This window comes from Lolium rigidum, chromosome 6 (genome assembly GCF_022539505.1).
Source record: "Lolium rigidum isolate FL_2022 chromosome 6, APGP_CSIRO_Lrig_0.1, whole genome shotgun sequence".
Classification (NCBI taxonomy): Eukaryota; Viridiplantae; Streptophyta; class Magnoliopsida; order Poales; family Poaceae; genus Lolium; species Lolium rigidum.
The window spans coordinates 222385360-222455979 of NC_061513.1; the positions used below are offsets into that span (position 1 = coordinate 222385360).

Sequence of the window (70620 nt, forward strand, 5' to 3'; positions counted from 1 at the left end):
CTGCTACCTAGTATAAGAATATGCTACCAAAACATCTATCGTGCAAACAAACATGAAGCAATGTCACATTAGTTGCAATAGTGTACAAAATCATCCACACAAAGCATCTGCTACATGGAAGCACTAGGACAACATGTCAATCATCATGAGGACAGGAAACCATCCGAAACCCTAGCAGCATTAGCAACAACTAACTGCGGACAGGATCACTCACCGAGCAAGCAGGTTCTTCAATCTCGGGATCCCGAGTAAAAATTACTTCGTGGTTGTTGTAGCGAGGACGAAAACCTTGCAGCAGATCACCCTCTCTGGCGCTTGCCTGAGCACCCTCACATCGTCGGGGACGACCATGGTTTGAAGCACAGAAGGATGCCACCTTCGATGGTGGCGCGGCCAGGTGATTTGGATCACCTTCGGAGGGGAAGAGGATTGATCGGAGTAGATGGGCCATCCTCCCGCCGTCGATTGCTGCAGCGTCCTCCGGCGATTGCTACCTGGCGCGCCGCCGCGCCGCGCCGCGATCGCCGTCTTCCGCCGAGATCTGTCCAGTGGTGGTGAGCTTGCTGCGAGCAATCGAAGGTTGCTTCAATGAAGCATAAGCGGGAGAGAGGGAGGGGGAGCTCCAGATCGGACGGTCCTAATTAAACGCATCAACGGTTACCGATCCGGAGGCTCGGTCGTTCTGTGCCTCCGGAGGATCCTCAGCGCGGTCCTTTGTTTTAGGGGAATTTTATTTTTTGCCCCACTTTACTTGGTACCTCTACTATTTGCCCTCATTTACTTTGACATTTACGTTTTGCCATTCTTTACTTTGACAATCAATTATTTGCCCCGTTACAGGCCTGGCCCATGGCTACAGACCAAAAGACACACGTATCTGTTGGATCAAGTCATTGAGCTCGCGCTGCTCCCTTCGAGCCCCGAGCGGAGCAGTTCGGTGGCAGCGGCGGCAAATTCCCACGACGGCCGGAGGTGCAAAAGGCGGTTGGCGGCGGGAATATGAGGAGTACGGTGACATCTCCCCGCGAAGGACCGCCTCGATTCGCTCTCCACCTGTGCCGGCTCCGGTCGTCAGCGATGAGTTGGCTGGTCGCCTGTACTTCTCCCATTCTAATTCGACGTCCGTTCCTGCTCCTCTAATCGTCGATGGTCGCTTTCGATTTGGATGCGGATGACGAGTTTGGGTGAATTTATGTGGCCGCGGGACAAGCTGCAGAGGTGCGCAAGGGGAAACGGCTAGCGGAGGAGGTGCGGCGACGTCGGCCAAGGTGCAGCGGCGAGCGGCGGCGCTGGCGGCAGCTGCACCATTAGCCAACTAGGGTTCTTCCCTTCCCTGTTCTAAACAGAGGAGAAAAGGGCTACCAATCTGGTTCTATGCAGCCAGGGGCATTTGTGTCACTGAGTTTTGTCTTAAATCTTCCAAAGAAATGAAAATAAATCAAAAGGGCAAATAATCAAGTTACCAAAGTAAAGAGTGGCAAAAAATAGAGGTCAAAGTAAATGAGGGCAAATTGTAGAGTTACCAAGTAAAGGGGGAATTTTATTTTTTGCCCCACTTTACTTGGTACCTCTACTATTTGCCCTCATTTACTTTGACATTTACGTTTTGCCATTCTTTACTTTGACAATCAATTATTTGCCCCGTTACAGGCCTGGCCCATGGCTACAGACCAAAAGACACACGTATCTGTTGGATCAAGTCATTGAGCTCGCGCTGCTCCCTTCGAGCCCCGAGCGGAGCAGTTCGGTGGCAGCGGCGGCAAATTCCCACGACGGCCGGAGGTGCAAAAGGCGGTTGGCGGCGGGAATATGAGGAGTACGGTGACATCTCCCCGCGAAGGACCGCCTCGATTCGCTCTCCACCTGTGCCGGCTCCGGTCGTCGGCGATGAGTTGGCTGGTCGCCTGTACTTCTCCCATTCTAATTCGACGTCCGTTCCTGCTCCTCTAATCGTCGATGGTCGCTTTCGATTTGGATGCGGATGACGAGTTTGGGTGAATTTATGTGGCCGCGGGACAAGCTGCAGAGGTGCGCAAGGGGAAACGGCTAGCGGAGGAGGTGCGGCGACGTCGGCCAAGGTGCAGCGGCGAGCGGCGGCGCTGGCGGCAGCTGCACCATTAGCCAACTAGGGTTCTTCCCTTCCCCGTTCTAAACAGAGGAGAAAAGGGCTACCAATCTGGTTCTATGCAGCCAGGGGCATTTGTGTCACTGAGTTTTGTCTTAAATCTTCCAAAGAAATGAAAATAAATCAAAAGGGCAAATAATCAAGTTACCAAAGTAAAGAGTGGCAAAAAATAGAGGTCAAAGTAAATGAGGGCAAATTGTAGAGTTACCAAGTAAAGTGGGGCAAAAAATAAAATTCCCCGTTGTTTTACTACTTTTTCCGTGAAAAAAAAAAGCTCGGCGTGTTCGAGTTCGTTGCTCCGTATAAAGAGGAGGCAGGGGCCAGTGGCCAAGCGAGCACAGACAAGCAGTATCAAAAGGCGCCTTCTTCTCCAGCGTCGCGCCGCCATCCTCCTTCTCCTTCTGCCCCCGCACCCCGGCCGCTTCCCTTTGCTCGCCGCCTCACCGGCGGCCGGGAGAGATGGGCAAAGATGGACTCGGCGGCGACGACGGGGCGGAGGTGCCGCTGCTGCTGAAGAAGACGCACTTCCACGGCAACTGCCCCGGGTGCAGGCTTGACCGGAGGAAGGAGACGCGAACGGGGGTGCCGTACACCGAGTTCGCCTGCATGTGGCTCGTCACCGTCTGCTCCAGTGCGTTGCTGCTTTCCTTTTCTCCACCATTCATTACTTCCCTTTCTGTCCCTCCCCTTCTTTATCAGTATAATCTCTACAGCACATTAGGAATTAAATCATTAATTGCTTTCTAGTAGTGTACTGTTTTCTTCCAACGACGCATCTCATTCTTTTCTTCCGTTTCCTCCCTTTCAAAACTCGGTTCCTTCTCGACGGCCCGTGTCACTGTCCTAGTTCCTGAAAATTTTGCTAACGGCACACAATTCTGGCATTCCTAAACAATGAAAATGAACATTAGATCATCTTCTTGGACTTCGTTGCTCTGGTTGTGCCAAGTGTACTTGTCGCATGACTTGGCCTCACCGCCTCAGGACTGGAGCATGCAGCCTTGGGTTTCTCCACTTGACGGGACAGACAAAGGGATTTGTTGTTAGACTAGTGCTTGTCTGTCAATCTGTGCCTTTGTTGTTTGAGTATCGGGGGTTTCCCTGGGAGCCATCCGATCATCCAGTTATCTCTATCTTCCTGTCAGCCCACATCTATATCTAACTATACAAGGTTTGACTTGTCGTCACTTGCTACTTTGGTAGATCTGCCGTTCACCATCACCCGCGTGGTATCGGTCTTGCTCTCTGCTCCGGAAAACTACCGGTTGCAACTAGTTGTACCCACATTTCGTTGTCGGATGTCACACTTTCAAGTTTTCAACAAATAGGGTGCGGGCGCAATTAGTTACGCAAATATTTGCATTCAAACAACAACACAGAGTAGGCGAAATTAAATCAGGGAACCGAGAAATAGGAAAGGCCCCTTTTATCCATCCGTGCCCCATTTGGTTCATAGTTTGAGTCGCACAAGCTGGAGAATTTTGGATGGATATTGACACCACCTGAACCAGATTTTTTGTCACTGTCTTCCCAAATCCACCAGACAAAAAAAGAAGAAAAAAAACTCGCTCATCACAATTTTTTTTATATTGATAGACAATACTTCATGCTTGATCTGTTACGGCACCTGGTTGTTCATTATTAAAAGCATTTGAAACTTTACTAATTTCAGATCTTCTTGGCTTATATCTTGTGAAATGTCTCTTCGTTATTTAATTATGAATTGATATGATTATTTCTACTTCTTTCCTATTGCAGCCTTGCCGATACAGTCCTTGTTCCCCTTCTTGTATTTTATGGTGAGTAATACTCCTACTTCTGTTCAAAGAAAGAAGACAAGACTTATAAGTTGTACCATCAATTCTAATGTTTGACATGTCTATAATACAAGCTTTTTTTCTTCGAATGGGTCATCCTAGCCTCTGCATCAATCGATGCATACGGCTTTTTATTGCAGAAATAGTACGAAATTATTACATCATTCTGATTATTACAATTCACAGATCACACAACGTTTCAACATGAGTAAGCCATCTATAATACAATCTTGGTACACGATTATGAAATGTAGTTGAAGCAAAACTCACCCCTCCCATATCACTGTTGTTCCCTTTTTATTGCTTCATGTTTTCTATTGTGGATCGTGTAAGCTCTCATGTGCTTCTTCTATTTATAAAAAAAAGGCATGCATTCCTGCGTGTTCCTAATATTTTTTTGTTGCTTCTATAAGCTAAAAAATGGTATCAACATTAGGAACATTCATGGTGGCGTATTAGACCACTACAAACAGACCATGATAGTTGCCAAGCGTCCTTCCGGCCATACTGGGCTGTGGCCCCAGGCTTTCCACGAGAACATAAGCCCATTTCATGGCCTGTGTTAGCGTTGTGGCCCACTAAGTATAGCAACTAAGTAATTGGCAACTTGCGACTCACACTCTGCCATTGTACCATAATAATTGAATATTAAACGAGCGCATATTATACCAAAAAGGTCAGAGTATGATCTCGACAATAAATGGTGCATTTGTTTGAGAAAGCACGAGTTATTCATCTTTTCCATAAATAATTTGTGCACTCAACTTTGGCATTTTGCCACTCTTGTACAGCCTTGTCGGACACATATTATTTAATGCAATGCAGCATCCATAAATATCTTTATTGGATGTTATTTTGCAGATAAGGGACCTGCACATTGCTAAACAAGTGGAAGATATTGGATTTTATGCTGGTTTTATTGGTGAGTTTCCTCAATATATTGTTTAGAAGGTCGACCTTCTGGAGGACTTGAACATAGCTGTGCAAGTATATTGTGTTGTGATGGATATACCATAACTTTATCTACCATGATAAACTTATTTTGCCTAATTTCCTATTGTTGAAGGCGCATCATATATGATTGGTAGAGCACTCACCTCTACAGTATGGGGAATCGTGGCCGATAAGCATGGGAGGAAACCTGTTTTTGTAATTACCCTTATTGCAGTGTAAGGATATTCTTTCAATAAAGCGTAGATTCTACTCACTACATCCAACAATATATAACGTTTTGACAAGCTAAAACAGCTTGCCAAAACGTGTTATATTGTGGGACGGAAGGAGTAGCTTGTACTTTCCATTAGGAGCTTTCCTTTTCTCCAATTTCGCACATGCACCCAAAATTTAAGCATGTTCACTCATCTATTTCAGAATTATATTGAATACACTATTTGGACTCAGCTCCAGTTATTGGATGGCATTGACCACAAGATGTTTGCTTGGGCTGTCGTCGGGTATGCTGGGACCAATTAAGGTACCTAAACATTGATGAGTGTACTTACCTTTTGGTACTAGAATGTGCATCATGCTCTTCTAGCTTTGTACTGATTGCTCGTGTACTCATATTCATACTCATGAGTTTATCAACAATAACTCTTCTGCTTTCCACTGGACTTAATTGATGGCATTCTTCTGTGAGAGCACGACATTTCACAATGTGGTTGCTGTATAATGAACATGACTCTTTAGATTAGCCTGTTTTGGATGAAGCTTGTTATGTTTTAATGAATGAGGTCTTTGTTACTTCCCAATGAAGTTAGTAAATTAATTTCAGCCAAGCAGTCTGTATTCACCATGGTTTTTAAGGCGTCGCCTAAGCGTCCGAGCGCCTGGAGATGGCAAGGCGCCGTCCTCGCCTCAGGCCCGTGTGGCCGTGCCTAAGGCGTCCATATTCGATCTTTTAGGCGTCCAGGTCGTCGCTTAGGCGGGAAAGCGGTAGCTCTGGCTGCTTTTGGACGCCATGGACAGGTCGACCCGTGGTGCTGTGGAACGAGCCCCTCTGAGGCTCTGACTTTGCTTGTGGTGTGTTCGCGGGGGAATGGCTCAGATCTGACGGTACAGTATGTAAACAGTCCGAGTCTACACTATTTACCAACAGTGCAGATCTGACGGTACAATGTGTGAACAGTCCGAGTCTACACTATTTACCAACAGTGCAGGTCCACAGTGTTGTAACTACAGTGCAGAGTCCACAGTTGACCTCTGGTTTCTTATCCAACAGGCCAAGTTAGCCTAACATAGGAAAAGCGAAGTCAGAGGTGCTCGTTCCGCCTGGTGCCTTCACGCTTTAAGCGCCTAGGCGTTGAGCCCCCCCACCCCTCCCACCATCACCTTAAACCGCCTTGATGCCTTAAAAACCATGGTATTCACATGCTACACCTGTGCACTGTGCTTCCTGAAATAGTATAAGGATTTGCTTTGTGTGACTTTGGTATTTAATACAATATCCAAATAAATGTTTTACTCCCTCCGTCCAATAATATAAGGTGTTATTATAACCAGTATGGGAGTATATTGGTTGTAATAACATATTATATTATGGGACGGAGGGAGTACTACTGACCACATTAACACTTTTTTGCTTGAGCTCAGGCTTATGCTACAGAAGTATGCCGGAAAGAATATAGTCACCTAGCTTTATCGCTTGTAAGATTCCCAAGTTAGTATTTCAATTTTTTAATGTTACCTTATTGCATAATATATAATGCTCACCCTAGTGCTATTGCTGTATATCCTTCAGATTTCTTCCTCACGTGCTATAGGCCTCATTGTTGGACCAGCCATCGGTGGTTATCTTGCACAGGTGATAGTTCATTTAATATTTAATTAAAAAATATACATTACCATCGAAATTTGTTATGGCACATGCTGTTCTACATAAATAAAAAATATACACTGCCAGTAAAATTTCTTGATTTTCCTTCTTCTCTTGATCCCTTTATATAACTCATTTGGAGCATTTCCAGCAGAAGAAGAATAACTCATTACGGAATGACTATTAGACACTAACTCTTGAGTTGAAGTTGATCTCCAATTTTAATTCTCATTCTCATGAAGTTCTAACTAGTAGTCAGATTCCACCTGCCAAGTACAACTCTGCAATCCGAAGCCTATATATTCCTTTTTATTTTGTTATTTTATATAAAGTTATGGTAAAATAAATAGTTACAGACCTTCTAAGCTAATTTTTCTTCTGCATTGTTGTTATATCAGCCAGCAGATAAATATCCAGGCATATTCTCTCAACAATCCATATTCGGGAGGTGAGCATTTTCTATGCATGTGCACACTTTTTATACCAGTTTCTTATGTGATGCTAATTCTGCTTACCATGTTTTGTTGTAGGTTTCCATACTTTCTCCCCTGCCTATGTATATCAGTCCTTGCCATCGTTGCTTTAATTTCTTGCATCTGGCTTCCGGTGAGTTTTTTTTTATCCTAGATGCATATTGTTAATGTTCCGTTGCTTTAATTTATATGCCGTTGTTGACCATCTCAGAGGTTTGTTAGGCCACCAAAATCATTTTGGGACTAACGCTTAGATATAAAACTAGCTAAGTAACAAATGTGCAATGACTAAAGCACTTCGAAAAGTTATGTGAGCTTCGCAATCATCGGAACGTTTACGACTGCCGATTTATTTATTTATTTTTATTTTTATAAATGTTTGAAAACTTTGCATGTATGATTTGCAACTCAGGGAAGATAAAGTATTCTATGTATAATTAGACATCAACTCTGCAACATATAATGTTTAAAAAAAGATGCACTTTTCAATTTTATTACCTCTATTTCGAAATATAAGATATTTAGAAAGCTAAAGTTTTATATTTTGAAACAGGGTAGTATTTGTTAATAACGTGCAAAGCACGTGCTACGTACTAGTATATATAAACTGTTGAGACTTTTGATAAAGATGATCTTTTTCGATACCACATACAACGACATTGCCTAATCTTTTAATAGGCACTTAGCTATTGCCGGAATAGTGTTAAGGCACTCAACCAATAGCTTAACTGGTAAGGCCTTATGTTTGTTTTATGCACCTTAGTATTTTTCGCACCAAGACCTTAATGGCATTGAACGTATAACCTCACGTTGCTCTTTTTGTGGGGAGATCTCATCTTTGCTTGACATCTCTGCATTGCTACAGGAAACTTTGCATAAACACAATCAACCTGCGGATTCAAATAATTCAATTGAAGTCGTAGAAGAATCTGAACCTAATGCTGAGGAAAGTGGTGGTGGATATTGGAGTTTATTCACAAACTGGCCATTGATGTCCTGTATCACTGTATATTGTATTTTCTCTCTTCAGGATGTAGCTTATGCAGAGGTAGCGTGAGTCTTTTGATTGCTGATATTCCATTTTGCTTAGCATATCATTTTTTTCTTGAGAAAGCATCTCATGTTTTTTTAGTGGCGTTTTTGTTATTGTCTTATTTTTTGGGTATCATTTCTTGCATTGCAGGTATTTTCTCTTTGGGCTGTCAGTGACAGGAAGTATGGTGGATTAAGCTTTACTTCTACAGATGTGGGCAATGTCCTTGCACTCTCAGGTATTTAAGATAAGGACAATAGGAAATTTATCTAAATTTCGGATTTTGAACTTATAAGTCATGACATATGTATATTGTTTAAGGTTTTGAACATCATGAATTTATAAGGACTACTGCAATGTTTGGTTGAACTATGAAGAGAACGACCAACTATTCTCTAGTCTTTTTTTACCAACCATATAAGATAGGTACATTTATATTTATGCCACTGCATAATGGCATCTGAAATTTCAGGTATTTCAATGAGCATACCGTCATCTAACAATTAGAGCAGGTGAGCAATGGCATGTCTGCAATGGCATTTTTGGTAGCTGCCCTATAAAACATATATGATTGAATTCGTGGATAATAATATTTTTTATTGATGGCACTAAAACTAATAATGCAGCTTTATCTAGCTTGATGTGACTCGTGATATATGCTTAAGTTAACCATGTTCTAGATGAAGCATGCGTCCATGTGAACTAACTAGAAGCTCAACAAATAGTGTCTCTTGTGTTATAACTTATTTGCAAAGTTCATTGTACTGACCATCGTTTTTGTCAGGCTTCTGCCTCCTAATATATCAAATTTTGATTTACCCATCGGTTGCAAATGCTGTAGAACCTGTCACATTAGTCCGTGCAACTGCAGTAAGATTATCTATTACTTCATCCATTTCGTTATACTGTAACAGTTCAACTTATCATAAATTCTGATATGTAGATCTTTTTTTCTGATATGTAGTTCTTGACACTGCCACTTCTTTCAAGCTATCCATTCATGACTGCATTATCAGGGTTCAATCTTCAGTTGGTAGTTAATTGTGCATCTTCTCTGAAGAATGCTTTCCAAGTGAGTGCAAAGATCTTACATTTTTGTGTATAATAAATATTCATGTTTGGGCATGCTTTACTAGCTCCTATTTTAGAGAACATTCCTAGCCTTCTCTATTTATCTTAGTGATGGCTAAAAGATACATACAAACAATGTTCACAGAGACACCTTTTTGATTAGTGGAAAACAGCAAAAAAGTCAGACAAGTTACCTATATTTTAACAAATATTTCAATTGTATATATGTTATCCTACCTATTGCTAAGACTGTAATGCTTACAGCCTTATATATTTCCGCTCAAAGACAGAGATTTAGTGCACATGGGCACCAGTGATCTTACTATTTAAAAAATTGAAAAATCATATTTCTAAGTTTTAGAAAAATACAAAAAGAAATCGTGATATAGCTAGTAATATATCTCACATTCGTGCAAATTTTCAATTGGAAATATTGTGTACTTAGGGCTACACAAACATAACAAAACTGTAGATATGAGCATAGTGATTTCAAATCTCTGATAAAATACACACTTTGTCATTTTTGTGCAACTCAGAATACAAAACATTTGAAGTTGATATTTTGCACGTTGGTGGGATATATCATTAGCTATTTTTAGAATTTTGTTCCATAATTTTTTGAAACCTGTAAATATAAATTTTCGAATTTTCTAATATGGCGAGAGCACTTGTGCTCGGGAGCCAAAATGACTTTCGCTCAAGGTAACCATTACTAGTTAGTGTTTCTCATGTTCTTCTAAAATATCTCAGGTATCTACCATCACCGTCTGCAATATTTTGATGAATGATGCCGTGGTAAGTTTGCAACATTTATAATACTTAGTAATTATATCAAAAAAATTCTTCCATATGTGATTTTCTGACCTTCGGATACACATGAGAAAAACAGAGTCAAGACCTAAGAGCATCAGCGAATGGCCTTTCTGTAACGTTAATGTCCATTTTCAAAGCTATCGCTCCTGCTGTTGCAGGTATTATGTAAGTATCCATGATCAAGCACTTTACATCTGCCATATCCGTTTCCCAAATTAGTTTATTTTAATCATTTCATTGGCATCGAAAGGTTAATAGGTGCTAGTGTATTTGCTGTGATATTCAACAGTATTGAATCATTATATACACGTTGGAATGACACTCTGTTGCAAACCTTTGTTTTTGTATCACATTTATTGGGGGAAAAGTATTACCTTCTTATGCTAAACACATTTTCCTTGTAGATTTTCCTGGGCTCAGAGGCGCCAAACTGCTTCATTTCTTCCAGGTATTACATAGTTTAATCTTGTTGCAAGTACATATACAGGAGTTTCCTATCGCATGTTGATGTATTAACAAAAATAGGGAGTACATCAATTATTCATCTAATTTATCTTCCATTTTTTTTTAGGATTTTGATAATTACCTGATGCCATGAACATTTGAATTGAAGTGTTAAAACATATAATGCACGCTTCACACATCTGTGTAAAGAATGGCTAGAAATTTTTGAAGTTGAATGGTTGGTACTTCCTCCGTCCCATAATATAAGATGTTTTATTTATGGGATGGAGGGGGACATAGCAAGAAGTGTAATGGAACTTGCCAAGACTGTCTCTTTAATTTCCATAGTACGGTTGCAGATATGATAGCTTGGACGCTTAGGGAAATAGGACTCAACTATAAGCGGTGCTAAAAATGGGGCAACACTGTGAACAAGATCCAATGCACTAGTTTCAGTATCACGCCGCGGTTATACACCTATACTTTTTTTTTCTAAAAATATTACGCTTTACATGCGAGGATTAAGCTCCGATTTCAGCATCAGCCTATAAATCCATATTTCGTAGCCTTGGTTAGCTCTAATTTCTGATGTTATTGACCCTTCAGGCGATCACTTGGTGTTCTTCATGCTAAACGCGGCTACAGTCGTCGGTCTTATATGCACCTTCGGACCGCACTTTGCTGGGAACAGAAAGAAGCATTGATGCAGACTATGCAGTTACACTGGGTTACGACCTGGGCAAAAGCCAGGACCTATATTGTTCTATCTTGTGATATTCTTACCCCTTAAGCATAGTGTAATTCGCTGCACGTCGTGTGTTGTTATTTATTTTTGTACTGCGCCCTATAGGGTTGTTAGGCTGGTTATAGTGGGCAGTAACTTAGACTAGTAACATATGTCATGTTACTACTCTAGGTTACTACCTTCATAGTGGGTAGTAACTTATATGTGGTGGCATGCATTGTGTCATTTATTATGTTGTAGTCTCATTTTGCCTTGGGGTGTGTGATGTTATGGTAACATAGTAGCTAGTTACCACCTCACTCTCTTTCTTCATTTATTGACATGTCATGTCACCAAAATGCCTTGAGATGTGTGATGTTACTAGCTATGTTACTCCCACTATGAGCAGTCTTAAAGATATGAGCGCAAGCAAAGCTGCGTCCTCGGAAGACGGGCGATTTCCGTATATGAGAGAAACACGTGGGTGAGGTGGCATTTTTTTTTTGTAATTATAGCATGTGTGACCAGTGCCCCCCTTAATAAAAATCTCTGATCAGTTTCGAGATTCCAAATGGGCCAGAATCCCCCCGCTTCTCCTCTCCTTGGCGTCTGTCCAATGGGCAGATCTGCATGTAGCTATGGGGGTGAACAACAGGTAACAAAAACTTTGTAAAACAACAGCTTTTCACTATATATATGCATCCTGAAATGGATGATTTTTATTGGTGTGGCACCCTGGTGTTGTATGCTCTAGCTCAGCCACTGTCCGTGTCAGTGTCTTCTTCAAATCAGGCCAGACCTAGAACCAACATTCCAAGAGTGTAGTGTTAGCAGAGTGGAGGGGTTCCAAACAGGCTGTTAATTACTACCTCCGACCCAAGGAATAAGGCACACGCGTATTCCAAGACGAACTTTGACCGTAAAAATTGAGCAGCTAAGACGAACTTTCAAATATAATGATGCTAATTCCATTATGTTTTTTACGGTCCATTAGCATCATTCGTATTCAAAAGCACTTTCTAATGATGCTAATTCCATCCAAACAATATTTATGTATTTGAAGTAATTTTTGGTCAAACAAAAAGCACGTAAAACGAGGACGCCTTATTCCTTGAATTGGAGGGAGTACCACTATTATCATACTCCTAACTTTGGCTACTCAAAATATTTAAATTTGACAAACAGCAGTTAGAGAGATTGATCCATTACCCCTTGAGTTAATCACCACCTTCAATCCATACTGCATGGAGTCCATGTTCTCCAGGTGAAACAAGTTGTTTTCAATAGAAGGTAGCTAGAGCGGCAGAGCACATTTATCTATAGGAGATTAAACTACTGTACCACATATCCACATGTCATAGTGACACATGGTCATTAACATGCCAATCGCGATAGCCTCAGAAGGACAACAAGATCCCACCGCTGACTTCAGGAACCATGATGGCAATAATATAAGACAAGGATGATAAATGCTGCGAGATTAACAATTAACTGGCACACAGAATGCAGAAGATAGTAAAAGCCCACCAAGCAAATTGTTAGAACCCAGATTTGCCTGGCACCAACCTAGCTTGTGGCAAGCATTGGATTAACATGAATGATAGACCGGTGAGTCTGTATACATGGTTGGAACAACGCTAGTATAGCAGACTAAAAGACAACCGTGTCGAGCATGGTCCCTAGGGTCTGAACTATGTTTGACGACATCAAATTTGAGACATGTTCTTCTAAATGCTTCTTTGCATCTTGACGTCCCACATTAGCTATCGCTAATTTCTCAGGGGACAGTTCATCCTCCTCCTGCACTGCCTTATTGTACTTGATGGCTAGGGTCAGCATTTCCTGCATGTAAGAACACAAATAAAAACTAAGAAACAGCATCGACTTCCACTTAGCATTATCAGCAAAAGGGATCTTAGAGTGAAAGTAGAAAGTTGAAATCTACGCACCTGAACAGTCTGCTCATTGGTTTCTGAATGTGTGTCAAATTTCTTTAAGATCAATCCATCGGTCCATTTCTTTTTGTGAAGGTTCAGCAGCATTTTTTCCTCGAGCTCATTTTTGCGGTAATTTATTGCAATAGAGTAGTAGTGTCTGTTCAGACCATGAATAAGAGCCTGGCAATAAAAATACAGTATAATCATTAATATGAATAAACTATGCAAAAGTTTGTGATCTATCGTACTAGTTAGTATTTTACCTGAATAGATGGCTTATTCAGGTGCCCAACATTGGATGTTGTCTGTCGTGGCTCCTGCCCAAGCATCATGGTCTGAGGATTAATGAGACGAAATGCATCGATGACCACCTTCCCCTTGACACTCTGGATGGGATCTATCACAACAGCAACCGCCCTGGGGTTTAAGGCTTCAAAACTCTGCAGGTTCAGTTTTCATGATGATAAGACATACAAACTTTACTAAATGTCTGTTTGTCACAGAAAAAACAGACTCGTTTACAGGCCTATAGAAGATTGGTGGGGTATGCATGCACCTGTTGAGTATTGATATCAACACCTGATAGCCAGCAACCAAAACCAGGATGGGAGTGATACCACCCTACCACCATTTCTGGTCTGTAATAGTAAATCCAAGTGTTAGCTGATATGTTTGCCAAAGAAAAACACTGAAAGGTTATAGCTATGGCCAACATTTTATTCAAAATACATCCATAACTTCAGTATACTAGATATAAGGATTTTTTAGGAAACTTCTTTCAAAGCATGCCTTTTTTTTCTAATTCACATTCAGCTCCTCAAGAGCCAATCATTACACTCGAATACTCCCTTCCCTCTGTACCAAATTATAAGACGCCCTGGCATGCTGAAATGGCCTTTACTGCCGATCTTATAATTCGGCAGAGGTAGTAGTAAATAAGTGCCTGATAATCTAAAGCTGGTCCTGATGATTTCAAATTATTATCCATGAAATTAGAACATAATGGGTGCACAGGATGTTCGCTGCACAGCAAGGAGTATATCTGTTACATTTACTTCAATCTTTTTGTTCATAAAGATTACATGTCAAACTCACAGACCTACAGTACAATTTATCTGAATTCTAAACAAAAAGAACATATATCAAGAAATATTAAGTCTCATGCAAGTCAACATGAGGACGTATCATCCTGACAAATTCAACTGATTGCAAACTCAATTAATTGACGAATAACAGTAGTTAATTCCAAACAGTAGCAAATGAATTAAGCCACGTATTAAAATAAGGTACTATCTGAGTTCTGTAATATCCATGATTTATCCATTTGCTAGGCTCATTGTCATGGCCATCAAACTATCTGTGGCCACCACCACCATCGATGCAATGATGCATAACCAAGAGTGTAGCTTCCTTAAAGACAGAGCCTGTTATGAACCCTCCAACTCCAGGAAAATTCTTTATAAAATCCCAACTTACCGTTAGATACTAAGATAAGACATTGCAAACATATCCTTCTATAGGCGAAATTACAAAGTGATTTAAGCATATGTTAACAGATTGGTTCACTCGGTATTCGCTTCAAGCTTTCACTCATGTGTACTTTATGCTAGGAACTACATAAATACCCAGTGCTGGTAATCATGGCAGGGCAGTGAGAAGTGTAACAACCACCACCAAAATTGCTTCCATGAATGCACAACATCAATCGTGCTAAAACGTAGAAACAGTCAAATGACCGATCCTCCATTGCATCACTACCTATGAAACCTTAAATCTTCCAGCTCAACATCAAAGCCTTTTTTGGCAAGCAAGTTGGGGTAGGCTCGATATGAAACCCAACAGAAACATAAGGAAAAGGTTGCGCTCTGGGTTCGAACCCGGGTTGCCTGGATGGATCAGCGCAGCGGCGTGCTCGCCACTGGGCTCCTGGGTCGGATCGTAGAAAATTTGTGATATACTGTGCTTCTAGCAACTACATCATTCTAAATGAGTATCCATATATGATGTTGTTGAAAGCATTGAATAAACGGAGGTGTGAAGTCAAGCGTATGATAAGGAAGTAAAGTTCTGAGAGTTACTATAATCTTATTGGAACTATATGAACTAAGATGTAATTAAGAACACACAATATAGTAGACCCAAAATGTCTTACTCCACCACCAGAAGCAACACGGAAGAACAAGTTAATATATTTCACATCAAGTGTTCCGATAGTCCCTAGCGAAGTAAGAGCTAGCACTAGTAGCAAATCAACCACACAAACATGAACCTGAAGTATGGGCACAGGTGCATAATTCAATTGGTATAGGAAGTCGACTGAGGTTAATCCTTTTCAGCTTTATCAACCATGTATGAGCAAATTATGGGCACGAAATCTGAAGCGATAGAAGGAAAAAAAGAAACGCGAGGACTAACGGATCTACGATCAGGATCGGCGGGGCATACCTGCCGGTCTGCTTGAGCATGTCGAGCATGTTAGTCTGGAAGACGTGGTCGACGGCCTCGACGCTGACCCCAGTCCCGCTCTGCGGCATGGCGAAGACGTCGACCACCCGTACCGTGTAGTCGTCGACGAACTCGCCGAGCATGAGGCCCATGACCTCCATCGGCACGCCGGCCCTCCCTGCAGCCGCCCCGGAGTGAACCCTAGGTCCGGGCAGAAGGAGGAAAAAAAGAGAGATCGGGGCGGAGAAGAGGCTAGGGTTGGGGACAGACCGTGCTTGAGCATCTTGAGGAGCGCGAGGGAGGAGATGTAGACCTGCTCGGAGGAGTCGAGGAGCGGCGAGTCCGACGGCGGCTGCCCCATCGCGCCGGCGCCGAAGATCCGCTGCAGCCGCTCCATGGATTCTAGCTCGCTCGCTCCTTCGATTTGGTCGGCTTGGCTTCTCTGCTGCTGCTGCTGCTTGCCTGTTCTTCGGCTTGGATTTCTTTCTTCGACTGCACGAAGCTCTGCTCAAGTCGAATTCGGAGTTTATCTGGGCCGGCGGGCTTATGTGGGCCGCACTCCGAATTAACTCTTTCAAACGCCCTCAAAAAAGAAAAAAAAACCTCTGCCAAAGTTGTGCCCGAATGATGAATTCGTTTTTTATTTTATATATTAATTTGTTCTTCTTATAATATATGCATTTCTTGTTCTTTAATGAAACATATGGACTTCTTCCACTTAGCAGTTGCACGAAATCTTCATCGGTAATAGGCGATCTTGGAATTTCATCGATCCATGCCCGCTGCTAAAAAGGGGTCTGGAAAGGAAGAGAACATTAAAAATTGTTAATTTTTTTACGCGAGTTCTCAGAAAAGGACTCTTTTTTCACGAAAAAGCAAAAAAAATTTATGTTTCGAAAAAAAGAAAGTTTTACAACATTGTACAAGCTCGTGATGAGCCAACACCCGCACCCAACAACTCAACCCACTAAGACGTCTAGACCTACGAAGCACCGGGGATCAAGGCTTGCAAGCCTATCCCGTCGGAAGTGGCCCAAGAACGAGCTTCAGATCGAATTGTGTCGAGGAGACTGAATGCGCTATGAGGCGCGTTGTCAAAGACCACACCGTTGCGATGTTTTCCAGATCCACGTGTAGTTAGCATAAGGAGCGGTGAAATGCCTTTAGGCAGCGCCCGAGTGGGGTAGACTTGGAAGCCTTCATCCACCATTCCACGAAGTCATCCTCAGCAACCAGCAACACAACCATAGATGATAGATCGATCCAAGACAAGACCTTATACCAGATCGACCTTGAGAAGGGGCATCCAGTGAGAAGGTGTCGCATTGTCTCCTCCGACTGGTCATGTAGGGGGCAGAGTGGGGGTGTGGAAGCTTCTGTCTCGCTAGCGGGCCATCATCGGTCCAAGCATGCAAGCCATGTGAAGAACTTGACTCGAGGTGGTGCTCGGGTGCGCGGCAGTTAAGCTTTCATGATTTCGATATGATGTCTTCTCTATGATGGCTCATTCGAAGAGAAACTCGTAACAAGAGGCGGAGGAGTACTGTGTATCCATCAACCCTCCCCAAAGGAGTGAGCCGGGCATCTCCGAGAGCTGCATGTCTCGCACTCAGGATCCACAGCCCTATGTATTGCCAAAGGCCCAGCAGAACTCAGCGCGCCATGGATGCCGGCAATCCATCGATACTCCAGAAAAAAATTAACATAGAAATTTTGTCAAGTGTCGACGATCCTTCGGTCGTTTTTTTAGCTGAGTTTGGCTGATATACTAGTACTACATATAGAAAGCAACCCCGACAAAGCGAAGAAATTAGTTAACACTTAACAGTAAGATGGAACTACCTAAACCTCTCCACAGCGATTTGGGAGTCTAAACCGTCTGATTCGACCATCTAACGGTCCTAGACTAGAGACTAATTGTCGAACTCACGTTACCCACACATCGATCCCGTTAGAAGCCCATTTTCGTTACAGGGTTTCTACTCCCGAAATCAACTTCGGCCGCACCAGATTGTTTGGGCCGTGAAACGCTCAAACGGGCCTACGAGTGGTGCGGTGAAAGGGGCCTAGCAGTACCGTTCTGCGAGCAGCTGGACGTGCGGCCTTGTTCTATCTTCAGCTTCCCTCTGGAGGCATCGCTCTTCCTCCGCCAGCGCCGCCGTTCGTCGTACGCCCGCTCCCTGGACGAGTAGTTCAACCATTTTCTCAACAGCGGGTGGGTGAGGAGGAGCAAGCAGTGCTGAGTCAGTGGCTTGGGGTCGCAAATGAGGATATCAGGAAGCAGCAGCTGCTGCGGCTTGCCAATGCTAGAGAACGCCGGCGCTAGGTTGCTGGTCCTGTTCACCTTTTTTTAATCTCTCTGCCTGCGCCCTGTGTATATTTTTTGTTTAACTTGTGTTTAATAATTTCTCCCATGAATGGTTTCTATCTGCTAGCATATTGTAAAAATATGTTCTTTGGCAGGAGTACAACGTACTGAAATCACGGAGTAATTGTGCATCTGCTTTATTCCTCTGGCATTCTCACCTATTCACAAAAAAAAAAAGACTAATTCTTATTCCTCCTATGCACATAGATTTTTGTTGTACATATTGCTGGTTCCAAAAGTTTCTTGGACAATTCTACGATATCTGTTGGTTACAGTTAATGATCTGACTATATATCTTCTAAGCTTTTTAGGTTCATGGCATGTCCATCACAATAGATGAATGAATATCTTATACAGCGAGAAACTGCACTAAATGAAAGAGGATTCAAAATATTTCTGGACAATCCCAAGTACCCTGTTGAATGGATCTATTATGAAGGTTGTATGTGTTGTTATAAGTTTATAACTAGACATCTTTCATCACCCATTGTAAAAATAAGTTATCAAGGAAGTTGCTGAATAATGTGTACATTGTTTCTTGAATCAACATGGATGCAGCCTGTATGATATGGTTACTTGTGCAGATTTTTGCTTACCACTTGCATTTATATGAATCGTTAGTGCATTGCATTCTTACATGGAGGTGCTTGTTCTCATGCATGTGAGCTCTTGACCGATGACTTGCATGACATATCTGATGAACATCGGTTTTGTTTCGTGTTCACTACAGAAAGTTTTTCCCAATTACTACTGTTGCCTTCATATATGTACTAACTTTCTGATGTGTTCTTGAATTTCTTATATTGTTTTCTATTTCAGGGGCTGGGAGGCTTTATTTATCTTGTAACATTGTCATTATTTTTATTGCTAGGTGCAGATGATTCCCGAAGCCATTATCAGCAACCAGTTAAACCACTTGGCACTTGGTTATTACAAACTTTATCAGAAGCCCACTTGCTGCATGTGTATTGTTATTATATACATTTGTTAGATATATAGTTTTTACTGATCGACGAAAATTTTAACTGTTAATTCTCTATGTGCAGATAATTCCTTCCCTTTGGAAGCACGATGTTCACCATCTAAACAGACCTGGAGTTAGGCTTGTGAATAAGGGTCTTCCCTAGGTACCCATAAGTTTTGTTATCGGTTTAATTACTTTTCATTGAAATTTACATCTCAAATCAAACTGCTGGGCAGGTAAGGACACTTACTCTGCTTATTTGCTCTCACGGTTAAATGAAGCAGCTGTCCCAACCTCATTCACTTTTAGATCATTTGTTCCATTATAAGTTTGAATATGCTTATTTACTATCCGACCTAATTCCAATTGGCTGGAGTTAAAGTACTGCACCTTATTTTGGCTCTACTATATACTCTTTCTGTGCCTATGAAGTAGATTTGAGGCACATACACGTTTTGTATTTAAGTTAATTAAGGCACCAAGTTAATTCCTAGATATGTGTTCAGTTCACGTATTATTTCTATTTCTTTTAAAGAAGACAAGAGGCTTTCCACTTGTTATTTTCCTTTTGTCATCTCCATCCATGGATCGATTGAATCTGAACTCAGATAGAATTTGTTTTAAAGAAATGGAGAACTCTTAGTAATTATGTCTTGTTCCGTTAACATGTTCTCTAGGGCACATAGTTATGGCCACGGTTGGCTGCTAAAGGCAGCGATAAGTTGCTTAATGAAGCTAATTTACTGTACCTGTCATCTTGGTATGCAGTTATGTGGGAAATTGCTTATCGTAATTCCATATCTAATTGTTGCTTTTCTTGAGCAATTATAAGCTTGCATTGCTCCCTTTCCAAAAAATGTGTGGTGTTGAAGAAAGAAAAGAACTTTCCTTATGGACTCAAGGATTTCCCCCCTCTCAGCTGCATCAAATGCTGGCTTGCTAGGTTTTGTTCTTCCTCTTGGTAGTATCATGTATCCATTGAAAATGACAATGATAATTAACCAATCATAGCAATAAACAGTATATTTATTTTCAAAATTTCAACGCCCATATTTTACACCTTAATATTTAGAAAAATTACTACCATTATATTCAAAATATGACGGGCGCAGCAACGCGCGCTGTCATGGTCTAGTTAATATCATGGAACTGATTGTGTTTTCGCGATGGAACATTGCATTATTGCAAAACACGGCCACGTTAATCCCCAACGAAGCTGCAACCGTTTCCACGATGCGATGTTTCCCCCTCTTTACTTTACACCATGGCAGCAGCGCTTGTTTATGATATCCATCGTCGCCTCTCCGAGCAAAAGGTTTGGAGCACTAGACGGCGCTAGACGCTACGCAGCGGTGCGACACCGAACTTTTGGATTAGCTGAGGGTTGGCTGGGACCGCGCGCTGTCGACGGCGAGCGGATATGCTCGGAATGATTCATCATGGCCTTTCCGGTTTCGCCTCGTCATCGTTATGTTGTCTCGGCTCAGAGGCAAGCAGAGCCTCCTCCGCTAGCGACGAGATGGCGCAGGTGCAGCCGTGTGGGTGTGTTCGGCCGCTTTTGGGGCCGCAGGTGGCACATGAGAAATCGGCTCAGCTCAGCTCAGCTCTCGCGGGTGAACGTCGTCAGGTCGTCTTCCAAGTTCCAAGAGTGAATCGTCCGTCGTCTTCGGGTGAGACCACGATGATGACATCTGCTACACACTATACGGTACTAGGACCTGCCAACCTGAAGCTGTGCTGTGTGGAGATCAAAACGAATCGGGCGAGCTCAACCAAGACCCAGCGGTGGACGGCCACGAGTACACGCCTACCAGAACAGGGAGCATCGATCGTTCCAGGATGCACACAAAGCTAAGCTGGGCCCAGTGTACTCACGTCGTCGTCGTCGTCCAGGCGATCGGTGCGTCTCAACCTAGCTCCATCTGCCACCTAGGCTTATCTGGGGGACGCCGCGACACGACGCTGCGTGCGGCCGCCGCGATAGCCAAGACGATGATCGAATTGGTGTCGGGTTGCGCTCGCTCCTGGCGCGCCGCCGCTGCGGAGGGCACCAAAGTCCAACGGCATGCATGGTGCTCGACGGCTGAGTATATCTCTCTTGTGGAAATCTTATTTGACCTTATCTTGAAAAATCGATCAGGGCGATTTCATGATGGTTAAAGGCGCAGCAACTGAGCCGCCGCCTGCTCCTCTCCCACCCCCTCCCAGGCGGCGGTGGAGGATCTACCCGCCCGCCCCGCTCCGAGCAGCCGTCCCCGGATCGCCGCACCTCAGCCGCCACTGCTGCCGGCCTCGGCCCCGGCCCCGGCCTTAGCCTTGGCCCTGGCTTCGGCCCCGGCCCCGGCCTCGGCCACGGCGGCGGTGACGGCGCCCCTTCCGTCGAACGACGAGGGGGAGGAGAGGGTTTTCACGGTAGCGTTCCATGGGAGGTGATGAAGCGCCGGTGGAGGAAGCCGGGCGGCACGGCTATTTGGCCGGGCCCTGATGCTCTCCGTCGGTAGCCATGGAGGATACGGTGGAGCGGTGGCGGCCTCCGCCCCCGGTGACGGTTCAGCGGTGGTACGCATGATCCGCGCTGCCGTCTTCTTCCCTGGTGATCCGGCAGGAGGGACTGGCGGCGTGGGGGCTGCTGGTCTTGCTTTGTTTTTTGTGACGGTCCTCGGGTTTCTCGCAAGCGAAGGTGAAGATCTACCGAAGGTCAGTTTGCTTTGATCTGGCTGGAGAGATGAGTTCCGGAAAGCTCCGCTGGCGAATGAAACATTGCATATTTTGCCTGCAGTTTGCTGGATCGGGTGGTATTCGGTCGCGCGCACCCATGTTTTTATTCCGACCGTTTGGTTCCGGAGGGAGCGCATCGAAGCTATATTCTGTATTGACATCTGGTGACTTTTTGGTCCATGGTGAAGTCAGAAAAAGGAATATCATGAAGGCAGGATTGGTGGACTGACTAAAGGAGGTTCGAGTCAACATGATGTTGAGGGATCTGCTTGGCGTTCCGGGCTTGCAGCAGTGGTATGCATGTGGGGGCGGCAGCACAGGGGAAGTTCGGAGTCTTACCTCTCAGGGTGAAAACCCAAGGTCCGGCCTTAACTGGTTGTGCCTGGCAATGTTCTTGTTGGAGGCATTGTTTTGAGAGTGGGGAATATCTTCAGGAAGAAATCCTAAGACCTTTGGTCGGGCGACGACGGCGCTGATGCACTGTTTCCTTCTTGGAGGCGTCGCTTTTGGAGAGTCTGTACTTCAGGTGTTGTCACGGTGGTGGTTGTATTGATGTTGCTAGGTCTAGAAGGCTGTAGCGGGACTTTTTTTTTTTAGTTTTCTTTTCTCTTTTTTGGCTGTGTGCATTCGTACTGCCATTAGAGTGGGGCGTTGTTGCAGAGGCTGTGTGTAATTGGTATCTTTTAATATTAATATATTCCCTTTATCGAAAAAAAAGGCGCAGTAAATTTTTCCACCATGCTTTTACGGACAAGATGAAACCAAACTTATGCTTGGTATAGCCGATTGTCCTCCTTTTCGGCATCATGCCGAACTGGTCTTTCAGAATTGTACAAATCTGATCCGCGGTGATGGCTGAAGGCGTCGAACCCTGAAGATTCGCCGGGGTGGCATACTTAGCCAGCCATGCTTGCTTTTCCAGCTACGAGCCAACTGCAGGAGCTGAGCTGCGGAGGTTTGTCGGAGTGGCATACTTAGCTAGCCACGTCCGCTTCTCAATATCCGCTCCCGACGTTCCTCCCGCTATTCCGAAGTCCCTGCTGTTGCAGCACCGGTTCGAGAGTGCCCGGCTCACGCAGTCTGGTACGTATGCGCACGTGTATCCGTGCGGGATCTCCTTGGGCGCCTCATGTAGGAATTGGTAGTCACTAGGGTCACCACCAATCTTGTAGACGACGTAGGCCGATGAGTTTGGCACTTCTGGTGCTGCCAACGCGAACGGCAGCGGTGGACGGGAGTGGAGTGGCATCTCTCCTTGGTACGTCCCCGCAGCCGGTCCCGACGGAGAGTGTCGATGGCTCATGATTTCCGGATCACGCGAAAGCGACACGCTCCAAAGTGTTCACCGGGCTCTCGAATGGCGATGCAGCGAATGAGCCACCATGAAGTTGAACTCCTCGACGCAGCGACCCGGTGCGTTCTTCGACGGGGTGGACAGGTCCACTCCATCGAGCGCGCCTTCGGTGAGAACCCTTTCCACCTGATGCCATGTGAGCGGGTTCTGTGAAAAGAGCCGATGAGGTCGGCTTCGAGGACTGCTTTGATCTCGTCGTGCTTCTTCTTGAGCTCGTCAGTCAGATCCTCGTACTTGATCGGAGTGCCTTCCGCCATCTCAGATGTAGATGGTGATGCGGTGGATGTCGAAGATGGTCCCACCGAGCGTGCCAGAATGTGTTGCGGTCAGAAACCCACCGGCGGGCAGCGACGGGCAACACCGTAGAGCCGGGAATCTCCCGGGACTGCGGCTGGCCCTGGTTCCTCCGAGCGACGGCCCGCAAAGCCTTCTGCACACACGTCCGATGCCGGTGCAAGGGCGTGCCACCTGACCTATACCTGGTCGTGAAGGTGTTGGATGATGCCTCGCTTAGTTTCCTCGCATGGCATACACGTAAACGTTAAATACGAGCCTCGATCGGCTCTCGAGTTATCCCGTGAATCGGCTCAAAGAGCCGATCCACCCATGATGCGTACGAGGTGTACGATCGGATGGTGGTCCTGCTTGATCAAGATAAAGTCGAAGCGACCTACTACGATTTGGGGTTTTCACCGCACAATCGGAACGTCCTACTCGTGATTGGGCCTCGCGACCGCGCACGGTGATCGTAAGCCGATCCTAGACAGGGCCTAAAAACCAACACGAGGTTGATCCTCGGAACGTCCTGTCTAGGGCTAGCAAACGACACCCTACACGCCGCTGGATCCTCCAACCCTTTGTTGGCCTAACAATGCAGATATTAAACTAATCCTTGAAGAACAAGAAGCAATCATAACGGATCGGATCTACTAAACAAGGATCAAGCGGGGTGCCGCCCTTACACCCGTGACAGGCGTAAGGGCGGCTAGATGCCTAAAGGTCGCACGACGATAGCATATGATACGAAGAACAATGCTAACCCTAAAACACCTATGATAACTACGTTGCTCGCCATCAAAAAGGCTTCAGTACGAGCAACGCATGGAGGACGAATAAACGTGTGCTGTCTAGATCGCATTGCGATCTAGGCAGCATGGTGCTTACCCGGAAGAAACCCTCGAGACGGGGGAGTTGGCGATGCGCCGAGATTGGTTTGTGGTGAACGTTGGTTGTTGTTTATTTCATAAACCCTAGATGCATATTTATAATCCGGGGGACTTTCTAATTCAGGCGTGCACCTAACCGTGCACGGGTAAAACTCTAACTTCTAACCGACACGTATCCTACTATGGTACAGATACACGGGCAATTAGCCCAAACTTGGTACACACGGCCGATTCATGTATTCCTTCTATGTATATTCTTCAAGCTTATCTCCAATCACGGCCCACCTCTGATCCGGTCAAATTCTGGTGATAACAGCTGCCCCTCAATATCTAGCTGCCTTTGCACCTATCTTGGGTGTAAGGGCAGCGTCTTGCTTAGTCTTTACTTAGTAGATCTGATCTGTTATGGTTGTTCGTTGTTCTCCAAGGATTAGTTTGATATCCGCATGATTAGGCCTTGCAAACGGGTTGAACGATCCAGTAGTGCGTAAGGTATGGTTTGCTAATCCTATAGAGATTGTTCCGGGAATCGACTTCGTGTTGTTTTTTAGGCCTCTTTTAGGACTACTTTTCTATTATCCTTCGTATCTGCCAGGCTCAACTACGCCTAGGATATTCCGGTTATGCGGTGAAAACTCTAAACTGTCGTAGATTGATTTAACTTGGTATTGATAAAGCAGGACCCCCATGTTATCGTAAATCCAACGTGAATCATGGGGTAATCGGCTCTTTGAGCCGATTCACAGGGTAACCTGAGAGCCGATCGGGCTCGTATTTAATGTTTACGTGTCCGCCATGCGAGGAAACTAATCGAATCAATCCATCACCTTCCCGACTCGGGTATAGGTCAGGTGGCACGCCCTCGCATTAGCCAGGACGCGTGCCGGAGCATTGCGGGCCGTCGCCCGAGGGACCAGGGCCCACCAGCAGTCCTGGGAGCCTCCCGGCTCTCCGTGTTGCCCGTCGCTGCTCGCCGGTGGGTTTTGGCCGGCAACAGTATCTATGTTTTTGAGTCAATCTCCTATTAATATTGGTTTTAGGAGATACCTTAATGAACATAAGTGGAATTTGTGGTTACACTTACGTGAGCGCCTAATGTCGGCACGACTGACTCATGAAAATGACAAGTTTGTTTGGAAGCTAACATACTCGGGTTTATTTTCAGTTAAATCTATGTACTTTGATCTTTTGAACGGTCATACTAGATTTCAGAGAAAATATCTTTGGAAGATCAAAATACCCCTTAAGATAATTTTTTTATGTGATTTCTTAGTAATAAGGTGTTGCTTACTAAGGATAATCTAATAAAGAGAAAGTGGACAAGTTGTTAAAAATGTTGCTTCTGTGATAATAATGAGACGATTGATCATTTGTTTCTTTCTTATCCGTTTGCAAAATTAATTTGGAGAATGGTATTGTCTGCTTATAACATTCCTCCTCCATCTAACATCACTAATATGTTTGGTAATTGGTTGAATGAGGTGAATAAGAAAGATAAAGAGCTCGAGCATATTCGTATTGGTATTTCTGCGATTTGTTGGTCTATGTGGACTAGTAGAAATGACATTATGTTTAATAAACAGAAGGGGACTAATTTTTTGCAGGTTATTCTTCGTGCAGCGCATTGGATATTGCTTTGGGCATACCTTCTCCCGGAGGACCAACCGGATAATATGGCTATTTGATGCAACCGAATTTTGACGGTCGCACGGGACTGTAATTTCCAGGCTACTGGATGGCGGCACATTAAAAGAATTAAAGATTGAAGATGGATATATTTTGTTTGCTTTTCATTTTTGTTTGGCTGATTATTGTCGCAGCCTTAGCTTTCGTTTGATTGTAATAAGTATACTTTATTGAATCTTTTTTTAATAAAAGATATGGCTATGTGCATCTATTGATGCAGAGCCGAAGCAATGCTCTCATATAAAAAAACAATATTGGTCAAATTTAAAATATGTTAGCTTATAACTAAATGCATACGCCAAGAAATATGAAACACTTGTGAAAGTAATAAAGCATCTGTTATGGAAAAAGAAGTATGAAACATATACAACAGTAGTATAACTAATTTTCGAGAAACAGCGTACACATGTTATTCTACGGTCCATAGGTGTGGACGTACCGGTCACGAAACCGAAAAATAGGTGCGGACGTACGTAGGGCTGACGAGTCACGGGCTCTCCCGTCTTGGTACGCCCCGCCCGTCCACGTCCAGGGTACCAGGAGCAGGAGCAGCTAGCGGCACACCAGCCGGAGTTAGCGGTGCCACGTGGCCGACGGGAGGGAGCCGCCAAAAGAGGCAACCTGGTCTCGCTCGCGAGAGCCAGCCACCCACACCACAGGCCACAGCCAAGAAGAAGCGGCGGCGAGGGCGATAAAATCGCGGACTCTCTCGGTTTCGATTCCAATCCTCCCCTCACCTCCGCCCACCTTCCTCTCTCCAACTCCAACAGCACTTCGACAAGACCAACTCCGGTACGAGCTCCCTTCCCTCCTTCCCAACCCTCGCGGCCGGCGCTTTTCTTTCTCTCTCTTGCCGCCTCGTGAACGCCCCGCATTGCCGGGTTCCAGCTCGTGGCGGCGCGTCCATTGCCATCGGTTCAACCCATCGCCGTTCGATCCTTTCTTTTAAGGTTTGTTTTAAAGGTTTCTTTTGATTCAGGGATTGTTTTTTAGATTCACCTTTTGAGGGATTCTTGTTCTTGGGGGTGGCTCGTTGCGCCTTTAGCCTGCAAGATTAGAAAGACGGGATTCGCTAGGCAGTCGATTCAAATATGAGACGCGAGCTGTAACCGTGTCTCGATTCCGGTAGGTCTTCACTCCTCCTTCGCCGATTTAGGTAGGTCTTCACTCAACGCGCGCGGTGGCTGGAATCCGTGCCGATGGATCCGTATCGTGTTTTTGTGCAGCGCAAGGGAAGGGAACAACAGATGAACTGAGGGGTGGAAAACGAAAGAACGGAGACACCAGGAGAGGTCGATTGTGTTCCGTGTTACGCGGCTACTTTAGTAGGTGGTTCGTATGAGAAGAGAGAATGTCGGCCACTTGCATATTCAGTCAGTCCTTATCAATACGAGTTTCATTCTAAACTCTGTCCAACTTTGTAGTATTAAAAAAAATCGAGTCAGGTCTGTACAGTAATGTTGCGTTCTTTCTTTCGCACAACAATCTGCATCTCTCTTCTCCCCGATCTCTTCATACACCCTGTTCCTTTTTTCTCTCGAGTAATCTTTTCATACACTTTTCGTCTAGCTGGTATATTCTGTGTTGATCCTGTTCATTATTCCTTACTCCCCTCCACCCACCAATGTTTTAGCTGAAAAACCAAGATAGCTATTCAATTTTGCCATAGTCCATTCAAGAAAAAAAAAGGGGAAATAATCTTCACATGTGTCACTATTGGAAACGCAGCCTTTTTACACTGTTCATGTTCTCTGTAATTTGATCCCCAGGTCTGGAGCACACACGCATATTCAAATGGGTATCTTCAGAGGAACGCCGCCCCCGAGCTGCCCCTCGTCCCGGCATTGTGCGGAATGGGCTCGGACCTACCTCAAGTACTGCCTGTGCAGCACCAAGGATGGTGTTGCCCTGGGTCTTGGACTGGCCAGTGTCCTCAGCTGGGGCGTCGCCGAGGTGCCGCAGATCATAACAAATTACAAACAGAAGTCAACGGAAGGGCTTTCCATTGCCTTTCTAATGACTTGGATAGTTGGGTACGTTGCCTCATATTTCGCACCTCCCTTTTAAGTTGATGGTATCACAGTTATTGTACTTGCAGGTGAGTGCAATGCTCTAACTAATGTTCTGCTACGTTTCTTCTGCAATCATGCAGGGATTTGTTTAACCTTGCCGGCTGCTTCCTGGAGCCTGCTACTGTAAGATTCAACCCTCTCTTTTTATTTAACTCAAATTCTTGAACCTAATCTTAGGCACCATACTTTTGCGAGGCACATGTACCAGTTAATTACTCAGTTAGGCATGTTTGTATGCTAGGACACTAGTAGTTTTCTTTCTGATTTAGCGAATTTTCTGGCTGATATTATCTGGATAGTGTGAGGACGTGTTATTTGTGACCAGGAAAAGCAACCAAATCTTTTCTGCCAGCCTGCATTCTTTCCTCACCAGCGAAAACTAGTATAATTATGTTGGATCAAATTCACAAAAATTGTCTGCAGGTGGAAAATAATTGAACATGGACATTTATATGTTGTTTCCGACATAGTATTTCAAAAAGGGAGAATTCCAGATAGATCTAGATAAGTTATGTAATGATCTACATCTGGTGCAGATAAATCTGAATATTCTTAACCAATATATTACACTTAAATTTTTGCATATAACTTCATCATGATCAAGTGTGACATAAGATGTACGCATGGGACTAAGTCAGCACCTTTTATTCTATATGTTTCAAATCTAACATTTTCCGTTCTGTTTGTAATGCAGTTGCCGACACAGTTTTACATGGCATTGGTAAGAACATCATTTCCTGGACTTTTGCTGTTTCAATCCATTTCAGCAGTTTCTGTCATCTGACAACTTAGTTTTTTGCAATGCAGCTATATACCATCACAACTATGATTCTCACTGGACAGACAATATACTATAGCCACATCTACCGTCTTAAAGTAAAGAAAACCGGGACAATTATCAAGGTGATTGCTTGAAAACATTGCAGATTGTAATCATGTTTGCATGAAGTTTTTTTGCACGATCATAGCTAACAATGTGAACACTTGTAAGCAAACACTGTCTACGAATATTACTTGCTCCAGATTCATGAACTTATGAACTATATTGTTCACTTCTTTGCCAAGTATAGTATTCATTCATTCAATGTTGAACACTTGGTAAACTAACACTGTATATACTAAAAATACTTGTTCTGGATTCATGAACTTAAGAAGTATATTGCTATATTCTTTGCTAAGTAGTTTGGTATTCTTCATACAATGTGCGTAGTGTTATGATACTATTTATCATAAGTCATGGTTTGACCACTGACCACAAGCAAGATACACTTAATTTTTTTCACCTTTAACTCCTACCATCTTCCTAAAGTATTCTCTTACTTCTGTTGGGACAATAATGTACGTTTTCAGCCTCAGAAGCATCAGCGTGGGGATGCTTCGTTGCGTCAAAAGCTTTTGGGGCACAGGGATGATGCATACAAAAACAACATTCAGTCAGGCGTGACAATTCCTGTTCCAAGCTCACCAATCCAGCTGAACACAGAAGTATTATGGCAGCGTCATGGTTCAAACAGCCCCAGCTCAGACTACTACTATGTGTAATGTTCTTGAGCTTGTTATTCTTTCCACATATTTCATTCCTTAAAGTTGGTCAAAAAAATTTCATTTCTTAAAGTTGATCTAATTTTTTTCATTTCTTAAAGCATATTATTGTCCTTGGTTTGGATAAAGCATTGAATATTGTGAATTGGATTTATTTAAATGGACTGATACTGCAAATTGGACTGCACTCTTGACAATTACTTCTGGATGTTACAGTTTTATTCTTACCTGCTTACAGCACTGTTGCAATCTCACATAGAAGTTCAGGAGCATCTAACTCACTGTTTGATTTTACAGGTCAGCAAGATCCCTATCAAGTAGCCCAGTGCCTATTGCAGGTACATGGTTGGGCAATAATCGCCAGGCAACAAGAGCGTCTCCACAAATGAACGGCCAAGATGAATCTTTAGTTAGTGAGTTTGCTCCAGCACAGTCTGCACCAGCTGCTATAACAAAAAATTCCCTCTCAGTGGTATGTTACCCTTAATCCTGTTGCTACTTTGTATACTGAGGTTGGGATTATAAAAGCATTTATTGATTGAATTCAGGTACCATGGGTTTCTGTTCTCTTGGGTATGTGTGTATTGCATATCTTGGTTGGATCCGCACACAGGGATGCTCCCAATGAAATTATCATACCTGTTGGAAGAAAGCTTTTAGCATTAGCGGTAAGCTGTTGCGGCTTTCAATTTTCATATCTTCGCCAGAGCATCGGTTTACTATGCAATTTGCATGAACAAGAATAGACTATGTTTCTTCTTGCATAGTAATCTAATTAGTTTCTTCTCCACCATAGGATGGCCATGGAGAAAGTGGAAGTGAAATTGGAAGCTTTCTTGGTTGGGCGATGGCAGTAATCTATATGGGCGGTCGTCTTCCCCAGATTTACTTAAATGTAAGACTGAGAACAAATGTTTTTTTTGTCTTACCTTGTGCTACCAAAAACACTTCTCCGATACTAAAATTTGGTGCTGGGTATAATACAAATATCATTTAATGGATTGAGTCATGATTTGTGGAAGCTAGAAGTGGCGTTCTTAAGATGCAGGGCAGAAAAAGAAACACCCATAAGATTTTTACTCCTGTTCCTACTCTACTTCAAGTTACTGGCTTACTGCTGTTCCTACTCTGCTAGTTTCTACTGTAAATGCTTATCTGATAATGCTGAATAATATGATCCTTGTTAACCGCGAGAAACTCTTTACAGCACTATAGTACAAAATACATCATATTTTTGGTATATCTAACATCTCCCTACCACTCTGCAGATGCAAAGAGGCCATGCCGAGGCAAGTTTATCTTTCTCCAGTCTTCTTTTACAGCAGGAAGCATTTTCATAGTTTTGTCAACATTTTTTGAATTATTTGAGAAGATAGATGAATGGGCAACTTGGCCCTAAGAGGAATCAGTAGCCGGCAACATCTACATGTCAATAGTCACAAAAGCGTTTGCATGCAATACACATGGATACAGTTGGGTAAAAACGTGCCTTAGTTGTTGATTGGGATAAATTACTTGTTGTTATGGTGCAGAAGTGGCAAGTCAAATTTAATTCTGCAGGAAAAGGTTGTGTTAGTATTGGTGTTCAGTTTAGGCCTTCTGTTGGTACAGTGTTGTTGTACCTCTTTTGATAAAAGTTGGAACTCCTATCCTTTTTTTACTGCCATTTTTTCATCAATCAAAAACATTTTAAAGCATCGTGTCCTATTTTCATACTATGCCAATTTTTTCACTACACAAAAACATATTATTTATATAGGAAGTCAATTGTATTCACATGTTTGTTGTATCACATTATTGCATTAAATGCATGGATTGTTGTTATTTTGGGTCATTATCCGATGCTGGCTAACTTATTTGACCTGTAATTTTATTCAGGGACTCAATCCACTTATGTTTACCTTTGCTTTGGTGGGAAATACGACATATGTAGGGAGGTAACCATTAACCGAACTTCATCTGTTTACTAGTATTCAAGTTACTTCAGATACATTTGTAAAAGTATTGTTTAGTAAAAAAGTTTCCTTCGGGGCTCTTAAGTATTTTAGTATAGCTGTGTAATCTCGAAAGTTGGACTTTCTCGGATTGCAATACAAACCTGTGCTGGCATGTTCAGTACCAAGCAGGTGCATCCCATGCAAATTTCTCTTTAACATTCCACAACTGATACAAGGGCACCATTTTATATTCTATATTAAATCTTGAAACCAGCTTTAGTTGGCTGCTTTTATGGTTCTCATGCCGCTTCTTTTTCAATGCAGTATACTTGTGAATAGTATGGACTGGGCAAGATTGAGACCAAATCTCCCGTGGCTTGTGGATGCTGGAGGATGTGTTTTACTTGATTCTTTAGTATCCTTGAGGCTCATTAGTTCCCACTTTAATAACATTCTTCTTTACAACTCAAAATAGTGATTTTTGTTTAGACCATGGGGTCAGAAGAGAGGTTTGAACTGATTTTATTTTCAGGTGGCTTTGTTGTTAGAAACATTTTTCCAGATGCCTTTCTATCCAGCATCTCGAATAAGGTTAACTACTCCATATGTTGAGGGTGCTTTGTGTTAGGTTCATATGTTACTTGAGAACTGAGTGCTAGCTCAGTGGCAAGGCTAACCATATCACAATTTATATCAGTTTCAGTCAATTGTAACATTGGAAGAATCCTTAACCATCTTTTACAGATTATTCTTCAGTTCCTTTATTTCCATTATCGGAAGCAAAGTAAGTGTGATGAAATTGACAGTGTGGATAAAGCCTAATGAATTCAACAGAGTTCAAATTTTCTTCTCCAACGAAAGGTTGGTTTTGTTGCTCTCGTCTTGTTTTTGTTCATTATTTTTTGAATGGTTATCCATCATCTTGCAGCGCCTGTTTTATGTGGTAAGATAACAAACCCTGCGAACTAAGGACATCCTACAAGTTTAGTTCTGCCCTATGAATGCCTCGTCCCTGTATGAGAAAATATATCACCTAGTTGTTAGATTCTCTTACGTATTTGAAACACCTTAGAAAATCTGTCACCTAGTTGTTAGATTCTCTTAGGTATTTGAAACACATTACTATGGATTCCTGTCTAGCTTAACTGAGTTCTTGGTTTGGACATGTGCTGGTATCGGTTTCTTTATATCTTCTACAAACAGGAGAAAAAACATTGCCTGATGATGAATGTTTATGTTAATATTTCTGTACTTTCAGACCTGAAGCTTCCTGCGTCGTTGGAAATGGTCGTCCTTGTTGATTGGAAGGCTGGCTTGCGCAAGAGCCACATCCCGTGCGGAACTTCCGAGACACAGTTCAAATGTTTGGTTGGCGGTGAACGAGCAGCGGTGCCACATGAGCCTCCTCGCTGGTAGAATACCAGCAGGGTCGCGTACTTGCGTCATACTATATCTGTATATCATACGGTGATTTGTTTTTGTTTTCTGTGGTATCTATGTTTTGAAGTGGGCGTGTACAACCTGGTCGTTATCATCGGATGCTAAGCTTTGAACGTGCGTTAATTGGTTCTTGTCTTGGTAACTTTCTCTGGGCTCTTCCTGACTCTGAATATAGATGTGTTCAATTCGGTTTGGATTGGAATGCTCATCGCAGTATGCTATATGTGTGAGGGATTTTCCCCTGTTGTTCTGGCTACAGATCATGTACATTCAGAATAACAGCGTTGCATTTTGATCCGTCAAATGGATGAAAATTGAATACCAATGCAACGCGTCATATGCTTGGTGACGTCGGTATGGGAGTACTGGCCGACTGACCAGTACGTGCTAGCGTCACGAACATTTCATTTTGTTTAGCCGTTGCCCCGTCTCAGAATTATCAGGTGTAAAGTTTAGTTTAAAGTTAAGCCGTACCAGCTTTGACTAAATATTTAAGAAAAAAAATCAACATCTACATGTTAAATTGACACATTGATAAAATATATTTTATGATGAATCTATTAATATGTATTGAATTTATATTGTAGATGTTTATATTTTTATGTATAAACCTTGTTAAATTTAGAAGATGTTGATTTTTAACTAAATTTATATGCCTTATAATTTAGGACAGAGGGATTATAGAGGGAATTTTCTAGACCGAAAGGCTCCTGGACTTGGCTCGAAAGCAAATGGGAAAGCTTCCATGCGAGTTGGGTTGGGGTGCACTAACACCCACGATTCCGCAGGAAGTAAGTTACATAAAAGGACATCGTTATTTTGTTTCCGCAGGAAGTAAGTTACATAAAATTTGCTACAGGACACCGTTATTTTCTGGCATTTGCTGAAACACACCGTCCGATTATGTATTTGTCAGATACCATTAAAATTTTGTGACACATTTGTCAGGACACACCACCAGCCTAAAACGGAAAGTTTTGCACTTTTACATTAAGCTACATTTTCTTTAGAATTCACCTGACAAATCTACACATTTTTATCTTTTTTATATTTTCTTCGGTGCATATTAATTGACTCTAATATAAATGATCTAGACATATTTTAGTTCTAAATGCATACATACTAGAGTCAAGTAATATAAATCGAAGAGATTACAATTCACAAACAAGCATTTCTATGTTTCCATTTCAGTACACACCTACTTGCATCCATTAGCTACATCTACATGTAATTTCTTTTTCAAAAGGCTGGAAATACGATTTTGCAAAATATGTTGATTTTTTCTACAAGCCCCACTTCACATGGGTGGCTTCCTATTGGCTACAATATCAAGTTCACGTGGGAATATGATTCTTGGAATAGAGAATAGAAACGAACATGACCACATACACAATGTTTGATAAGATAATCTTATTATAAGTATTTCTGATCTAGATTCTTATTCTTTTTGGTAATGAGATAGCGAGTAGAAAAAATATTGACATGCTAAATTAAATATAGTGTGCCATCCTAAAGATCAAGGAGGACTTAGGATTCATAACCTCGAGGTCAAGAATAGAGCCCTTCTAGGTAAATGACTTTTAAAGCTTGTTGCCAAACAAGGGGTGTGGCAAACTCTCCTTTGGAAAAAGTACTTAGTCTCATGTGCGTTGTCTCAGGTTTATTGAAAACCAGGTGACTCACACTTAAATGACTTTTTAAGCATGTTGCCGAATATGGGGTGTGGCAAGCTCTCCTTAGGAAAAAGTACTTAGGCTCATGTGCTTTGTCTCAGGTTTATTGAAAACCAGGTGACTCACACTTTTAGGTTGGCCTAATAGGGATGAAGAAATTCTTCTTATCACATGGTTTCTCATCTATCAAGGATGGCTTGGAAATAAGGTTCTAGTAGGATAAATGGCTAGGTAACGCCACGCTTCGAGAATAGTATCCAGCTTTGTAAAATATTGTACGTCACAAAAGCGGCTCGCTCGCCAAGGTGGTGGGAACTTCGCCACCAAATATGGCGTTCAAAAGAGATCTCGCCAGTCCTAGAATTTTGACTTTGGTCCATTTGACACATGAGACAAACACGTTACGGTGGAATTTGCAGGAGAATGCTAAATTCTTAGTGGATTCCATGTGCAAAGCGTTAATCCAACCAGAGTGCTGGTGGATAATAACAAAATATATGGAAGATGAAGATCCTGCTAAAAAAAATAATTTATTTGCGTGGTATATTCGTCGAGGTGTAATCTTAACTAAGGACAACCTTGCGAAACGTAATTGGCATGGATATAGAAAGTGTGTATTTTGCTATGAGGATGAGACTATTAAGTACTTATTCTTCGAATGCAAATTTGCTAGATCGATATGGTGAGTCGTCGAGATATACCCACCAAGCAGCGTTGTGAATATATTTGGGAATCGGCTAAGTGATGTGGATCGTAGATTTAAACTACTTATCAAGGTGAGAGCACTTGCGTTTTTTGATCGCCATATCTATGTAGAAATATCAAGGTTTTTAATGATAAGAATTGTTCCCTCGTGTGTAGGTTATCGATGCACAGCTACACCGCTTTCATGGTTGCCTCTAGAGTGTGTGGAGCATCGCGACCTATATTAGAGTTGTCTACACTGTTGGAGAACACGACGAGGATATTTTTATCTAAAATGGATGGCAGTGCAATTTACGGATTGGCCCTCGGTCTCCTTAGGCGCCTCTGCCATTTTTGATGAATACTTGTATTTCGTTTTTTATATTTTTTTTCGATTGATGCTTCTTTTTTTGGATTTTAGCGGCTATATGCATGACGGGTACCTCCACTTTCACTATTACTCACTACTTTTTTTTTTAGAAACACAGTACAAACGCAGGCGCTCACATACACGCGCATACACTCACCCCTATGAACGCACACACGCACACCCTACCCCTATGAGCACCTCCGGAAGACCGAGCCGGCGGATTGGATCTTGAAATTGACGAAATCACCACAGGCGTCTTGCTGTCGACGGGAACGTCGCCTCCCACTGAAAGAATATTCCGCCTTTATGAGACACACAGATGTCAAACCTGGGGTTTGAACTCTGATGGGCTGGGGGTACAACCACCCTCCTAACCACCCAACCTCAGGTTGGTTCAATCCATGGCTCTGTTCACAACCTAACTTTTACAAGAATTGGCACATTGAATTTCTCCAAGCAACCTCAAGTATGCAAGTAAGAAAATGTTAGCCTTTTCTTCAGGACACAACACACAATATAGTCTCCCCACCATGCTATGGAAAGACCCGTTGTGCCCAACAGGCCAACAGTGCATTAATCAAGTTTGTTTTTTTTAAAACTAAATTAGGAAGCGTGCGGTTATTTCTTTCAGCAACCTCATTTGGCTGGGATTAACATGTGTCGTGTTTGTTGCCAGGTTTTTGTCAATACGCATTGGAGGGGTCATTTTTGTCAATTGTTGTGAGTAGAGAGGCAGATTTGCAACAAAAAAAAAGGTGATATTCCAGTGGTGAAACGTGATAGGGAGAGAAAGCATGCGATGATTTGCACCATTCTTGATATATTTATCATGATTGCTTATGTTTCCATGTTTCTGCTAGTTTGCTTAGTACACAAATGGGTAGTGTGAAATAAATAACTAGCGGAAGGTTTCCCGGTCAGGGAAAAATCGAGGAGCTCCCTAAGAAAAATAGGAACTAATTAAGGACCGCAAGTACAGTTGGCAAAGATAAAGCAAGCAAATCTAGATTCATGATGACAACTACAAAGAGATATAAATCACTATATATATGCAAGAAAACAACAGATAAATAAGCACATCGATCTCTGGCTTTTAGTCAACTGGATCTGCAAGGCCGGTGGCGTTCTATACATGTGTTTTTATTCTTGTGTTACACGAGGCCGCGCTGGCCCAGCTTTAATTCGTAACCGTCTGTCTCTCTCATAGAACAGCCCAGGCACGTCCTCTGCTTTTGATCTCCTCATTAAGTAGAAGGCACTGCTCGCCAGGTAGGAGCTGAGTAGCTGACTCGATCGTCCTTTTTAGTTTGAGAACGTACTTCTTCGTCTTCCCTCCCCTCCAAGCAGGCCGGTCTATTACTCTTTGCGCCATGGACACCGTTCTGTTCATCATCGGCATCATAGGTATTCTGTATACACATGCATGAATCGCCTATCTCTCTTTCCCTCACTCGCTCTCACCATCCAGTTTCTTTTGCCTGTTGCAGGAAACATCATCTCGGTTCTGGTCTTCGTTTCTCCCATGTAAGAGCTTAGCATCGATCATGCGTGCATTTACAGAAGCATTTATTTTGTTTTAGTTGTTTCTTACATGCATGGATGCATCACGCACGGCTGATGGCTGGCTTATATGCACGGGCAGCACTACGTTCTGGAGGATAGTGAAGAGCAAGTCGACGGAGGAGTTCGAGCCGGCGCCGTACGTGCTCACGCTCCTCAACACGCTGCTATGGCTCTACTACGGCATCACCAAGCCGGACGGCCTCCTCGTCGCCACCGTCAACGGGTTCGGGGCCGTCATGCAGACCATATACGTCGTGCTCTTCCTCGTCTACGCCGCCGACCATGCTACAAGGGTGAGCCCAGCACGGACGTGATCAACAAACACAAGCTTATTTACACCTGAATGGTGATTACATGTGCCTAAAAAAGAGAGGACCGATCTTAGGGAGCTAGCTAGCTCGTCTTGAACAAGTTACTTGTTTCCCCATTAATGGGACAATGGGTGCTGAAGAAACTATTTATCGACTGTTTTTGGTTGCAGCCTCTTTCATGTTAATTACTACTCATCTGAGTCGCACTTGTTGCCTTTTTTTCCAAGAGGGGGAACGAAGCCCTAGCCTCTGCATCAAAACGATGCATACGACGTTTAGAACTTGTTGTCTTCTTTGAGAAGTGGAGAATTATAGAAGTTTCTGATCAATTATCATGTTACACTTTGCAGGTTAAAACCGCGAAGTTGGTCGCAGTTTTGGACATTGGGTTTTTTGGAATCGTGTTCACATCGACGAAATTTGCCATCGATGGGCTTGACATGAAAATCATGATTATAGGATTGATATGCGCCTGCCTTAGCGTGTTCATGTACGGGTCCCCACTCACTGCCGTGGTAAGGTGGTCTCAGACCCACAGACAAATTGGTTATCATATCTTATTCTGTTTAGGTTTTATATGGTGATGCTGTGTATTTTCAGAAACATTTTGCTTCTTGTGTGGCTTACATAGACAGGTTTTGTGATAGGATTCGGGAAATTGTAAGAATACTGACTGTTCTGGTAGTGATATTTTAGTGAACTCGTTTTGCAAGAATGCTAAGAGCAGACCACCATATATCTAAGTAGTGACGTTGAAGAAATTTTCTGTTAATATAAGAGAGACTCTTATGATTTTTTTATTTTCCCATGAATCATAAATATGTTCTTGAAGCTGTACAGTACCAAAAATATTAATGCTTTATTTTTTTGAAAGGTATTGACAGTACTTCAGTATAACTTTTTTTTGATAATGGGTGCTTTATTACTCATAAAAAGCAATTACACCCGACCTCTGCATAGCTAAGATGCACACAACCGTTCAAAAAGTCTTAAAAGTCTGGAGTGCTAAAAAAGGCGAATTACATATCAGACATGAGCAGTATTTCATATAACTATGCAGAGTAAACTCTGAACACATACTACAAGTATTGTTTATTAACATTATACCACTTGTTATATGCAATCAGATCTTAATTAGACGTGGGAAAGCACTATCAGATCATGTGTGATCATATAGATGTATCACAACGATTTCATGGGATATGCAATCTTTTGGTCAAACTACCACTTCCACTAGATAACCCTTTCTTGAACGCTATGCTTCACAAAATCATGCTTTGGATGTACATTGTTTTGGTTGGTCTATTTAGTTAGTAGATACATAGTGCATTTTGGTGCATTAGTTAATAGCTTTTTGTTTGGTTGTAAGATCAATAATATACTAGTATGAATTAATAAGAACTCATATACTTCCATCTGGTAAAAGGGACTAAGAATTTGAATTCAAAGTATCTAAGATATTTCTCATACATTCTTGTACCATACATAGCGAATTTGATCTTTGAATTTATATTTGCACGTAGAGCTATTTATTTAGGTACTAGATATTTTTTGACAGCTTGTAAGTATTCCCACCGTTCCACAATTCTTGTTCTAATTTGAACATATATAGACTCATGAGAATCCACAACAAGAATTATGAAAAGGAGGGAGTAGTATAAATATACGTTATTGCTTCCAAATTTAATTTACGGCTGGGTGTCCAAACAAAAATACCTTAATGGTTGAAATATTGTGTTTCTGCTGATTTATTTGCCAAATTATATTCCTAAGTGGTGAATTAATGGAAATGTATATATAATTACAAATACTCAAAAGCATTGTGTGGTCAAAGATTGTGCACAACCACAATCCGTACACACAATAAATATATCTATGCCTCCCTCAACCGTCGACATACTACATGTACTTTTGTTTTAAAAAAACAGAGCTATCAAACGTGCCAAGATAGACATGAAAGTCGTCTATTAGTTTTAGAAAAGAGCATTATACAAAGGATGCATAATGGCTTTGAGTTGTTTGACTCAGCACGGAACACGCCAATATTCCCATAGGACACAACAACTTGATCAGTAGCTCGCGCTGATCGATATATTTCATTTTTTTCTTCTTTTCGATGGATCAATATCTTCCGTGTTGTATCATGGAACTAGTAAATTTTGATAGTGTGTGTTACCATATGTATTAATTTCTGCTTAAGCTTGTGCTACGTGCTGGTCACTATCTCCCGACTATATAAATCATTGTTGTCTGTATATGTATATCAGTGCATTCTCATTGTCAAGTCAGAAACCCACTTTCTTTCGTGAATATAGCAGTACACAATACTACTAGTGTCTTTTGCCTGGAGCTATCTTGCTGTTTCGTTAAATTTGCTGAGCCCGTTGACTATAGTGAAAAACCTGAAAATCTGTGCATTGTCAAATTGTGGCTGAACAGAGAGCGGTTATCGCCACAAGGAGCGTGGAGTACATGCCGTTCTTCCTGTCCTTCTTCCTCTTCCTCAATGGAGCAGTCTGGGCTACGTATGCTCTACTCGACAGAGACATCTTCCTTGGCGTAAGTATATATATCCTACTTAGCATAACTGAGTGCTGAACTTCCTTTAATTCGTGTGAGAAACCTTACCTTTGTAGGTCCCAAATGGAATAGGCTGCCTCTTGGGCGGCATCCAACTGGTTATCTATGCAATCTACATGAACAGTAGGGTCGTCGACTCTCAAAGCGGCGACGAAGCTGCTTCAACGTCTCTTCTGTCATCCGTTCCCAGTAGACATGGCCAGAACGATATATCCAACAATGTTTAGTATTTGTGCATAGTGCACATAATAATTTCTTGTTTGTGTAAATTGATGTAATTTGTCTTTCATACTATGTTATACCATGCATAAGCAATATCATCCACAGGGTTGAAGCTCAGTGGGGGCAAAACTGGGTGGTGGCCCACCCAGCCCAGGAAAGTTATGCCTATGACGTCTAAAATTTAGCATACTAAGGGCATGTACATTCCAAGACGCTTGTGTAGGCGCTAAACTGGAAGTTGCATAAGCACCAGGCGCTAGAAGTAGTATTTTGTTCCTGATTTCTAAGCGGCCGACTCCTCCTTTTTTCATCGATGCCAAAAAAATCACCAGCTAACTGCAAGGAAACCAGAAAAACAGCCAGGATTTATTTCCTAGCGCCCCTAAACAAGCGACCCGTTGTATCTGCTCTAATTAACATCCGATTTTAGCCTACTTTAACCTATTGGTCCATCCATATTTTCTTGGCAACCTTCATCGCTGCATAGATACTTTTTTTTATTGTGGACATCATTACTCTGGTCATAGGCGGATTCAGCATCCCTACAACATGAGCAGCCGACTTCCCAGCCGAACGATGGCTTACATCACTTGATTTTCTATGAAAAGTTATCAAAAATATGGCAACTTAGACATGTTTGATTAGGCTTCTTGAAGTTTCTAGATTTGTCACTAACCGTGGCAACAAAAACATTTTTACTAGACCATATGAGATACGGTAATTGCTAAACGGGGGCATCATCGCCTGTTCCAATAAAAAAAGTACTTGATTCAGCCACATGGGCGGATTTTTGTCAAATGAAAAGTAGCAACATAATTTCATCGACTAGTTCATAAGAATATTTAACTACTACTTTCTTTTTTCCGAAATGGTGACTTAGCCATAGCCTCTGCATCGATTGATGCATTTTTTATTTGTTTATTAAACATCAAGTATCAAGTTTCGATTGATGCATGGGTCATACATAGTTGATACATGGATCAATCGTCTAAACAAAGAAGAAAATAAAAGTAACTTTGCATCAATATGTTATTCTACGATCAAAACGCCCGCAGAATTAGGCGTATAACCCTCTAGCAACCTCTCCACACGTCTACACCTAGTAACCACATCGTGTCGCTTGTTCGTTGGATGTAGGTAATACCACGTACGAATCCAGTAAGTTGCCAAGAGGGGGATAACCTGCATAAAATAACTCAAATTTGCATTGTTAAAGATATAGTTGTTTCTGGTGTTTCATATCGCTCAAAGTAAATCACGTGCACCCACTCGGATTTACGCTTTATTTTTCTTGCCAACCCCCGCTAACCAATTTGCCAGAAAATTTATAATGTTAGTGGGTGGAATAATATTGAAAGCCATATGAACAATGAGTCACACCACCTTAGCTAAAGGACATGAAATAAAGAAATGTTGATTTTTTTTGTTGAATTGATTCATCTTCATCACAAAAGCAACATTTTTTTTACTACCTTTGCCAATTCCTTTCTGCTATGTATTTTCGAAAAATCTAGTATGATCGTTCATATGGTCTACATACAAAGATTTAACTGCAAATAAACCTGCTATTGTTAACTTCCAAACAAAAGCATCTAGTTGATCTGTTAGATGAACATCCATCAAGCCCCTAGCTGGAGAAGCCACCTTTCTCCACTATTCCCTATCAAAGTATGTTTAAGACCTTTGTTAAATAGTACTTGAGGCATAGCATCAACAAGCCAAAGTTGTTTTTTGATTGGCTATGTTATAAAGGATGGTATATTGATGTGATAGAGGCATGTCACCTGGCCACCTATCTTCCAGAAAACAAGTATCTCACCATTTGAATGATCATGTATCAAAGAAATCATATTTTATTTTAAAAAGAGCACTCCATAAAGGGGAATCAGAAGGCTAATGAGTGGTAAAAATACTCATCTTTGTAGTTGTTTAAACCAGGTATCTTTAGTCATTATGATGAAAATACCTCTCTAGACCTGCCACTTATTGCTAATCAACAAGGCCTCCAAGTCGACCAACAAAGGCTTTAACGACGACTTGTACGATCATCCTCACATGTATGGGTCTCGCACCGCCTTGTAGAACCAAGTATTTATTGTGAAGGCACCCAAAGAGTTTGAGGGAGAGAACACCACGCAAACCTCATTCCACCGCCACAATCAGATCTCATCTCCACCAAAGCTCTATCGCTGGCCCCATCGACTCCACCACCTCATCCAGCATCACCATCACCATCTCCCCTCATCTACTTTGTATTATTGTTTCCATCACGATTGCCGATATTGTAAGCGTAAGATTAATTGTTATTCATCACTTCGAGCTTTTCAAATACATTGTTTATACTTGTTAATATAATCATGTGTGACTAGTCCTCGTAGGCTGATTGCTGAGGCCTAGTCTCGTAGCGCCTGAGATTTTTACCTCTCTTTGTTAAAAGGATTTTCCACGATAAATATTATGTCTCTCGCTATGATTTCTTTTTCATTCTCAGTTATTGCCTATTGTGTTTAGACCACATAAACCGTGTCTTTAGAAGAAAGTTTTAAATAGTTGGCTATACCCTAGCTATAGCTCAGCTATAGTCTTTTGGAAGACCTACCGCTACGGCTATACCATTTATAGGTTAAATGAGAAAAAAGTCGCTACTAATTGGTTATAGCCCTATTTAGTCCCTAATTCGCATCTAATTTATGATCGTGGCATTTTGTAGCTCGGGCTACATGGAGCTCGTTTTTTCAAAAATCTGAAAATGGCATTTTATAGTTTCAAAAAATTAGGGACACAATTTCTATAGGTAGACAATGATGTACTCTATGACCGTGAAAAAAAAACAATACGAAAGACTCAGTATTTTGGGCGGTGTCAATTTTACAAATTCATGGATCTGAAAACGTGAACAATACATATTTTTGAAACCTTCAACATTTGTGAGAATTTGTCATTGTTGTGTAGCCTCTAATATAACGTATTTCATCCTAAAATTTTGCACAGTGGTAGAGTACATCATTAGCTACATTTAGTTTTTTTTAAAGATTTTTTTGAAACTTTAAATGTTGAATTTAAATGTTGTAAAAAATAGTAGATGTGTAGCTCAGGCTACGCTTTAACTTTCCCCTAACTTAGCCGCTAAATCTCCTATATTTTCAATTTATTTTCTATTTTTTCCGAATTTACATTTAATATAATTATATAAAATTTGTGAGTTGAATAATTAAATACTTGTTTTTCTTGAACAGTTAAATAAATTGTATCATGAATCGTGTTTGAGCATAGTTTTCCTTTTTTTTTTGGTAAGATGTGATTGAAATATTCTATTTTAAAAAAGCATTAAATGGAATTGCCTGTTATAGTCTGGTTATAGTCTTTCATAGTCTCCGAAAAAGTACTACTAAATGAAATAGATCGCTATTTTAAACTATGCTTTAGAATTCTGGCAACCTCTAAGCTCGATGGGAATACGAGGTTCAGGTTGCTCCCCATGATTAACCATGTTCTCACTCACACATTGGCCTCTTCTCCAAACCCCCTTTATGCAAGACGGCTCTGCCGGCCTTCTCCGACCTCCATCTTCATGGTATGCTTCCTTACGCATGTTCCTCTGCTGGTAGCTCCTTATGGAGTTAATGGCATCTAGGGTCACACAACTTATTTCGCATGTGCTCTTAAGTAACACATGTTGCAAAACAAATTATCCGGTCACACAACTTATGAAACGTGCGCACCCCAGGTCATAAAACTGTTTGATGTTTGGCTTTTGGCAAAAAACCGGTCACGTGGGGGTCACGTGAGGTACATTGTTCAGTCAAAATTGAGAAAAAGTACAGAATATGACCGCCCCTTCTAACTCAGGTGTCCTGCGCGTGACCGGTTTTTGCCAAAGACCAGACATCAAACTATTTTGTGACCTGGGGTGCATATATTTTGCAAGTTGTGTGATCAGTTAGTTTATTTTGCAACATGTGTGACTTAAGTGCACATGCGAGACAAGTTGTGTGATCGGTTAGTTTATTTTGCAATATGTGTGACTTAAGTGCACATGGGAGATAAGTTGTGTGATCAGTTAGTTTATTTTGCAACATGTGTGCACATGCGAGACAAGTTATGTGACTGCGGATGCCATTAACTCCTCCTTATGAATATGAGGTTATTGTTGTCCCCCTTTGATCATCCAGTCAACCATCGATACCTCGCTCATCCCTTTCTCCGTCTTGCCAGTTATCCTGTATCTGAAATTGTTCACCAAATTCTTGTATAATTGCCAGATTGAGTGAGTTGAGTACTGGGCTGCTGACAATCGCTGAGCTCATGCATCCCACGAAGCCATGACGGCCCGGTATAATTTGCTAACTGTAGAAACCGGAAAGAAAATAGAGCTAACTGAACCCAGCGACATGCTTAACTGAACTGAACCTAACAAAGACCACACGAGCTAGACAGAGTATTACTCCCTCTAGTCGTATTTAATAGAGGCGACCTTTATGCGTTCATAGGCTTATTGGTATACACCCCTCGCGTCAATCTTATCAGACCGGAGGGAGTAGGTCTCTATATTTCTGTCTGTTTATATTGAAATTAGATTAGATGGTGATGTTTTGCTTTGCGTAATCCGTTCAGGAAGGTGTGCCTAATCCTCGTGGTAGTACTTGGTATGCGCAGGGCTCCGGCTATGGTCCTCCCTCGGCCGGCACACAGTGACATGAGCGTCTTGCCACAGCCACGCCTTCTGGATCTCTGTCACGTGTTTTTGGACGATCTTAAGGAGCAGGCTGAGTTTCTTGTGTTGGTCATGGTCTCCCGGAGTGCCCTCGTTTTCTTCAGGGATGAGGAGCACCAGCTGCTCGAGGACAGGAGCCCTGCGCAGGAGGAACCTGAGCAGCCTCAGCTCGCGCGTCGTCCCCCGGAAGTTGATCACCTTGATGAACGTCAGATGGTCGAGAGCAATCTCGTAGTCGAGTACAATATCCGCGTCCTCGCCGGTTGCAATCGTGCCGCTGCAGGTATCTTCAGTAGTGTCCTCGCAAGCGGCGGCTGGGAGCTGCAAGTACGATCCGAGAATTCGCTGATGTGATGAGGCGACAATGAATGGCATTGACGAGGAAAAGTATGTTTACCCGGACGAAGAGTCGCTCGAGGAGGGGCGGTTCGGTGAGCCCGAAGAAGCCACAGAAACGACTGACATCACCGTCGCTCATGGTGTCCATAAGCAGCTGCACTTCTTCTAGGTTCGGGGTATCCATAGTGAGCTCGTAAAATGTTCGGGTTTCTTCGATGTGCTGACGGGTAACCAATACGTACTAATGGTCAATACATTGCTTGAATTTAGATGCTAATGATGATGCGTTGAATGGTTCGGTTGGCAAGAAATAGTTTGAGCATCGTACCAGTAAGCCCACGGAGCAAAGTGTCAAAATCCTGGCATGGGCGACCTCCTCCAAGAAGCCTGAGTAGGCGAACTCGTGAATCAGCTCGTCGTATCCGCCCAAGCCGAGGTGGGACAGGTACGCGTCTCGTAGCTCCGGCGTGACCGCATCCGAGAGCGTCCTCCTCGTGCCATCTTTGCCGATGAACTCGACGGGAGCAGTCTCGTAGGCGTCGTCTCTGTAGTATAGGATTTCCCCGTGGTATGCCAAGGACTCGAGCGCGGGCGCGGCCACCCGCAGATGGCGCATGGACAGGCAGCCCACGATCTCCAGGCCCCGCAGCCTCTCGCCGGCGACCCTCACCGACACGAGGAGGTGGCAGCTCCTCAGGCTCAGGAACTCGAGCAGCCGGCACTCCGAGACCACGTCCCGGACATCATCGTCGGTGACGTCGACGCGGTCGAGGGAGAGGGATGTCAAGCCGGCGAGCCCCGCCGCCCCGGGAGGGACGTCGCCGAGGCTGCACCGGCCCAGGCTAAGCACCGACAGCGAGTTCTCGACCTGGAACAGGCCCCCAGGAAGCTGCAAGAGTGATACGCGGCCGTCGCCGTCGTCCAGGACGCCACGCCGCACCAGGTCCACCCCGACCTCCCTTGCGCCCCTCCCCAGGGCGGCCGCGACCCACCCGACGACGACATCCCGCCCGAGCGCGTCGGCGTCGGGCGGGGACAGCACCACGCGGAGCACGTGGATGGGCGCCGCGCCGTGGATCGCGAGGACGCGGTCCACCGTGGCCGTGATCTGCGCCGGTGACTGGCCGCGGACCAAGTCGCGGTCGGTGAAGTCGAGGACCGCCGACGCGGCGAGAGCGTGGAGCCATTTGTGCGCCCACCTCGTGGAGAGGGCGCTGGTGCGGACGGCGTGCTTCAGCGGAAGCACGCCGAGGATGGAGTGGAGGACGTCGTCGGGGAGGCCGCTCAGCCGGTCCTCCTCGGATGATGCTTCTTCTCCCTTGGGCTTGGCACACTTCTTTGCTGGGTTGGATTCGAGCTCCATTATATATTAGCTTGGCGCGCGCGCACTTGAGCAATTTTAGAGCCTCTTTCTTTTTCAGTTGCCTGGTACTGCGACTTTGCAGTTGCATTGTGGGAGTGCTTGCCTGCTTGGTCTGAGCTTTTTATAGATAATAACAAGTTCAACCAGTGTCCCGTGGAAATGTTCAGTTGCCTTCCCTTGCAAGATTTGACTGAAACTAGTGCAAGATCAGGCAGGGTGAGGCGAGTGAGAGCGACGTCGCGGCTGCTTTCTAGGCAAGGAGGCGTGCGCGCGGTTCAACGGGTACGCTATAAGTGCTTGCTTGACTGAAACAAGTGTAAGACGAGAAATGTTTTATACAAGTTTTACAATGGTTGTCATTTTTAATAACCATTTATCCGCCTGATCTGATTGTGATAAATAGACGGAACCAAACGGACGAAACTAAAAGTGTGGGACCGGAACCAAAATCTGTAGGACCAGACCCACTAATATATTTTACAAAAACTATAAACTGAGCATCCTTTTTGAATGGCCAAAGCATCGGGTAGACTGCACGAATCTTGAAGTCACCATCTTGCACGAATCTTGAAGTCATCAGGTTTCAAAAAAAGCTTGAAGTCATCGTCCAAGAGCTACCTAGCCGGAGATCATCCTCAACTCGCTCATCCCCTCCCACTGTCGGCGCCCTCTAACTCAGTGACGGGAGCACTTCTCCCCGGTGATGGAGAAGTGCTCCCGTCACTGAGTTAGAGGGTCGTGGAGACGCTGCCCATGGCAAATCAATCGCAGACTAGTACATGTAGAGAGAGGTGACGCGGGATGCCATTTCGCTGTTAGCAATGTCCATATTCTAATGTTTATTGCGAGGGTCGTGGAGAGACACCATGTCCTACTTGCAATGCTGGTGAGTAGAATGGGTTTTACAAGGAAAATCAAATGACCCAGTGCAGTGTATGACATGGAAGGTGTTTACTTGCTCACCAAGATGGATCTGATTCAGTGTTAGTTCTACCATTTCTTTTTATTCAGTTCTTCAGCATATAAGTCACTTCAAGTGAAGCTCATTTATCCTCACAACATAACTAGATGAACATATATTTATGTCCATGGATACTGAAAAATTTGAAATAGAAGCATCCATGCTCCAATTACATTTGTCCTCTCTAGAGAAGCATCTTTTTACCCAACATGATTTCGTAGATCATTTGAAACCTAAATGCCTGGAGGGCATTTTTCCAGTCTATGGCATATTGCTTTTGTCACCCGTTCAGCTTACGGAGTTCTAATATGGTAGTTCTAGATTTTTTTCCGATAAAGAGCATATATTAATATCGCGTAGATACCAATTACACCCATTCTCTGCAATAACATCATGCCCTAATGGCATAAAGGATGCACACAACCAAAAGAGATATAAGAATTACAAAAAAGAAAAGCCCCGCTACAGAGATCAAAAACACTAAACAGCAACTCTGACACCACCAAGACAACACCAGAAGATCAGCTTCTCCATAAGCGACGCCTCCAAGAAGGAAACAGTGCACAAACATTGTCGTCGCCCGATCACAGATCTTAGGTTTTCACCCTGAAGAAAGTCCTCTCTCTCAAAACAATACCTTCAACAAGAACGTTGCCAGGCACAACCAGTTAAGACCAGACCTTGAATTTTCACCCTGAAAGATAGAACTCTGAACTTCTCCTGTGCAGTCGCCCCCACATACAAGTCGATGTTCGAAGTCACGAAGCTCCAAGCCAATTCCACCTCACCACCAAGATCCGGCCAACGTTGCTCTTCCACCGATCTCGGCTTTCATGACCTTCTCCGCCAGCACCATGGAAAGAAAACTCCATGATATTAACAGCCAGCAGAGCTTTGAAGCGCTCCCTCTGAAACCAAACGGTCAGATAAAAAATATGGGTGCGCACAACCGAAAGCACCCAATCCAGCAATCTTCAGGCATTGATCGCACAATGAATTTCGTCGGCAGGGCGTCTAGCCTGGACCTCAAGTATAAATAGAAACCTAAATTTGCGTCCGTGAGAATTTGAACTCGGGTATTGAATTTGTACACCCACTTCTCCAACCAATTAAGCTAGGCTCTGGCGTCTATGCTAGTTATAGATAATTACAGAAGTACACTTTTCCAAACTTTGTTGTACCATACCGAGCCAGTATGGCTGTAGCAGAATGTATGTATCTGGATGGGGTCTTGGTGTGACCTCGGGTAGGTATGTATGTATCTATTGACATCTTAGTGCACTTCGAAGTTTGTTCCTGTCAGTATTGTCTCAGTTCACTTTGCACCCGTTACAGCATTTCTACATTTTTTTTGTGAAACACAGTACAAACGTACACGCTCACATATACGTACGTACACTCATCCCTATGAACGCCCGCATGCATACCCTACCTCTATGAGCACCTCCGAAAGACTGCGTCCAAGAAACTTCATCCGACGGATCTTAAGATTGACGAAGTCACCACAAGTGCCTCGTCTAGAAGTGGGCACAATCGTTGCAATGTCCACAGGGATATATGCAGTGGTGAGCTAGCACAGATTGGTTGGGGGGCAAAAGAGAAAACACACCATGTTGGGGAGCAAATTAGTCTATGTTTTCTAATTTAAAACCCTAAAATAAAAATTTCTTCACTAATTTTTTCATGTCTGGGGGGGGGGGGGCAGTGGCCCCCCTGGCATACACATGGTTACACCCCTGGATATATGGCTTTGTAAAATGGTACGGCCGGCTTGGAAAAAAAGGACGAAGAGAGCCATGTAGTGAAGGGCCCACTTTTTGTGATGAATTGTGAGTGTAATTTTTCTTTTTATGGGTATTTTACTATATACTGTAAATATCTATGATGGAGAAGGCAGAGGGGAGGCGTCCACCCTCAGCGTGGACCATGTTGCCGCCTGCAGAACTGGATGAAGAATCACCGGTCGCACGTGCGTAAGGACGTGATGAGGTAACCACCAATCTTTTCACCTAAACCGAAAGTGCCGAAGGTTTTGGATTTCGTCCGAAAGCATTGAATTTTGGGGTGAAATTAGTCCATTTCATCCAGGCCCGGTATATTAGTTATCCGTCCAAATTATTTCAGCCATATTTGAATGTTTGGCACGACCCAGCTAGCGTTGGCTCTCGTGAGCGATGGTTCTGTCTCGAGAGCAAATATGTGCTTTCACATACCTGACCCATTAGCAGCCGCACCAATCAAAACCACATGAAGGAACCTAACCAAATCAGAAGTAAGGGTTGTAACTGAACTTTAGGACAAGTTTAGAGGTGTAAAGCACATATAATGCAATATATATTTTCATAGTACACATATAGATTTGACATGGTAGACATTTCAACAGACCAGAGAACCGAACCGGTACGCTAGACTCGGGAGGAGGTGATAGAAAGGCGGCCAGGAAAACCCATCTAGGGTTCCGTCCCCTCGCTGGCGACGCTGTCGGTCCGTCCGCCTCCGGTTGCCTTGGGGCCTTGGAGGTGTGGTGGACCACGGCCTCTCGTCGGTGGAGGGTTTCGTTCCTTGTTAGGTTGTTTCTGATGGGATTCGTAGCATAGAAAACAAAAAATTTCCTACCGCAAGAACGAAAACCAAGCCAAGATGCAATCTAGAAGATGGTAGCAACGAGAAGATCATGAGACTAACCCTCGAAGATTTCCAAAGCCTACGAGATTAGATCTCTTTGTTGTTGTAGTCGATCACTTGCCGCTTTCGAAAGCGCGTAGAAGATCTTGACGGTGCCACAGTCGGGCAGCACCTCCGTACTCGGTCACACGTTCGGTGTTGATGACGACGTCCTTCTCCCCGTTCCAGCGGGCAGCAGAAGTAGTAGATCCTCCTCGGAATCCCGCCAGCACGACGGCGTGGTGGCGGTGGTGGTGGAGAAATCCTGCAGGGCTTCGCCGTAGCCGTGCAAGAGGGAGGAGGAGGAAGGGGCGGCTAGGGTTTGGGGAGAGGGGGCAAGGACTGCGACTTGTGCACCTCTTGGCGCTCCCCTTGCCCTCCTTTTATAGGTGGAAAAGGTCCTTGGGTCGTCCAAGACCTGCCCCCAAAGTTTGGGAGAGTTCCGGTAGGTTTCGTCGACCGAAACCTACCAGAACTAGGACTCTTTTGCCAAATCCGAATCTGTTTTAGGGGAAACTTCTTAACCCTTAAGGAAAACATGGATACACCTATTATGGAACCCAACGGACTTCCTTAGACAGCCCGGGTCGTCCCGGACACTTCGGAACCTTCCACAACATTCCGGACTATTCCGGTCCTTCCAAAACCTTCTAGAAGCTCCGGTCAAAATACCGGACTTTTTCCGAACCCCGGAAAATGACTTCCCATATATGAATCTTATTCTCTGGACCATTCCGGACCTCCTCGTGATGTCCTGGGTCCCATCCGAGACTCCGAACAAACATTCGAACTCCATTCCATATTCCATATCTACTTAAAACGATATCAAACCTTAAGTGTGTCACCCTACGGTTCGTGAACTATGCAGACATGGTCGAGACTCTTCTCCGACCAATAACCAATAGCGGGATCTGGAGATCCATAATGGCTCCCACATATTCAACGATAACTTAGTGATCGATTGAACCATTTACATACGATACCGATTCCTTTTGTCACGCGATATTTTACTTGTCCGAGGTTTGATCATCGGTATCTCTATACCTCGTTCAACCTCGTCTCCGACAAGTACTCTTTACTCGTATCGTGGTATGTCATCTCTTATGAACCATTCATATTCTTGCAAGCTAATTAGACGACATTCCACCGAGAGGGCCCAGAGTATATCTATCCGTCATCGGGATGGACAAAATCCCACTCTTGATCCATATGCCTCAACTCATACTTTCTGAATACTTAATCCCACCTTTATAACCATCCATTTACGCAGTGGCGTTTGATGTAATCAAAGTACCCTTCCGGCATAAGTGATTTACATGATCTCATGGTCGAAGGACTAGGTAACTATGTATCGAAAGCTTATAGCAAATGAACTTAATGACGTGATCTTATGCTACGCTTAATTGGGTGTGTCCATTACATCATTCATCAATGACATAACCTTGTTATTAATAACATCCAATGTTCATGATCACGAAACCATGATCATCTATTAATCAACAAGCTAGTTATACAAGAGGCTTACTAGGGACTCCTTGTTATTCACATAACACACATGTATCAATGTTTCGGTTAATACAATTATAGCATGGTATGCAAACATTTATCATAAACACAAAGATATATTATAATAACCATTTTATTATTGCCTCTTGGGTATATCTCCAACAGTCTCCCACTTGCACTAGAGTCAATAATCTAGTTTACATTTGTAAAGATATAACACCTTGGCCTTCTGGTGCTTTATCATGTTTTGCTTACGGGAGAGGTTTTAGTCAACGGATCTGACATGCTCAGAAACGTATGTATTTTGCAATTCATTTGCGTCTTCACGCATCACTCATTTTCCAAATGAGTCGGCATTAAATATGTTAGGTCTTCTGGTGGAACCTTAATTCCGTGGTCTGAAATATGTCACTAATATTGTCATACACAATATAGATTCAAAGTTCTGACACTATCGGAACTACACCAAGTTCTCAAAGAACTCCTCGACTTAAAACATCCTCAGTCACTATCAAAACAATGACATACTCTGCCTTCGTTTGTAGAATCCGTCACAATATTTAGAACTCATCTAAATCTAGCATAGACAACTTCTAGCTCATTGTGCTACCTTTTAAACAACACTTAGCCTAATTGAGATTGAAATTTTTATTTTTATATGTGACCAAACTAATATCGGTGCAACACCTTACAGCGATTTGTTTGTCATTTCCCATACAAAACTAATATCCTTGGTTCTTCTAAAGCACTCAGGGATATTCTTTACTGTTTGATCAATGATCATCACATGAATCATTCTGGTACATGCTCATAACACTTTAGAGCACAGGATATCTGATTGTGTACATATTAATCGTGATCTGAAATCACTCATGTGTTTTTACTCATTGAGTGTCAGATACACTCAAGTCTTGTAAAACCTTCGCATGAAAAGAACACCTTCTTTAATATTCCTATATTGAACTACTTCAATATCCATTATATGTACTTTGACTTAAACTTATTATGTGTTTCAATCTATCTTCATAGATCTTGACACTAAATATGTTTCAATCCATATCCTTTCACTGAAGTTAATTCTCAATGAAACCTTTTATTCACATCAAGTATATAATTACATCACTTATAATCAACGATATGTCATCTACATAAAGTATTATAAATATGTCTCAGCGCTCCCACTTAATTTCTTGCAAATGCAAGCATCTTCATCGTTTCTGATGAAATCAAAAAACTCTTTGACTATTTCATCTGGTGAAGATTCCAACTCCGCGATACTTACTTCATCCAATTTAAGTTTGTATACCTATCTAGTATTCCACGGACTAGCAAAACTCTTGGTTGTATCTTGTATACACCTTTAATACACACTTCTGTTAAGTAATATATTTTGCCATCCTACTAGCATATCTCATAAAAAAATATGTAGCGATCACTAGAATAATCCACATAGACTATAAGCATCGCTACGAAAGATCTAATCTTATCGTAGTCAACCTTTTGAACTATGTCGTAAATAACTTTTCGACAAGTCGAGCTTCTTCAAGGATATTCTATCCAAGTCCATCAATTTTATAGATCCAAAAAAGTATTCATCTATCTTGGATTTCATGGCGCATAGCCATTTTAACGGAGTCAGGGCCCATCATAACTTCTTCGTTTGTAGTTGGTTTATCATTGTTCAAAATCAATCATTTGTCCACAAATCATTTATTTGATCACAAAGTAAACCATACCTACAAGTTTCAATATGTACTTCGATCTCCATAGCTAAAACACTTTGTAGTCATGGGAGCCATGATCGTCGTGGCCGCTTTCCGGAACCATTTCCGATGCTGCGCTACTCTGATCATTATGCTCAGGTTCATAAACCTTATCAAGTTCTATTGTCCTCCCGCTCAAATACTTCGCTAGAAAACAATTTCTTGGAAATAAGCAAGTAACATTAACAAACACTTTTGTCTTTTACTTCATAGTGGAAAGGATTCCCAATCAAATCTCTGGGATAACCAACAAAGACATTCATCCGATTTTGGTTGTAAACTTATTTACTTATGCTATGCATACCAAAATTTAAGAAAGGACTATTAGGGTTTATACCCATGCCATCACTCGTATGGTGTCATTTCAACGGATCATGATGATGCTCTATTCAGTGTAAAAGCGGTAGTCACTAAAGCATAATCCACAAAAATATAATGGCATCATAATATTTTATCTCATCATTAATGACTACTCATCAGCTCATTGACCAACTCATGAGGATCGTGGTGCTCAAAACGTTTTTGAAGATCGGCTTCTAGACTGCATAGGATGGCACACTGAACTTGAGAGTAACGAGTTTTCCGAGTCGTGTAAACATTCTTTACTTCATCGGTTTCAGTTTCTGCAGGAGGGTCACCTAGCGGTGCATCAAGCACATATTGCAGATTTCCGCCAGCGAGGAAAATCCTCACATGACGGAACCAATCGGTGAAGTTGCTACCGTTGCTCTTAAGCTTTTCTTTCTCTAGGAACTGGTTAGAATTGATTGGGGACGCCATAATCTACAACAGATATTTGCAATAGTTTAGACTAAGTTTATGACAAATTGAGTTCAAATTTTAATTCAACAAAATTAAAAATCTAGGTGAACTCCCACTCAAAACAATATCCCTCGCATTGTCTTAGTGATCACACAAACCAAATCCACTACACCAAGCCCGATCATCACGAGACGAGATGTAACTTCAATGGCGAACACTCAAAGTGTTCATCATATCAATCATATGATTCATGCTCTACCTTTCGGTATCACGTGTTCCGAGACCATGTCTGTACATGCTAGTCTCGTCAAGGCAACCTTAGTATCCACGTGTGTAAAACTGGCTTGCACCCGTTGTATACACTTGTTGAATCTATCATACCCGATCATCACGAGATGTTTCGAAACGACAAGTATTAGTAACGGTGCTACTAAGGATGAACACTTTATTATCTTGATATTTTAGTGAGAGGGATCGTCTTATAATGCTACCGTTGCGATCTAAGCAAAATAAGATGCATAAAAAGGATTAACATCACATGCAATTCATATGTGATATGATATGGCCCCTTTGTCTTTGCGCCTTTGATCTTCATATCCAAAGCACGTACATGATCTCCATCATCAACGGACATGATCTCCATCATCGTCGACGTAGCGTCAAGGTCAATGGCGCCGTCTTCATGATTGTTCTCCCATGTAGCAACTATTACAACTTCTTTGAAATACTACTCAACATGAAATTTAAAGACAACCATAAGGCTCCTGCCGGTTGCCACAATACAATAATGATCATCTCATACATATTCATCATCACATTATGGCCATATCACATCACCAAACCCTGCAAAAACAAGTTAGACGTCTCTAATTTGGTTTGCATATTTTACGTGGTTTAGGGTTTTCGAGTAAGATCTAATCTACCTACCAACATGAACCACAACGGTGATACTAGTGTTGTCAATAGAAGAGTAAATTGAATCTTCACTATAGTAGGAGAGACAGACACCCGCAAAGCCACTTATGCAATACAAGTTGCATGTCGAGCGTGGAGCAAATCTCATGAACGCGATCATGTAAAGTTAGCCCGAGCCGCTTCATCCCACTATGCCACAAAGATGCAAAGTACTCAAACTAAAGACAACAAAGCATCAACGCCCACAAAACAATTGTGTTCTACTCGTGCAACCATCTATGCATAGACACGTCTCTGATATCACTGTAGGGATTCGTAGCATACAAAACAAAAAAATTCCTATCGCGAGAACGCAATCCAAGCCAAGATGCAACGAGGGGATGAACGAGACTAACCCTTGAAGATTTCCAAAGCCTACAAGAGGAGGCTCTCGTTGCTGCGGTAGATGATCACTTGCCGCTTTCAAAAGCGCGTAGAAGATCTTGACGGTGCCACAATCGGGCAGCACCTCCGTACTCGGTCACATGTTCGGTGTTGATGAAGACGACGTCCTTCTCCCCGTTCCAGCGGGGAGCGGAAGTAGTAGCTCCTCCTTGAATCCCGGCAGCACGACTGCATGGGGGCGGTGTCGATGGAGATCTCCGGCGGAGCTTCGCTAAGCGTTTGCGGGAGAGGTGGAGGAGGTGGGCGGCTAGGGTTTGGGAGAGGGGTGGTCGGCCACTTAGGGGGTGCGGCCAAGCTATGGCTTAAGGTGGCCGGCCCCCTCCCCTTGTCCCTCATTATATAGGTGGAACCCCCAAGTGTTGGACTACAAGTCTTCGAATAAGACCCAAAACCAAAACCTTCCATGTGTAGGGAAACCTACCCAAGGTGGGATTCCCACTTGAGGTGGGACTCCCACCTTTCCATGAGGGGGGGTGGCCGGCCACCTTAGGTGGAGTCCACCTGGGACTCCACCCCCTAGGGCTGGCCGGCCATGCTAGGTGGAGTCCCTCCGGGACTCCGCCTTCCATAGTGATTTCTTCGGACTTTTCTAGAACCTTCTAGAACCTTCCATAAATGCACCAGATCATTTCCAAACTTGGAATATGACTTCCTATATATGAATATTATTCTCCGGACCATTCCAGAACTCCTCGTGATGTCCTGGATCACATCCGAGACTCCGAACAAAACTTCGAACTCCATTCCATATTCAATATCTACTAATACGACATCAAACCTTAAGTGTGTCACCCTACTGTTCGCGAACTATGTAGACATGGTTGAGATCTCTCTCCAACCAATAACCCATAGCGGGATCTGGAGATCCATAATGGCTCCCACATATTCAACGATGACTTAGTGATCAAATGAACCATTCACATACGATACCGATTCCCTTTGTCACGCGATATTTTGCTTGTCCGAGGTTTGATCATCGGTATCTCTATACCTTGTTCAACCTCATCTCCTGACAAGTACTCTTTACTCGTACCGTGGTATGTGGTCTCTTATGAACCATTCATATGCTTGCAAGCTTTTAGACGACATTCCACCGAGAGGGCCCAGAGTATATCTATCCGTCATCGGGATGGACAAATCCCACTGTTGATCTATATGCCTCAACTCATACTTTCCGGATACTTAATCCCACCTTTATAACCACCCATTTACGCAGTGGCGTTTGATGTAATCAAAGTACCTTTCCGGTATAAGTGATTTACATGATCTCATGGTCGAAAGGACTAGGTAACTATGTATCGAAAGCTTATAGCAAATAATTAATGCCGTGATCTTATGCTACGCTTAATTGGGTGTGTCCATTACATCATTCATATAATGACATAACCTTGTTATTAATAACATCCAATGTTCATGATCATGAAACTATGATCATCTATTAATCAACAAGCTAGTTATACAAGAGGCTTACTAGGGACTCATTGTTGTTTACATAACACACATGTATCAATGTTTCGGTTAATACAATTATAGCATGGTATTGTTATCACCAGATTTTGGCTAAATCAGGAGGTAGGCCGCGATCAAGATGGGCTTGGAAGATTACACATTGAAGATCTATGAAGCGGCCTTGCACGGAGAAGTTGGGCTAGTTTGCCCGTGTATCTTTAATTATAGCAGATTGTATCTATCTTAAAAGTTAGGGTTTATCTCGCGCACGGTTTAGTGCACGCCCACATTAGAAAGTCCCCTGGACTATAAATATGTATCTAGGGTTTATAGAATAAACAACAACTCACGTTCAACCCCAAACAAACCAATCTCGGCGCATCGCCAACTCCTTCGTCTCGAGGGTTTCTATCAGGTAAGCGACATGTGGCCTAGATCGCATCTTGCGATCTAGGCAGCACAAGCCCCACGTTGTTCATGCGTTGCTCGTACTGAAGCGCTTTTGATGGCGAGCAACGTAGTTATCGTAGATGTGTTAGGGTTAGCATTGTTCTTCGTTTAAGCATGCTTACGTAGTGCAACCCTTGCATATCTAGCCGCCCTCACACCTATCTCAGGTGTGGGGGCGGCACTCCCGCTTGATCATTATTCAGTAGATCCGATCCGTTACGATTGCTCCTTGTTCTACAAGGATTAGTTTAATATCCGCAATAGTTAGGCCTTACAAAGGGGGAGGATCCGGTGGCACGTAGGGTGGCGTTCGCAAGTCCTAAACAGGATGTTCCGAGGATCAACTTCATGTTGGTTTTTAGGCCTTGTTTAGGATCGGCTTACGAGCACCGTGCGTGGCCGCGAGGCCCAACCTCGGAGTAGGATGATCCGATTATGCGGTGAAAACCCTAAATCGTCGTAGATCTCATTAGCTTTATCTTGATCAAGCAGGACCACCAAGTATTCGTGCACCCCGTACGAATCATGGGTGGATCGGCTCTTTGAGCCGATTCACGGGACAACCCGAGAGCCGATCGAGGCTCGTATTTAATGTTTACATGTATGCCCCGGCAGAAACTAAGCGAGGCATCCCCATCACCTTCCTGACCAGGTATAGGTCAGGTGGCACGCCCTTGCACTTCGCATCGCCGCGTGTGACCAGAAGAGCATTGCGGGCCGTCGCTCGGAGGGGTCTCAGCCGGCCGCAGCTCTAGGCTCTTCCCGGCTCTACGGTGTTGACAAGGCCGCTGCCCGCCGGTGGGTTTTGGCAGTCAACACATTCTCGGCACGCACCGGTGGGACAATCGTCTACATCAACCACATCGCCATCTACATCCGAGATGGCGGACGGCACGCCGATCACCTACGAGGAGCTGCTCGACGAGCTCAAGAAACAATACAACGAGATCAAGGCCACCCTCGAAGCTGACCTCATCGGCTCTTTTCAGAGAACCCGTTCCCATGGCATCAGATGGAAGGGATTCTCACCGCAAGGTGCACTCGATGGGACAGACCTCTCTGCCCCGTCGGAGGAACGCACCAGGGGCCTGCGGCAGGAGATCAACTACTTGGTGGCTCACTCGCTACATCGCCACTCCGAAAACTTGGTCAACGTGTTGGAGCGTGTCGCTCGCGCGTGATCCGAGAGATCATGAGCCACCGGTACTCGCCGTCGGGACCAGCTCTCGGGACTCATCAAGGAGAGTTGCCATTCCGGTCCCGTCCACCAAGCAGGAAAGCCGATGGCGAGACATCGGCCGATGCGAACGCGTTGCTCATCCTCCCGACGAAGCCTAGTGCTCCGGATTTACACGAGGGGTATTACGATACCTTCATGAGAGGGCTTTGACCCAGCGAGTCGGCTAAGATTATGTTCACCACACGGTCCGCTTGGGTCCAACGGCGATCTAACGAACAGCCGACCACATCGGCTACACGAATCCCAACAGAGCCGACGTACGAGTACAGTGCCTTGGCGTAATGCAAAGCCGATATCTGTAGTTACCAGACAGATTCGGCTCGGGGGAGGCATATGGTCACCACACCAGACAGATGGTAAATGTTAGCCGGTGGAAAATCGGCCAGTAAAAAAAAAAGGGAGTCAGAACGTTGCAAACGTAGTGATTACAGAAAGACCCAGTCCAGCGAAACATCATCTGTCTGTGAAGGCCCTACTGAAGAAACACACCAAGGGCGATAATGGCGTCGACACGGATGCGTTCCACCTCAGCGATCTCAGCCTCGTCATCTGCGTCTTTGCCCGTCACCGGCCGATTGCTCGAGGAACGGATTTCAGCCGGATCGGTCTTCGGATCGGTTGTGAGGCCTTTTGCTTCATCTTCGGAGCGGGCAACAAGGGCCTCCTTGTCTTGGATGAGCCGTTTGGTCACCCTTACCCTCTCTTCAAGGTCCTCCAGCTCCTTGTGCAGGGTCTCGAGTTCGGCGCGAGTGGCAGAAGTATCCGTCTTGACGTCCAGAGCAGCCTTCTTCTCATTGAGCCGTCGACACTTCTCGGCAATGTCGGCTCTTAGCGGAAGTTGGGAGTGGCGAAGAGTAATCCTTTGGCGAGCCGTTTGTACCCTTGACTTGAAGGCCGACAAGGTAACAGCGGGCCAGAGCTTCACTTGCAGGGTCATCGGGAGATGAGACCGGATATCCTCGAAGATGCCTTTGGCTTCCTCGGAATTTTCAATCGAGTCTCGGCCGGGCGGAAAGCAAGTCTCTGAGACGCTGGAGTGGACCACGAACCGTACTAGGGTTCGGCTCTCCACTTGCTTTGGAAGAAGCTGGTTCGATGGATTCTGGGTCGAACGGAAGCAAACTCGAGAGATCACAACCCTGATAGGGTAAACAAAGTGAGTTTAGCAGGCAATGGGGGAATTGATGAAGCCAAGGAGGGAAGACATACCTCTCCCAAGGAAGGAGGAACAGCCGACGCCGTAACAATCGGCTTCTCTCGTGGACTCGGGTGGGTCAGCCACTTGGGCAGCCGCTATCGTCGAGGTAGCTAGATCCAGAGTAGCGGACGGCCTCGGTACCTCCTCAACATCTTCGCTAGAAGTTTCGGCGGCCTGCAAGAGGAAGTGATTAGCCGATCCAAATGATAACAGGACAGCCATGAAAGCGTGACCATGAAGATAATTACATTTGAGACCTCCTGGCTTGATGAAGAGGCTCGTGGGTTCTTACGAGCCCTTTTGACACAGCCGTTGCTTCAGTGCGTAACCCCGATCTGGTCGGGGCCTGAGGAGCAGGGGTTTCGGTGATCGACCTTTTCTTGGAAGCCGGCGCTGGCGAAGCCGTCTGGCTCCGGGTAGTGGACCTCTCGGAATCACCCAAGCTCGAGTCTCCTTGGCTGGTTTCTTCGGCCCCGCTGGAGGATCCTTCAGTGGAGGCCTGTAGGAAAGGATACAAGTGTGTCATAAACAAATTCTTTGAAAAAACGGACAAGTGCCTACGTGGTCTGAACCAACTTACACGCAAGCTTTCCTGGGCCGGAGCTTTACGCTTCGTGGTTTTCCCGGCCGCTACCTTCCTCACCGCCATCCTCGCCTGAGTTGAGGCTCGGGGGCAACTGGTCCTGAAGATGCTCTGCTCTTGGGAGCCGATTTCGGTGAAATCGGCTGACTCTGCATTATGACTTTCTTCAGGGGTGGCGAGCTCTGGCAGAAGAGAACCACTGGTGCCGGAGGAAGAAATTCGAAAGGGGAACCGTCGGTTTGCGTGGGAGCCGGGCCATCTAGTTGCTGCTAGGAAAAAGAGTTAGGTCACAGACAATCACCATAAGGTAATTGCAAGAAACGCTTAAGTGACGTGCACTGGTCCGCGGGGGGATCATACTCGGCGTCAAGCTCCTTCAGCAGCGGTCCTAGGGCCCTCCTGAAGACGTGGGTCTTCCACATAGACCACCAAGTTTCAAAACCATCGGTGGTGAAGGAGAAACGGAGGTCATGCGGAATTGATATGGCCAAAGCGTCAAAGAAGGTATAACACCTCTGGGCAGTGAGGATGTCGGGCGGCTCAGCCCTACTTGCTGTCAGGTGGTGTAGGAAGAAGTGTGGAGGCACCTGTCCGAGACCAAGCTGTCGAGCCGCTACTACTGGTTGATAACACTCATAACCAGGTTTGATGATCCGGTTCGAGGTACTCATGCCAACAGGGAGGAAGCAAGGACGGATCATGAGAGAGTACAAGTGTTGTGTGCTGGCGTCATCGGCAAAGTCATCCAATCGGAAAGAGACGGGGTTTTCAAAATTTGCCGATTCGGTGTAAGGGTGGAACAGGGGTTGTCCAAACCTTGGAAGAAAATCTTAAACCACCCTCGTCGCTTCTCGGGGGATCAGCCCGCTGCCCGGGAGACCATACGGGGCTTGGCCGTAGCTGGTGCATCGAATTTCCTTTCCGGCTTCATCCGGAAAGGTGCAGGTGGTCAGCGATGGGAAGTCCGGGATTTGGCTTTGGAAATATAGTTGGGCCCACAACTGAATGAACCACCGAGGGCCGCCGCGTTTAACTCGTCTTGCGGGAGAACAGTTTGACGGACATCGGTTGAAGGGATCGATAAATTTCTCCAAGAAATAGTTTGCCTAGGCCGAGTTTTGTGCCTTTAGCAAGCTCATAGGCCAGAGAGAGGTAATTCTTGGTGGGAGCAAGTGATGGACCGCAGAATATGAAGTGCTCCAGCCAGAAATTCAGAAAGGCTGTGTGCTCCTCTCTCGTCACGGGGCCTTTGGTTTTCATATAGCGATTGAGATAGGCGCCCCAGCTGGTACACTCTTTTTTAGAGGAGAGGGTGAAAGGGACTTTTGGCAGCTTAAAGGCAGAAGGGTCGGGGATGCAATGTCTAGCCCGGTGATCATGGCCACATCCAAGCAGGGTCGGGGTCATAGGGCCATGACCAAACATGAAGCGGTTCAGGTGCATCGGACCGAAGTAGCCGATGGTTTTCGGGATGTTCTCATTCTTCTCAAGAGGAGATAGCGATAATGACAGGGCATCGGCTATCCCTATGGTTTCCCAAGTAGCATAGTGGGATTTTGATACCCTATTGTACCATGCCACCCAACCTTCAGGAGGATTAGGCCAGGCTCGCAGGCAGTCGGCCCAGGAAGTCGGATCTAGGTTCCGGCTCACAAAGGGGATTCGTTAGCTTCGCACGAAATTAACAGGGCAGGACTCTCAGAAGAACGAGGATCGAGGCACATCGAATTTGCGAGAGAAGGATGTGGCAGAAGGATGTCTGAAACCTAAATTAGTAGCAGAGCGAGGCATTAATTCAGGTGTTTGCCATTAATCCCATGTCAAGCCAAGCGACGAGAGGAGGTTGAGGATTACCTTCAGTCCGGAAGCCGTGGTATCGGTATTGGATGACTCCGCCATGGCGTTGAAGGAGTTGAGGGCGGCGCGGTCAAGATCTGTGTAGGTGGTTGTGGATTGGAACTGCTCAGGCGGCGATTTGGGGATCTGACTTTGCCTTTTCAGATGGAGGTCGCGGGTTACCGTTTGGAAGGGTGACTAGGTCGATGTTGTCAGCCTTTTTTATGATAGAGACCGATGCGAGGCCATCGGTTATTTTTTGAAGGTTGTGTGACTTTGACTATCGGCAAAACCATTGACTGGGAACGCTTCTTCATTCACAAAGAAGGGTTTTTTATGAAGAGCCGATTGCTCAAAAAGAGCCGATTGCTCACGTAACTACTGACGCTATGTCACTAATCCTCGCTGCCCTCGTCGTTGACACGGAGGCGCTTCGCCGGCGGGTATCCGAGTGGAGGAGGAGTCATTCGGCGCAGCTTAATAAGGAGAAGCCTAATGGGGGATTTAAGACCATTGCGGTATCCAAGGAAATGGTGCTAGATTATCAAGTTTTGCAAAAGCAAGGAGCAAGACGTCATGGTAAAGGGTACTACAACGGTTCTGCCACGACATGACCCGGTGAAAGGAGCTTAATGATTTTGGAACTGTCATTTCCAAAACCAGGGGGCATGTGTTATCACCAGATTTTGGCTAAATCAGGAGGTAGGCCGCGATCAAGATGGGCTTGGAAGATTACACATTGAAGATCTATGAAGCGGCCTTGCACGGAGAAGTTGGGCTAGTTTGCCCGTGTATCTTTAATTATAGCAGATTGTATCTATCTTAAAAGTTAGGGTTTATCTCGCGCACGGTTTAGTGCACGCCCACATTAGAAAGTCCCCTGGACTATAAATATGTATCTAGGGTTTATAGAATAAACAACAACTCACGTTCAACCCCAAACAAACCAATCTCGGCGCATCGCCAACTCCTTCGTCTCGAGGGTTTCTATCAGGTAAGCGACATGCTGCCTAGATCGCATCTTGCGATCTAGGCAAGACAAGCCCCACGTTGTTCATGCGTTGCTCGTATCGAAGCGCTTTTGATGGCGAGCAACGTAGTTATCGTAGATGTGTTAGGGTTAGCATTGTTCTTCGTTTAAGCATGCTTACGTAGTGCAACCCTTGCATATCTAGCCGCCCTCACACCTATCTCGTGTGTGGGGCGGCACCCCGCTTGATCATTATTCGGTAGATCTGATCCGTTACGATTGCTCCTTGTTCTACAAGGATTAGTTTAATATCCGCAATAGTTAGGCCTTACAAAGGGGGAGGATCCAAGTGGCACGTAGGGTGGCGTTCGCAAGTCCTAAACAGGATGTTCCGAGGATCAACTTCATGTTGGTTTTTAGGCCTTGTTTAGGATCGGCTTACGAGCACCGTGCGTGGCCGCGAGGCCCAACCCGGAGTAGGATGATCCGATTATGCGGTGAAAACCCTAAATCGTCGTAGATCTCATTAGCTTTATCTTGATCAAGCAGGACCACCAAGTATTCGTGCACCCCGTACGAATCATGGGTGGATCGGCTCTTTGAGCCGATTCACGGACAACCCGAGAGCCGATCGAGGCTCGTATTTAATGTTTACATGTATGCCCCGCAGGAAACTAAGCGAGGCATCCCCATCACCTCCCGACCGGGTATAGGTCGGGTGGCACGCCCTTGCACTTCGCATCGCCGCGTGTGACCAGAAGAGCATTGCGGGCCGTCGCTCGGAGGGGTCTCAGCCGGCCGCAGCTCTAGGCTCTTCCCGGCTCTACGGTGTTGACAAGGCCGCTGCCCGCCGGTGGGTTTTGGCAGTCAACAGGTATATAAACATTTATCATAAACACAAAGATATATAATAACCACTTTTATTATTGCCTCTTGGGCATATCTCCAACAGTCTCCCACTTGCACTAGAGTCAATAATCTAGATTACATTGTAAGGTACCTAACAACCATGGCATTCTGGTGTTGGTCATGCTTTGCCCTAGGGAGAGCTTTAGTCAACGGATCTGCTACATTCAGATCGGTGTGTACTTTGCAAATCTTTACTTCTCCATCTTCGATGTACTCGCGAATCGAATGATAACGCAGCTTGATATGCTTCAGCCTCTTGTGTGACCTTGGTTCTTGTGCATTGGCGATGGCACCCATGTTGTCACAATAGATGACTAGTGGGTCCAATGCACTAGGAACCACACCGAGCTCTACAATGAACCTCTTCATCCATACCGCTTCTGATGAAGCCTCTGAAGCTGCTATGTACTCCGATTCCGTTGAAGACTTCGCCACCGTGCACCGCTTCGAGCTTGAGCAGCTTATCGCAGCACCATTCAATATAAACACGTACCCGGACCGAGACTTAGAGTCATCGGGATCGTTGTTCCAACTTGCATCGGTGTAACTCGGTTACAACGAGCTCTTGGTCACCTCCATAACAAAGAAACATATCCTTAGTTCTTTTCAAGTACTTCAGGATATTCTTGACCACTGTCCGAGTGTTCCATTCCTGGATCACTTTGATATCTGCTAGTCAAACTAACTGCATGTGCTATATCCGGTCTAGTACATAGCATGGCATACATGATAGAGCCTACTGTCGAGGCATAGGGGATCTGATTCATCCTCTCTCTTTCTTGTGCCGTAGCTGGACCTTGAGTCTTACTCAAGATCTTGCCTGGTAACATAGGTAAGAACCCTTTCTTACTTTCGTCCATTCTAAACTTCTTTAGAATCTTGTCCAGATATGTACTTTGTGAAAGCCCTATTAGGCGTATTGATCTATCTCTATAAATCTTGATGCCTAATATGTACGATGCTTCACCAAGGTCTTTCATTGAAAAACTATTATTCAAATAACCTTTTACATCGCTTAATAGTTCTATATCATTCCCAATCAATAATATGTCATCTACATATAATATCGTGAACGCTACGAGCTCCCACTCACTTTCTTGTAAATACAGGCCTCTCCATGACACCGTATAAACCCGACCACCTTATCAAAGCGTCGGTTCCAACTTCCGGATGCTCGCTTCAGATCCATAAATTGAACGCTGAAGTTTGCACACCTTGTCAGCATTTTTAGGATCGACAAAACCTTTGGGTTGTACCATATACAACTCTTCCTCAATGTCTCCATTAAGGAATGCCGATTTGACATCCATCTGCCAAATCTCATAATCGAAAAATACAGCTATTGCTAACAAAATCCTCACAGATTTTAGCTTCGCTACAGGTGAGAAAGTCTCATCGTAGTCAACACCTTGAATTTGTCGGAAACCCTTTGCGACAAGTCGAGCTTTATAGACCAGTAATATTACCATCAGCATCTGTTTTTCTTTTGAAGATCCATTTATTCTCGACAGCCTTGCGGCTATCAGGTAAGTCTACCAAAGTCCACACTTTGTTATCATACATGGATCCCGGATTTCATGGCTTCTTGCCATTTGTTGGAATCTGGGCTCATCATCGCTTCTTCATACGTCGCAGGGTCTTCATCATTGTTGTCCACAATCATGACATTTAGACAAGGATCATACCAATCAGGAGTGGCACGTTCCCTTGTCGATCTGCGAGGTTCGATAGGCTATCTCATTCGAAGTTTCATGATCATTATCATTAGCTTCCTCTGTTTCCGGTGCAGGCGGCACAAGAACAACTTTCGGTACTGCGCTACTCTGATCAACGAGAGAAGATTCAGTAATCTCGTCGAGTTCTACTTTTCTTCCAGTCACTTCTTTAGTGAGAAATTCTTTCTCAAGAAAGGTTCCGTTCTTAGCAACAAAGATTTTGCCTTCGGATCTCGTGATAGAAAGTGTACCCTATAGTTTCCTTAGGGTATCCTATGAAGACGCATTTCTCCGCTTTGGGTTCTAGCTTGTCCGGTTGTAACTTTTTTACACAGGCTTCGCAACCCCAAACTTTTAGGAACGACAGCTTAGGTTTCTTATTAAACCATAATTCATACGGTGTCGTGTAAACGGATTTAGATGGTGCCCTATTTAAAGTGAATGCAGCTGTCTCTAATGCATAACTCCAAAATGATAACGGCAAATCAGTAAGAGACATCATAGAATGAACCATATCTAAGAGAGTTCGATTACGATGTTCGGACACACCGTTTCGTTGTGGTGTTCCCGGCGGTGTCAAGTGTGAAAGTATTCCACATTTCTTTAAATGCATGCTAAACTCATAACTCAGATATTCACCTCTGCAATCAGATCGTAGAAATTTAATCTTCTTGTTATGTTGATTTTCTACTTCACTTTGGAATTCCTTAAACTTCTCAAAAGTTTCGGATTTATGTTCATGAAATAGATATACCCATATCTACTTAGATCATCTGTGAAGGTTAGAACATAACGATATCCACCGCGCGAGGCTACACTCATTGGTCCGCACACATCGGTATGTATGATTTCCAATAAGTCTGTAGCTCGCTCCATAATACCAGAGAATGGAGTCTTAGTCATTTTTCCCATTAGACATGCTTCGCATCTATCAAGTGACTCAAAGTCAAGTGATTCAAGTAATCCATCGGCATGGAGTTTCTTCATGTGTTTCACTCCAATATGACCAAGACGACAGTGCCACATATAAGTAGAATTATCATTCAATTTAATTCGTTTAGCATCAACGTTATGAATATGTGTATCACTACTATCGAGATCTAATAGAAATAAACCATTCTTTTCAGGTGCTCGACCATAAAAGATATTATTCATAAAAATAGAACAACCATTATTCTCGGACTTGAATGAATAACCGTCTTGCATTAAACAAGATCCAGATATAATGTTCATGCTCAACGCGGGTACAAAATAACAATTATTGAGGTTTAAAACTAATCCCGAAGGTAGATGTAGAGGAAGTGTGCCGACAGCGATCACATTGACCTTGGATCCATTTCCAACGCGCATCGTCACTTCATCCTTCAATAGTCTTCGTTTATTCTTTAGATGCTGTTTCGTGTTACAAATATGAGCAACCGAACCAGTATCAAATACCCAGGTACTAGTACGAGAACCAGTAAGATAAACATCTATAACATGTATATCAGATATACCTTCTTTCTTCTTCTTGACAAGGCCGCTCTTCAGATCCGCCAAATACTTGGAGCAATTACGCTTCCGGTGTCTCTTTTCCTTGCAGTAATAGCACTCAGCATCAGGCTTAGGGCCAGTCTTAGGTTTCACAGGAGGCGTGGCAGCTTTCTTGCCACCCTTCCTGAATTTGCCTTTAGACTTGCCCTGTTTCTTGAAACTGGTGGTCTTGTTGACCATCAACACTTGGTGCTCTTTCTTTATCTCAACCTCAGCAGATTTCAGCATGGCGAAGAGTTCAGGTAACTCTTTGTTCATGTTCTGCATATTGTAGTTCATCACAAAGTTCTTGTAACTAGGTGGTAGTGATTGAAGGACACGATTAATCCCCAGTTTGTTAGGAATCACTATTCCCAGATCACTGAGTTTCTTCGCATGCCCGGTCATGGCGAGCATGTGCTCACTAACGGAGCTGCCTTCTTCCATCATGCAACTTAAGAAGTGTTTCGATGTTTCATAGCATTCCACGGCCGCATGAGTTTCAAAGATAGCTTTCAGCTCATTGACCAACTCATGAGGATCGTGGTGCTCAAAACGTTTTTGAAGATTGGCTTCTAGACTGCATAGGATGGCACACTGAACTTGAGAGTAACGAGTTTTCCGAGTCGCGTAAACATTCTTTACTTCATCGGTTTCAGTTTCTGCAGGAGGGTCACCTAGCGGTGCATGATACGTCTCCGACGTATCGATAATTTCTTATGTTCCATGCCACATTATTGATGATATCTACATGTTTTATGCATACTTTATGTCATATTTATGCGTTTTCCGGAACTAACCTATTGACGAGATGCCGAAGGGCCAGTTCCTATTTTCTGCTGTTTTTGGTTCCAGAAATCCTAGTAAGGAAATATTCTCGGAATCGGACGAAATCAAGGCCCAACATCCTATTTTTCCACGAAGCTTCCAGAACACCCGAGAGTCGCCAGAGGGGGGGCACTGGGCCCCCAGATGATAGGGCGGCGCGGCCTAGGGGGGGGGCGCCCCCCTAGTGTGTCACCGCCTCGTCGCCTCTCCGACTCCGCCTCGTCGCCTCTCCGACTCCGCCTCTTCGCCTATAAAAAGGTCCCTGACCTAAAACACGATACGGGAAAAGCCACGGTACAAGAAACCTTCCAGAGCCGCCGCCATCGCGAAGCCAAGATCTGGGGGACAGGGGTCTCTGTTCCGGCATGCCGCCGGGACGGGGAAGTGCCCCCGGAAGGCTCCTCCATCGACACCACCGCCATCTCCATCAACGCTGCTGTCTCCCATGAGGAGGGAGTAGTTCTCCATCGAGGCTCGGGGCTGTACCGGTAGCTATATGGTTAATCTCTCTCCTATGTGCTTCAATACAATAATCTCATGAGCTGCTTTACATGATTGAGATTCATATGATGATGCTTGTAATCTAGATGTCATTATGCTAGTCAAGTGGGTTTTACTTATGTGATCTCCGGAGACTCCTTGTCCCACGTGTGTAAAGGTGACAGTGTGTGCACCGTGTGGGTCTCTTAGGCTATATTTCACGAATACTTATTCACCGTTATGAATGGCATAGTGAAGTGCTTATTTATATCTCTTTATGATTGCAATGTGTTTTGTATCACAATTTATCTCGTGTGCTACTCTAGTGATGTTATTAAAGTAGTTTATTCCTCCAAAGACCGTGTAATGGTGACGAGTGTGTGCATCGTGTAGTACTTGGCGTAGGCTATGATTGTGATCTCTTGTAGATTATGAAGTTAACTATTGCTATGATGGTATTGATGTGATCTATGCCTCCTTTCGTAGTGTGAAGGTGACAATGTGCATGCTATGTTAGTACTTGGTTTGGTTATGTTGATCTATCGTGCACTCTAAGGTTATTTAAATATGAACATCGAATATTGTGGAGCTTGTTAACTCCGGCATTGAGGGTTCGTGTAATCCTACACAGTTAGTGGTGTTCATCATCCAACAAGAGAGTGTAGAGTCTAGCATCTATCTATTTATTCTGTTATGTGATCAATGTTGAGAGTGTCCACTAGTGAAAGTATGATCCCTAGGCCTTGTTCCTAAATATCGCTATCGCCGCTTGTTTACTCGTTTTACCGCATCCGTACTTCTCGCAATATTACTACCATCAACCGCATGCCGACAAGCACTTTTCTCGCGCCGTTACTACTGCTCATATATATTCATACCACCTCGTATTTCACTATCTCTTCGCCGAACTAGTGCACCTATTAGGTGTGTTGGGGACACAAGAGACTTCTTGCTTTGTGGTTGCAGGGTTGCATGAGAGGGATATCTTTGACCTCTTCCTCCCCGAGTTCGATAAACCTTGGGTGATCCACTTAACGGAAACTTGTCGCTGTTCTACAAACCTCTCGCTCTTGGAGGCCCAACACTGTCTACAAGAATAGAAGCACCCGTAGACATCAAGCACTTTTCTCGGCGCCGTTGCCGGGAGGAAAGGTAAAAGGCTCTCATACTCCGGTCCCGGGTAAAGTACTTTTCTCGTTGCCGTTGTGTGTGTGCTCGAAGCTATTTCCTTTAGATCCTGCAATTGCATCTTTTTGTTTCTTGTTTACACTAGTTTGGCATAATGGACAACAATGAGCTTCTTATTCTATTTCCTGATTTAAGACATGGATGGTTTGATGCGAAAATTAAAAAACCCATGGAACATATTAGTATGAACACTTTGAATACCATTGTTGCTAATGATATAGAAAGTTCTAAGCTTGGGGAAGCTGGTTTTGATGAGCATGATCTTTTTAGTCCCCCAAGCATTGAGGAGAAAATTTATTTTGATGATACTTTGCCTCCTATTTATGATGATTATAATGATAATAGTCTTTTAGTACCGCCTGTTATGGAGGATAAATTTGATTATGATTACAATATGCCTCCTATATTTGATGATGAGAATAACAATGATAGCTACTTTGTTGAATTTGCTCCCACTACAACTAATAAAATTGATTATGCCTAT

The 70620-nt window shown here is 43.9% G+C and overlaps 5 protein-coding genes across 6 annotated transcripts; 3 read left to right on the top strand and 2 right to left on the bottom strand.

Annotated features, from left to right (window-relative positions):
• The first annotated feature begins 2529 nt into the window (after nt 1-2529).
• LOC124661448 (probable peptide/nitrate transporter At3g43790) lies at nt 2530-11295 on the top strand. The gene is made up of 17 exons (XM_047199304.1): nt 2530-2756; nt 3884-3924; nt 4804-4864; nt 5009-5111; nt 5314-5416; nt 6535-6588; nt 6683-6745; nt 7156-7205; nt 7288-7363; nt 8096-8278; nt 8414-8501; nt 9048-9133; nt 9228-9335; nt 10085-10129; nt 10224-10312; nt 10552-10595; nt 11198-11295. The coding sequence occupies exons 1-17, from the start codon at nt 2585-2587 to the stop codon at nt 11293-11295; spliced, it is 1464 nt and encodes a 487-aa protein (XP_047055260.1). The 5' UTR covers nt 2530-2584.
• A 1483-nt stretch (nt 11296-12778) lies between these two features.
• On the bottom strand, nt 12779-16137 carry LOC124667150 (26S proteasome non-ATPase regulatory subunit 14 homolog). The gene is made up of 6 exons (XM_047204469.1): nt 15968-16137; nt 15698-15875; nt 13809-13890; nt 13516-13692; nt 13265-13432; nt 12779-13157 (listed from the first exon to the last, which is right to left on the bottom strand). Exons 1-6 carry the CDS (start codon nt 16092-16094, stop codon nt 12966-12968), a joined length of 924 nt encoding a protein of 307 aa, XP_047060425.1. The 5' UTR covers nt 16095-16137; the 3' UTR covers nt 12779-12965.
• A 10450-nt stretch (nt 16138-26587) lies between these two features.
• Nucleotides 26588-33086, top strand: LOC124660115 (lysosomal amino acid transporter 1 homolog). Of its 2 annotated transcripts, none has more exons than XM_047197904.1 (14): nt 26588-26745; nt 27723-27986; nt 28106-28148; nt 28720-28746; nt 28833-28928; nt 29376-29563; nt 29865-30039; nt 30116-30235; nt 30364-30462; nt 30836-30856; nt 31446-31504; nt 31829-31919; nt 32249-32365; nt 32763-33086. In XM_047197904.1, exons 2-13 carry the CDS (start codon nt 27748-27750, stop codon nt 32324-32326), a joined length of 1236 nt encoding a protein of 411 aa, XP_047053860.1. In that variant the 5' UTR covers nt 26588-26745; nt 27723-27747; the 3' UTR covers nt 32327-32365; nt 32763-33086. The 2 variants fall into 2 exon arrangements, with proteins under 2 accessions (XP_047053860.1, XP_047053861.1); XM_047197905.1 differs by lacking the exon at nt 26588-26745 and adding an exon at nt 26803-26903.
• A 3955-nt stretch (nt 33087-37041) lies between these two features.
• Nucleotides 37042-40352, top strand: LOC124658846 (bidirectional sugar transporter SWEET17-like). Its single transcript, XM_047196853.1, has 6 exons — nt 37042-37075; nt 37159-37195; nt 37314-37527; nt 37896-38060; nt 39985-40104; nt 40182-40352. The coding sequence occupies exons 1-6, from the start codon at nt 37042-37044 to the stop codon at nt 40350-40352; spliced, it is 741 nt and encodes a 246-aa protein (XP_047052809.1).
• A 4272-nt stretch (nt 40353-44624) lies between these two features.
• On the bottom strand, nt 44625-46763 carry LOC124663785 (FBD-associated F-box protein At1g61320-like). The gene is made up of 3 exons (XM_047201446.1): nt 45729-46763; nt 45459-45620; nt 44625-45382 (listed from the first exon to the last, which is right to left on the bottom strand). The coding sequence occupies exons 1-3, from the start codon at nt 46761-46763 to the stop codon at nt 44972-44974; spliced, it is 1608 nt and encodes a 535-aa protein (XP_047057402.1). The 3' UTR covers nt 44625-44971.
• Nucleotides 46764-70620: the final 23857 nt, after the last annotated feature.

What these genes read in the sequence shown, in the direction of transcription:
- LOC124661448 (XM_047199304.1), top strand. Translation starts at nt 2,585, where the DNA reads ATGGGCAAAGATGGACTCGGCGGCGACGACGGGGCGGAGGTGCCGCTG. An exon ending in GCTCGTCACCGTCTGCTCCA is followed by an intron (nt 2,757 to 3,883) that starts GTGCGTTGCTGC and finishes TTCCTATTGCAG; the next exon opens with CCTTGCCGATACAGTCCTTG. An exon ending in TCCCCTTCTTGTATTTTATG is followed by an intron (nt 3,925 to 4,803) that starts GTGAGTAATACT and finishes GTTATTTTGCAG; the next exon opens with ATAAGGGACCTGCACATTGC.
- LOC124667150 (XM_047204469.1), bottom strand. Translation starts at nt 16,094, where the DNA reads ATGGAGCGGCTGCAGCGGATCTTCGGCGCCGGCGCGATGGGGCAGCCG. An exon ending in CCTCAAGATGCTCAAGCACG is followed by an intron (nt 15,876 to 15,967) that starts GTCTGTCCCCAA and finishes GGGCGGCTGCAG; the next exon opens with GGAGGGCCGGCGTGCCGATG. An exon ending in CCAATGAGCAGACTGTTCAG is followed by an intron (nt 13,158 to 13,264) that starts GTGCGTAGATTT and finishes TCTTACATGCAG; the next exon opens with GAAATGCTGACCCTAGCCAT.
- LOC124660115 (XM_047197904.1), top strand. Translation starts at nt 27,748, where the DNA reads ATGGGTATCTTCAGAGGAACGCCGCCCCCGAGCTGCCCCTCGTCCCGG. An exon ending in GCTTCCTGGAGCCTGCTACT is followed by an intron (nt 28,149 to 28,719) that starts GTAAGATTCAAC and finishes TTTGTAATGCAG; the next exon opens with TTGCCGACACAGTTTTACAT. An exon ending in TTCCCCAGATTTACTTAAAT is followed by an intron (nt 30,463 to 30,835) that starts GTAAGACTGAGA and finishes ACCACTCTGCAG; the next exon opens with ATGCAAAGAGGCCATGCCGA.
- LOC124658846 (XM_047196853.1), top strand. Translation starts at nt 37,042, where the DNA reads ATGGACACCGTTCTGTTCATCATCGGCATCATAG. An exon ending in GTTCATCATCGGCATCATAG is followed by an intron (nt 37,076 to 37,158) that starts GTATTCTGTATA and finishes TGCCTGTTGCAG; the next exon opens with GAAACATCATCTCGGTTCTG. An exon ending in CTGGTCTTCGTTTCTCCCAT is followed by an intron (nt 37,196 to 37,313) that starts GTAAGAGCTTAG and finishes ATGCACGGGCAG; the next exon opens with CACTACGTTCTGGAGGATAG.
- LOC124663785 (XM_047201446.1), bottom strand. Translation starts at nt 46,763, where the DNA reads ATGGAGCTCGAATCCAACCCAGCAAAGAAGTGTGCCAAGCCCAAGGGA. An exon ending in TTTGCTCCGTGGGCTTACTG is followed by an intron (nt 45,621 to 45,728) that starts GTACGATGCTCA and finishes GTTACCCGTCAG; the next exon opens with CACATCGAAGAAACCCGAAC. An exon ending in TCGAGCGACTCTTCGTCCGG is followed by an intron (nt 45,383 to 45,458) that starts GTAAACATACTT and finishes TCGTACTTGCAG; the next exon opens with CTCCCAGCCGCCGCTTGCGA.